At 43.8% G+C, this 72,089-nt stretch overlaps 1 protein-coding gene and 2 non-coding genes across 3 annotated transcripts; 2 read left to right on the plus strand and 1 right to left on the minus strand.

The window, feature by feature from the left end:
• Nucleotides 1–30,269: 30,269 nt before the first annotated feature.
• Nucleotides 30,270–30,343, plus strand: TRNAV-CAC. Its single transcript has one exon. It is a non-coding gene; the product is annotated as a tRNA-Val (tRNA).
• A 6,340-nt stretch (nucleotides 30,344–36,683) lies between these two features.
• Nucleotides 36,684–36,757, plus strand: TRNAV-CAC. The gene has a single exon. It is a non-coding gene; the product is annotated as a tRNA-Val (tRNA).
• Nucleotides 36,758–37,693: 936 nt separating this feature from the next.
• On the minus strand, nucleotides 37,694–43,490 carry LOC123395090 (aspartokinase 1, chloroplastic-like). Its single transcript, XM_045090022.1, has 13 exons — nucleotides 43,022–43,490; nucleotides 42,852–42,934; nucleotides 42,701–42,741; nucleotides 41,056–41,210; nucleotides 40,029–40,178; nucleotides 39,857–39,952; nucleotides 39,561–39,677; nucleotides 39,176–39,295; nucleotides 39,001–39,093; nucleotides 38,728–38,844; nucleotides 38,508–38,624; nucleotides 38,296–38,358; nucleotides 37,694–38,206 (listed from the first exon to the last, which is right to left on the minus strand). The coding sequence occupies exons 1-13, from the start codon at nucleotides 43,385–43,387 to the stop codon at nucleotides 38,039–38,041; spliced, it is 1,686 nt and encodes a 561-aa protein (XP_044945957.1). The 5' UTR covers nucleotides 43,388–43,490; the 3' UTR covers nucleotides 37,694–38,038.
• Between the last annotated feature and the right edge of the window lie 28,599 nt (nucleotides 43,491–72,089).

Consider the following 72,089-nt stretch of genomic DNA (forward strand, 5'->3'; position numbering starts at 1 on the left):
CCGCTGCATCGGCATGGAAGGAGATCCTTCATAGCTTCGCTTCGCAGTCCCGGGCACGTGTTATCCAACTGCGCTCGGCGATCGGCAACACCCGGAAGGGTGATCTCTTTGCGGCTGCCTATTTCACTAAGATGAAAGGGCTGGCCGACGAACTTGCTACGGCGGGAAAGGCTTTGGATGAGGATGATGTTGTCTCCCACATCCTCCAAGGCCTCATGCACGAGCCGGAGTACAATGGATTTGTCTCCGCCATCTCCCCCCACACCATCACCGACCAACCGATCGGTCTAGGAGAACTTTTTTCCTTGTTGCTCGCTGCCGAGGCCAGGATCTCTACCCAAACAGCAGCCTACACCGCCAATCTTGCTGCAAAGGGTGGAGGCCGTGGCAATTACGGCGGCGAACGTGGAGGTGGCAACGGCGGCGGACGTGGCTACTCCAACAATGGGGGTGGCCGAAACCCTACTGGTGGCAACGGCGACGGCCAGCCACGCCAGTCTGGTGATCACGGTGACCAGCAGTACGAGCGTTGCCAAATCTGCAAGGAGAGCGGGCATGGTGCGTGGCTCTGTAAGAAGCGCTACGACCGTGGCTACAACAACAACGTGCGCAACCCTGCAGGCAGAGGCGGAGGCGGCGGCAGTGGCGGTGGCGGAGGCGGCGGCCATCGAACTGCCAACGCAGCCCACTCCTATGGAGTACATACCAACTGGTATCTCGACACCGGCGCGACGAATCACGTCATCGGAGAACTTGAGAAGCTTGCTGTCCGTGATCGCTACACTGGCACGGAACAAATCCACACTGCGAGTGGTCAAGGTATGAGCATTGAACATATTGGTCATTCAGTCTTATCTACCCCTCATGGCTCTCTAGATCTCAAAAACATCCTTCATGCACCACAAGCCCATAAAAGCCTTCTCTCTGCCTATCAACTTATTCAAGATAATCATGCTTTTCTGAAAGTTTACCCTGAAATTGTCTTTGTTAAGGATCGGGCCACTCGGAGAACCATTCTTCAAAGCAAGAGTAAGAACCGCCTGTTTCCTGTGTCTGGTCGGCATGATGCTCCTCAACGTCAAGTTATTGGTCCTGTCAAGCCGTCTACCTCAAGATGGCATAAACGCCTTGGGCATCCTGCACTCCCGGTGGTCCAGAAAATTCTGCGTGATTTTTGTCTTCCAGTTTCCAATAAACAAGATCACCTGTTAGTTTGTGATTCTTGTCAAATGGCCAAGAGCCATCAACTTCCTTATTCGCGTTCTACTAGTGAGTCAAAAGCTCCTTTAGAGCTTATTTTTTCTGATGTGTGGGGTCCTGAACTCGTTTCTGTAGGCAGACAAAAATATTATGTCAGCTTTATCGATGATTTCAGCAAGTTCACTTGGGTTTATTTGCTTAAAAACAAGTCTGATGTGTTTGACAAGTTTCATATTTTCCAACAACATGTTGAACGCCTCTTTGATCGCAAAATTCTCTCCATGCAAACAGATTGGGGAGGAGAATACCAGGCCCTCAATTCTTTCTTTGAACGCATTGGTATTTTGCATCATGTGTCCTGCCCCCATGCTCATCAACAAAATGGCTCCGCCAAACGCAAACCCAGACATATCGTTGAAGTAGGCTTATCACTTCTAGCCCATGCGTTTATGCCACTAAAATTTTGGGACGAAGCCTTCCTTCCTGCTGTTTATCGTATAAACCGTATTCCCAGTAGGGTGATCAACAACCAATCACCCCTTGAACGTCTATTTGGTACTAAACCGAACTACACCTTCCTCCGCATTTTTGGTTGTGCCGTATGGACAAATCTTCGCCCCTTTAATAAGCACAAACTTGAGTTCCGCTCCAAGCAATGTGTTTTTCTGGGTTATAGTACCATGCACAAAGGCTACAAGTGCTTAGATGTTGCATCTGGTCGTGTGTATATTTCTCGTGATGTGGTTTTTGATGAACAAGTTTTCCCTTTCTCACAACTTCATCCCAATGTTGGTGCCCAACTCCGCAAAGAACTTGTTATTTTACCCACCCACCTTCTCCCATCACCTACCTTTGTCGAGGGGCTAGCTAATACTGTTGATCATATGTCTATGTCTCATGCTACTGATCCGGTTTCTAGTGCAAGTGTGCAGGATTTGTATGAAGGTTCGGCGGGTGATTTTATGTCTGCAGGTGCTTCCCCAGACTCGACAGCTACTGTTGGGTGTGACCCGACAGCCGGCACTCCAGCCGCTGCTGGCTCTGCCCCGATAGCCACTGCTGGTGGCGATCTTCCTGAGCTAGATTCGGGCGGGATCTCCTCGGGATCCTCTGCAGCAGCCGGACCAGGCGGTATCCCGGATCCGGAGCACACTGTTGGCTCACCTGGTCGCCACTCCGTGTCGCCACCGAGTCGTGGCAGGTCCCCTCTCTCTGGTGGTACAGGAGAGGCGACGCCCGACACCGCTTCTTTCGAGGTGGACTCCACCAACACTGCTGCCCCTGGATCCTCTGCGGCTACGTCCGCTGCTGGTGGTTCCCCTTCTGACTCTCCTGTGTCCGCCACCTCCAACCGACTCCAACAACACCTCACACGTCCTGCCGCGCCCCCACCTGCTCGTGCACATACACGCTATCAAGGTGGTGTTACTAAACCGAAGGTTTACACAGATGGTTGTATTCGGTGGGGCTCGTTCTGTGCCACAGGTGAACCTCAAAACTTGGGAGAGGCTCTTGGTGAACCCCCTTGGAAAACAGCCATGGATGAGGAGTACTCTGCACTTCTGAGGAACAACACTTGGCAGCTAGTTCCTCCTGTCAAAGGCAGCAATATAATTGACTACAAATGGGTCTACAAGGTAAAGCGCAAGTCTGATGGCAGTATTGACAGATATAAGGCACGCCTTGTTGCAAAGGGGTTCAAGCAAAGGTATGGGATTGACTACGAGGACACTTTTAGTCATGTGGTTAAAGTTGCTACTATTAGAATTATTCTGTCAATTGCAGTATCACAGAACTGGTGCATGCGACAGTTAGATGTGAAGAACGCGTTTTTGCATGGTGTTCTGGAAGAGGAAGTTTTCATGAGACAACCTCCTGGGTATGAGAGTTCACACTCACCACGATATGTTTGTCAACTTAATAAAGCATTATATGGGTTGAAACAAGCACCTCGTGCCTGGTACTCTCGGTTATCCTCAAAGCTCCAGTCACTTGGTTTTGTTCCATCCAAGGGGGATACATCACTCTTCTTTTATCATAAGCATGGATTAACTATCTTTATGCTCATTTATGTGGATGACATAGTTGTTACTAGTTCTTCATCTCAAGCAGTTTAAGCCCTCCTCAAGGACTTGCGCAAGGACTTTGCTCTCACAGATCTTGGCAGCCTTCATTTCTTCCTTGGGATTGAGGTAAAACATGTTCCAAATGGCATATTACTATCGCAAGATAAATATGTTCAAGAGATACTTCAGAGAATAGGTATGCTGGGATGTAAGCCTTCACCCACACCATTGTCCACCTCTGAAAAACAGTCCATTCAGGATGGTGAAGTACTTGGACGAGATGATTCTACCAGGTACAGAAGTGTAACGACCAAGATGCGGTCCTTTCCGATCTGGGGGTCGAGGCCCCTGAATAGGAAAGAAGCGCATCTAAGCGTTTCGCAAGCAAGTAAACATAGCACATAATAACAAATACAGTAGACAATCTGGGGTTCAACTGTCGTCTTATTAATAATACAGAGTACAACGCAGATACAAACAAGGTAGTTCCGGTACGTACTACAAAACAAGGAAAATGTTATACTACCCACTGCAAGCCCACGATCACGACCACGGCTCAGTCCTCTGGATAGTTCACGTAAAGGCGATCTGTCTCCTCGTCGTACTGCCACGCCAGTTGGGTGCCATTGGGATCATCTGTCTCTGGGGTACCTGGACCTGCTAGGAGTTTCGGAGGAATCCGTGAGCCACGGGGACTCAGCAATCTAAGACCTTGGTGCCAAAACTAGTCATGTTATTGGGTAAGGAAGGGGTGAAGTGTTTCAGGCTGCTGCATCCTATGATAGAATAAGTGGCTAACTTACGCAAAGAGAAGTGAAGGTGGTCTACGCTAACGGTCGGGAATACTTGATCAGAAAGTGATCCTGAACACCTACCTACGGCATTCATTACCCCACTGTGTTCCCGATCGAAGAGAGATCTTCGAAGGGACAGTCACGGTTACGCACATAGTTGGCATATTTTATTAGTTTATGTTCAAGTTCTCTAATACTGGATGTTAACAACATATTCCAAATTGCCACATAACCGTGGGCACGGCTTTCCGAAAGATTAAACCCTGCAGGGGTGCTCCAACTAGTCCATCACAAACAAACACAGGCCACAAAGGCATCCTCTATCACGAATCTCGTGATCTCGTCGGATTCCTTAGAGGAAAACCTCAACTCTGGGGGAAACCAAAGCTTCACTGAGATTCCTATACGCAAGATATATCACTAAGGTAAGACAAGGCTAGCAGGACATCCCGACGTGTCGACGACCCCGATAAGAGCCGCGTATCTTAGTCTGAGGACACGCCGGATGGAACTAGCTACAGGTACCAAACCTCAAGTTTCCTTGTGGTGGCCCCGCAGGCAGACCAGTTTGGACCAACACTCATGAGGAGCACTGGCCCGGGTTGTTGATTAAGAAACCTCGGGGTAGGGAGTCCCTATGCAGATTATTATTAAGTGATTAGCAAATTAACACCAAAGTTGGGTCCTGCCGGACAAGCCTTAACACTACGCGATTTATCAAGGGGGTCCCCATAACAACCCCGAACGTGTTAGGAGCGATCATTATGGAATCAAACAGCGGTAACCGGTAACTAAGGCGGCAATAACAGAACGAAGCACCCGGCAAAAGGCTAGGCCTCCCGTCATTTACCAAGTATATAGGTCCATTAATTAAATAACAGAATTTAATATAATGATATCAAGCTCATGTTATCACATGAGTTTAAAACACCTGCAACTAACAATGCTAACATTAGTAGCTGAGGAAGCCTACCTAGCCATACAAGTTTGCTAGGAAAGAGTACGGTGTTTAGGCTCATGGCATGTGAAGAGGCAATATAATTTCAGTGGTAGGCAGCGAGCAATATGAAATGGAATCGAAACTAACATAACAAGTCTAGAGATGGAATCAAGGTCATATCATCTTGCCTGTGATATCCTCAGCTTGGAATAGTTATGGATCGTTCTACACGTACTCTCCTGACTCCACGTATTCGTTCTCCGCTCCCGGTGCTACCCAACATAATAATAACAGCCAATGAACAGAAGCACCACAAAATGCAATAATCACATGATGCATGAGATGAAAGTTGAGCATGCACCACTATTTCTATCACTAGCACAAGAAAAATAAAGTACAGCAAGTTTCTGGACAGAACTTTGCACTAAACTATTTGGACATGCATGGGAATGACATGAACAGATGCAGCTCGTAAAAACGGTGCAAGACCATATAAAGCACATTGCAAACGGAGCTACGGATCAACGGGGATCAACTAAACAAGATATGAAGCTCTACGTGAAAGATTCAACACCACACACACAATTGGCACAAATCTGGTATTCCCAGGTAGCCAATACATATAATAACCCAACATGAATGAAATGGAGCAAGGTAGAACACCACAACATCAATTAAGCACAAACTTTGAACAAAATGGCAAAACTACATAATCTGCCAGTTTCTGCATCTTAGCTGTTTGGGAGCAACATGCAACATAGCTACAGGTCTACAAACATGACAAATAATATATGTGGCTGTTGCCAACCAAGAACACTACAATCCCCAGCAAGAATCACAGCAAAAGGAATTAAACTCTAGAAGATACAAGGCCACAAACTTTCCCAAAACCATCAGATCTCACGGACTTAGTGAAAATTCCTGCACCTGAGTTTCTGTTTTTGTTCTGAAGCCTTTTGACAGCAATCACAATACAAGCTACTGGAATCCAAATGACTTGAAAATTGACAGGAAGCTTCACAAACATATCAGGTTCAAAATACTATCACTGAACAAAATCCAGTTCTCAACAAAATGACCAGCACATCCTCATCTACAGGGAAGAAAATGTTTCCAGCATCCCAGACTTAGTGAAATTTTCAGAGTTCAAAAATCTGGAATTTTCCAGCCACATGCCCACTTTGTCTAGGCATAGTTTGCACACACATGTCATCAAGAGGTAGTTGGCACCACTATGGTGTTGAGCACAAACCCCTACTATTAACACACAAAGATCCATGCCTTTGGGCTCCTCCTATACCATGGAATCAAGGACCAAACTTGCAACAAAATGTAAATGCAACCCCATAAGGTATTCTTCTAAGATGAAAACTACTTAGGTGAGTTTCATGTGCACGATGACAAAGTGACATGGGGGTTTGAACCCCATGTTTGTGTCGTGCACCTCAACAACACCAACACACACAATACCTCACTAGCACTAGCATCACGCACAACACAATATATCTCTATGCTAACAAGAGAGTATGCACACCCCCACATATGGGCATGTGATGGTACACACTCTCACATGCACCACAAGGAACACCCTTGGAGTCATGTCACCCTCAAGGTGCACCCCCACAAGAATCTACCCATGTTGAACTAGTAAGCTCCACCTACACATGCTCATACTAGCTAGCCACCTAGTGCATCACATACACCAAAACATGTGGTGAGGGGGAGGCATCCACACCCCACTAAACCTATACAAGAAAATAAAACTACAAGAACAACTTAGCCCACACTAAGGCTCAAAAGATGGGGCTATACATGATCAACTAGTGCAATCTCTCACACCTTAAGGCACACCACTTACAAGAAACCACATCAAAATGCACAAACTCCTACCAAGTGTAACTTCACACCACAAGATGCAATCATCATAGGTTCACAAGGCTAGCAATACATCATCTAGCATTTCTCAAGTGTGCAAAACACACACATAAAGAAATCTGCTCCTAACTACACTAGCAGGGAAAAAGATTAAAATGCCACCTTGCTGCCCAAGCACAAGGAAGAGGAAGAGCAAATTAAAAGACAGCAAATAATTAGCAAAAACATTCATCAGGGGTCCTGGGAATCGAACCCAGTACCTCCTGGTTCACAACAGCACCACCTAGCCACTGCACCACCACCACTATGTCGACAGGTTGGGGAAGAGAACAGGGTATCATATCCCTGATGCTCTTGTGCAGGAAATTCAGCAAACAATCAAAACAAATAGCGCCGAGGGGGGAATCGAACCCACACCCTGCTCATCAGGCACCCAACACCACAACCAGTAGACTACAACGCGACATCTGAACTAATACGCGCGAGAGAGAAGATGAAGAGGCTCCCCCGTGTTGATCTGCCACTCTGAACTATCCCACTCGCCGGAGACACAGCAGGCAGTCCAACTGAACACGCCACGGGGAGGCCTCCTGGCCACGGCGCTGCTGTCACGAGGGGGGAGGAAGCCCTCCTCTGCGCAGCACACCCACGAACACTGCTCTATGCAGATCAAGCCCCTACCACTGCAACCTTCTACGCCGCTGCAACTTGAACAGAGGAAGCACGCACCACGACGGATCCGAGCCGAGCTACGGAGGAGGAAGGAAGGGGGAGACGCAGCCTCACCTTGGGAAGGAAGGGGGTGTTCCGATCTGAAGGAGAGGAAGCCGGACCGGAGGGAAGAAGGCGAGCCGAGGTGGTTCTGCCGTAGACCGAAGTAGAGGAAGCAGTTCGCCCGGTTCGCGCCGTTGACGAGGACGAGCTCGACGGGAGGGTCGCTCCCCGGGGCTCCTAGCGCCGGGAATGGGTCGCGGGGAACCACCCCGAACCCCCGGACATGGCGGCCTTGCTGCTCGACGGAGCACACGGGGTGTAGATGCGACGGAGCTCTTCTCTGCACTCTCTGCTAACCCTACAGAAAGTTACCTCGGGAAGAAAGGAAGAGATGGAGGGGGAGGAAGGAGATGGCGGCGGCAGGAGGGAACCCTAGTCGAGGGGAAGGCTCGGACGCCTAGCTAAATAGGGCCCTTGACGTTTGTGCCACGGCACCGTCAACTCCTCCCTCTCTCTCTCGTACTGACGAAAAGGAGAAAAGCGGGGGGAGGAAAAGTGACGGTGTCAGGAAGGAGGAGGGGGGCTCGCTCGCATGGGCTCCTAGCGCCGGGAGGGAGAGCAGCTGGGCCAGCAAAGGGAAGGAAGCCCACGGCGAGCACTATAAGAAAGGCCCCAGTGGCCTTTCTCAAATAAAAGAAACACCAGAAGGAAAGCAATAAAACAAATAAACTGGTGGGGGTAAACTTAAAAGGAAAAAATCCCCTGGTCATAAGGAATTAAGGCCTAATAGAATAAAATAGGAAAGCAATATTTGGAGCCATGTGAAATAAATGCAAAACAGTAATTAATTTGCTGTTTTGGGTTTATTTGCACCTTTAAAAACAAAGAACAAATCAGCAAAATTACTCCTCCTCATAACCACAATTTACTCCAACCACCAGACATTTTAGAATAACTTTTGGGAAGAAGGAATTTTGACATGAGATAATAGGAGGGAAAAGGATCTTAAATAGCCAAGAGCTTTGAAAATACTTAGCACTTACTCCTACCCATCACACTCCAACATCACATGCATCACACAAGATAATGCAATACCACAACATCACACCTAGCAAGATCACATGCAATCATAACATGACATAGAATCAAAGGTATGGCAAGGATGGTATGGCATGGATGCATTCATGCAATTGCAAAATAGAAGGTGACACATGAAATCATACAAACATAGAAACTCTCATGACAAAGTCAAGGTGGTCCCACATGGAAGGTTACAAAAAGGGAAAGACCTACACTTGGGGCATTACAAACTCTCCCACACTACAAAGAAGATCTCGACCTCGAGATCTAAGACTGAAAGAAATCGGGGAATTCGGAACGGAGATGATCCTAGCGTTCCCACGTAGCCTCTTGATCGGAATGGTGTGACCACTGCACTTTGAGAAACTTGACAGACTTGTTACGGGTCTTGCGCTCAGTCGCCTCGAGAACCGCAACTGGATGCTCGCGATAAGAGAGGTCAGGCTGAAGATCGATATCTTGAAGATACACAGTGCGCTCGGGGTTCTTGAAACACCTCCGAAGCTGAGAAACATGTAACACATCATGGACATTTGCAAAGGTTGACGGAAGCTCGAGCTGGTACCCGAGGTCGCCCCTCTTGCCAACCACTCTGAACGGACCAACGAAACGAGGCGCAAGCTTGCCTTTGATGCCAAAACGCTGCATACCCTTCATAGGTGACACCTTGAGATAGACAAAATCATCAAGCTCATACGACATGTCACGGTGCTTGCTATCGTAATAGCTCTTCTGACGGGACTGAGCTGCTCTGAGGTTGTCGCGAATAATCCGACACATCTCCTCAGCTTCTTCTATCATATCATTGCCAAGGATCTGACGCTCGCCTGTCTGGGACCAGTTGAGCGGAGTACGGCACTTCCTGCCATAGAGAATTTCAAACGGAGCCTTGCCAGAACTAGCTTGATAACTGTTGTTATACGAGAACTCCGTGAAAGGCAGACAATCTTCCCACTTCATGCCAAACGAGATAACACAGGCTCTCAGCATGTCCTCAAGAACTTGATTCACCCTCTCCACTTGACCACTAGTCTGAGGATGGAACGTTGTGCTGAAGCGGATCTTCGTGCCCATAGCAGACTAAAAAGAGTCCCAGGACTTGGAAGTGAAGATACTTCCGCGATCTGATGAGATCATCATAGGTACACCATGCAACGAGACAATCCTCGAGGTGTACAACTCTGCCAGCTGAGCTGCTGAAATGGCCTCCTTGACTGGAAGGAAATGCGCCACTTTACTCAATTTGTCGATGAAGACGAAGATAGCGTCATTGCCCTTCTTGGACTTCGGAAAACCTGTGACGAAGTCCATCTCAATGTGATCGAACTTCCACTCGGGAATCGGCAAAGGCTGCAAGAGGCCCGCTGGTCTTTGATGTTCTGCTTTCACCCTTCGACATACATCACACTCATTAACGAATTGTGCAAATTCACGCTTCATACGGGTCCACCAGAAAGTCTGCTTCAAGTCATGGTACATCTTGGAACTTCCCGGATGAATAGAAAGCAGAGAATTATGAGCTTCTTCCATGATCACCTTCCTGAGATCACCTTTCGGGACGACAAGACGGTCCTCGAAAAACAAAGTGTCCCTGGCATCAACAGTGAAACACTTATACTTGGGAAGACTCTTTCCCACACCAATCTTGACCTTCTTCACCATAGTATCAAGTAGCTGAGCTGCTCTGACCTGATCTTCCAAGGTAGGAGAGATCTGAAGGTTCGCAAGAAAACCCTGAGGAACCAGCTGAAGATTGAGCTTCCTGAAAGACTCAGAAAGACCCGGCTGGAGAGGTTGCAGAATCAGACTGTTGCAATATGCCTTCCTGCTCAATGCATCTGCCACAACATTTGCCTTGCCTGGCGTGTACTCAACACTCGGATTAAAATCCTGGAGCATTTCCACCCAACGTGTTTGCCGAAGATTCAAGTTAGGCTGAGTGAAGATATACTTGAGGCTCTTGTGATCGGTGAAAACTTCAACCTTACGCTCCAACAAGAGATGTCTCCAAGTCATCAAAGCATGCACAACAGCTTCTAGCTCGAGATCGTGCACAGGATAGTTCTTCTCCGCAGGCTTCAGCTGCCTGGAGGTATAAGCAACCACCTTCCTATCTTGCATCAAGACTGCACCGAAACCCTGGAGAGAAGCATCGCAAAAGACCTGGTACGGCTTGGAATCATCCGGAGGAGCCAATACCGGAGTGGAGGTAAGCTTCTCTTTGAGTGTATCGAAAGCCAGTTGACACTCTGGAGACCACACATACTTGACACCCTTCTGAAGAAGACTAGAGAGCGGCTTGGCGATTTTGGAGCAGTTCTCAACGAATCTTCTGCAATAAGCGGCAAGACCGAGAAAGCTTCAAAGTTGCTTCACATTCTGCGGAGGTTCCCATTCAACAATGGCGTGAACCTTGGACGGGTCAACCTTAATGCCCTCGGCAGAGATAATATGCCCAAGATAAACCACTTCTTTCACCCAAAACTCGCACTTGGAAAACTTGGCATACAGCTTGTATTCTCTCAGTTTATCAAGCACCAACCTGAGATGTTTCTCATGTTCTTCCTCATCCTCAGAAAAGACCAGAATGTCATCGAGATATAGCAAGACAAACTCATTCTTGAATGGCGAGAAAATATAGTTCATCAAACGGCAAAAAGTCGGAGGAGCATTAGCCAGACCAAAAGACATGACCGTATACTCATACGAGCCAAAACTGGTCCTGAATGGCGTCTTCGGAATGTCTTCCTCGCGAATGCGAATCTGATGATAGCCCATTCTGAGATCAAGCTTGGAGAATACTTTAGCACATTTCAACTGCTCAAACAACTCATTTATGTTCGTAAGTGGATATTTGTTCTTGATTGTCTTCTTGTTCAATGGGCGGTAATCGACACACAGCCATTCCGTACCATCCTTCTTCTTGACAAACAGAACACCACATCCCCATGGAGACGAGCTTGGTCTGATCAAACCCAAACGCTCCTGCTCATCGAGTTGCCTCTTGAGTTCCTTCAACTCTTCTGGACCCAGCTTGTACGGCCGTTTGCACACTGGCTCTGTGCCTGGCTCAAGCTCAATGACGAACTCCACTTCACGGTGCGGAGGCATGCCTGGCAGCTCTTCAGGAAACACGTCTTGATATTCGCAGACTACTAGAACTTGCTCAATGGGATTGATCTCACCCTTTTCATTCAAGGAGAACAAGCGGATTGTGTCATCGCGCGCCGCGAATATAATCACATCCTCCGAAGAGTGGGTCAGTTTCACTTCTTTAGCTGCACAATCAATTGATGCTTTGTTCATGGCCAACCAGTCCATACCAAGGATCAAATCAATGTCGGACTTGCCCAGGACAATAGGAGATGCCAGAAAAGCATAATTGTCCATCTTGACAGAAACGTGTGGGACGAACAACTGAGAGCTCATCCGCATACCGGGAGACACAACTTGCAATGGCTTGGGAAGGAACTCGATCGCAAAATTATTATCAAATGCAAAGGGGTAAGACATGAAGGAATGCAAAGCACCAGAATCAAACAAGACTTTAGCAGGAATACCATTGACGGGGAGGTTACCCATGATCACATCCGATGAATTTTCTGCCTCAGCTGCATTCACCATGTTGACTCGAGCTGCTCTGGGGTTGAACTTCACAAGAGCATTGCTAGGAGGTTTGCCTGGAGGAGGAGGCGGCAGACGGAGCTGAGAAGTGCATTTGTTGGCATAGTGACCCTTCTGCCCACATTTGTGACAAGTGACATCTGCTGGCTGCCGAAACTGAATCTGAGGAGGTCCTTGCTTCTGATGCTGATATCTCTGCTGGAATCCAGGGTTGGGTGGGTGGGAAGAACCACGTCCACCTGAGTGCTTCGGCTGCTGAGAGTGCCGAGGAGGAGGAGGAGAAACCCAAAACCTCTGTTGCTTCTGAACCACCTGAGTCGAGGAAGAGCTGGAATCTCTGAAACGTTTCTTGGAGTTCTCCACCCTGAGCAAGGCTGCCTCTGCTCTGAGAGCTAAGTTATAGAATTTGTCAAACTCCTCAGGATCGTGCAAAGCGAGTGCTAACTGCAAATCCTCCTTCAAGCCACCCCTGAACTAGTATATCTTGCTCTTCTGATCCGGAACATCCTGCAGCGCGTAACGGGCCAGCTCGTGGAACTCAACATTGTACTTGTACACAGAATTGCTGCCCTGCTTCAAGCGCCTGAACTTCTCACGCATCTTCTCAACAAAACTGGAAGGAATGTAGTGGGACCTGAAGTCACGACAAAACTCGTCCCAAGTCATCACCCTGCCACCTCTGGAGTCCTTAAGCTGCTGCCACCAAATAGAAGCCTGCCCCTTCAACTGGAATGTTGCAAACTTGACATAGTCCTCTGGACGCACATTGCTACACTCAAAATGCTTGTTCATATCACGGATCCAATCTTCCGCATCAAACGGTTGGTCGCAAGAAGTGAACGTCTTAGGCTGGTTTGACAGGAACTGACTCAGACTGGCGAAGTGATTGCCACACTGCTGGAAATTGCCCTGCTGATGATTGGCTCTCTCCTGGATCAACTGCAACAGCATCTGAGTGTTTGCATTGGTAGCTGCCATCATCGCCTGCCAGGCCTCTGCAGGAGGAGGCGGCGGCGGTGGCGGAGGAGGAGGTGGAGGCGGCATATCCTCACGCGATAGGGTCTGACGAGTTGGTGGAGCCATCCTGAAGACGGACAGCATATTAGTCCACAGAATAATTGAAGATATTGCTGAATCAAAAGACAGAATATCTGAATAGAATTTAGCATAGCACTCGAACAACATAGCAAGAGTGCATCCTCAAAGTAACAGACGACAAAATTCCGATAAGGGCCACTGCAAACAAGTGTGAGCTAGAACTGCTCGGTACAAACATATGATCAAGATTTTCCCAAACCTCAATCAAGCGTCTGTAGGAAGATAGTCCTATAAGATACTACTAGATATCCCACCTATGAATTCCCGAAATAACTGGTTATGCAATCAGGCACACGGATACAAGGAGTATTTCACACAACTCCTAAACTAACCCGTCATCTGTATCACGTCCTTCAACACACAACCAGCATCTCGGACCTTCGTCTACAACAGATCCTCGTGGTCACAACGATACAAAGTGTGGTAGTACCCCTGAACAATCTACACCAGTACTGGGGACGTCGGGGTTATCTCACCACTACCCGTATTGAAGCAATAACGAACACCCTCCGTTCTTAGATACTCAGAAATCTGAATGATGGCGATGTGCGCGATAATCCCTGGAGCTCAACTCCCCTGATACTTAGAGCAGATAGGAGGCACCAGGACATGATTCCGTCACATCGAAATCATATAGATTTGACAAATACCCGCGTGATCCTAAAAAAAATTTGAGCGAGAAAAGGAGTAGAGTTAAAGATTTCCTAAGACGGAAACCTCACCAGAGCAAAGAAGAGGAGAAAAATGAAACCTACTCTCCGATATAACTAAGACTCAAAACATTTACTAGACTCGACTCGGCCAAATACGATCACACTAAGGCCCCTATGGTCGTAAGGCTCTGATTACCAACTTGTAACGACTTAGATGCGCTTCTTTCCTATTCGGGGGCCTCGACCCCCAGATCGGAAAGGACCGCATCTTGGTCGTTACAAGAAGTATTGTAGGAGCACTACAATATCTGACATTGACTAGGCCAGACATTTCTTTTGCAGTAAACAAAGTCTGTCAGTTTTTGCATGCTCCTACCAATATTCATTGGACAGCAGTTAAGAGGATATTGAGATATCTTCAGTCAACAAAGAGTCATGGCCTTAAAATTAGCAATTCAGATTCTATGCTTGTCAGTGCCTTCTCAAATGCAGATTGGGCAGGCTGTCCTGATGACAGGAGATCCACAGGAGGCTTTGCAATGTTTCTAGGAGGTAATCTAGTTTCATGGAGTGCTCGCAAACAGCCCACTGTATCTAGATCAAGCACAGAAGCTGAGTATAAAGCATTAGCTAATGCTACTGCTGAAGTCATTTGGGTTCAGAACTTGTTGACTGAATTAGGCATTCAACATCCAAAGGTTGCGTCTCTGTGGTGTGACAATCTTGGTGCTACATATATGTCTGCTAATCCTATCTTTCATGCAAGGACGAAGCACATTGAGATTGACTACCACTTTGTTCGAGAGAGAGTGGCAAACAAGTTGTTGAACATCACGTTCATTCCTACTCGTGATCAAGTTGCAGATGGATTTACCAAACCTCTTACGTTGCGGCAGCTAGAGTCATTTAGACACAATCTTAACCTAGATAGTTGTGATTGAGGAGGAGTGTTAAACATGTAATTGTATGTGCCGGTACTTATCTCTTGTAACTACCATGTTAGGTTAAACTTATCTCCTAGTATCTAGCTAACTTGGAGATCAAGTATTTACCTAACTCTTGTAATCTCTACCGCAGCTTTCTGTATATATATATACGAGGTGCGTCCCTGCTTTATGGTATATGCTTAAACCATCTTGTTTTACAAGGACTTGATTGAGAGGACACTCACTATGCTCATGTCGTTCCCTTTTGCTCTAGCCGTGTAGACGTGTAGAGTAGTTCTGTTGCGTGATAAAAGAAAGATGCAACTCGCTTTCCTTCTACTCTTCGTTCTAACTTACTCCTTCCGATACATAATAAGTGACACAGTTTGGATTTATAGTTATACTAACCCTATCAAATAATTTCTATTATATAGCCCCTACTTAAACTTACTTCCTTCGGTTTAGAAGGTGTACATGGAAATTCTTTAGGAACTAAGTGGTTATTGATTGGCTATGAAATGAATTAAAAAATAGCATTCTGACTACACATACATATAAAAACAGTATAACGAAGTACTAATTAGATGCTAGGAGTAAATGTAATGCGCCTTAAAACTTGTCTATTATGAAAATGCACGTAAATTTAACCGTGCCTTCTAAACCATGACGGAGGTAGTAACGAGAATGATCACCTTAATGCTAAACACTACCGGAAAAAGCTTTGTCCCTCCGGCCTAAACTATGCCGACCACCCCGTCGGCATAGATCGACCTATGCACACGGCTGACGGGTGACCGTCGGGGTAGAAAAGCCGTCGGCATACGCAGTGGTATGCCTACAACCCCTGTCGGCATAGGAAAGCGTCGGTTAGGTTTATAGATGGATAGATGGTTGGAGTGTTGGTTAAACAATAAGTAGGAATTACTTCTTGAACTTGTCCCTTTCCATTATTCCGGCTAGCTTGTCAACAAAGTGTTTGACTAGTTTTCTGCTTCCTCTTGACCCCTGTCTGAATTCCTTTTCTTCATCCGGTTGGATCCCCAACCTTATGCTTACCAGGTCCATGATGAGGAATTATAACTTCCATCCTACCATCGGGTAGTCCCAACATCCTCTTGACATGCTTTTTGATTTTTATGTGCCTGCTTATGATTACAAGTGTTTTCTTCTTTTAGTTAACCTTATCAATCAGCCATAGAGTTATGGCTCTTGGGATACGACAATTTGGCATATCTAAAAAATGAGCAAATCCAAGCTCATTCACCCATGCTCTTTGTTCATCATCGTTCAACGGACAATTTTGTGAACGTTGAGAGACGCACACTGGAACCCAACGACCTCAATTTATTTAACAAGTTTTAATTTATATCAGCAAGACTAGGTATAATGAATCTGGATACCGATTAAATTCATGTAGGCTATACATACCGACATGTGCTCATGTTGGGTTGTGTCCTCTGCTTCCTGTCCCTTCGAGGCAATGATTTCCTCCTGTTCCGGCATTTCATGTTCCTCTTTGGTGCCTCTATTTCCTCCTCCATGTGATGATCCTCTTCTTCCGTCTCGGAGTTGTACACCATAATCTTGACACATTTCTCTTTTTTTTCTGCATCTCCTTTGTGTGCTCACTGTCGGAACTGAAGTCGTCCCTTCTCTCCATCGACTCCCTCTTTCTTCCATACTGCTCGTTTACTGACATATGATCTCTTCTTCCTTTTCAATTCCTATCCCTGGCAACCCTTTCATCCGTCGTAGTTGAAGCATGTCTCTTTGATTTCGTCTTCCTCTTTCTGTCAATATCATCACTCTCCGAACTGAAGTTAGACTGACCGCTTTAGGGGTCCTTCCTTGACTTGCTAGTTGTTTTTGTTTTTCGACGGTCTTTGTCGTCTTCACTTTCGACATGTTCTCATGTTCCTTCTATGACTCTTGCTTCTTTTGTCAAGCCTATAATGAACTATGTCGCTTTCAGAGACATCATCATCGTATTTACGGTGTTTCCTTCTTATTTTCAGGGCTTCCTTTCTACCAGTCATCTTGCTCTGCTTCCTCTTATCATGAATTGATTCTTCAAACTCCGCTTTTCTGGTTCCCTGCCAACATGCTCCATCTTGCCTCTTTCCTTGAATCTTGGAGACCTCCGCGCGCAGAGCTCGTTTCCAAACAAGTTTTCTTCCATGTTTTCAACTGAAAACACGGAAAAATCCCTCTAAGTCATAGCAATTGAGCACACAATGTATGGTAAAATGCACTACATGACAGTCTAACATAACTGAAATTACAACTACAATACCTGCAACCAACGAGTTCATACTCACGAACCAAGATATGTTATATGCGCAAGATACTATGGGTGGTTTCTTATATATGGACAATCAGGCACTTAAAGCTGCTGCAGCCCGTAAGAACTGTTGTGATTGAAGCGAAAACTGGAGTACACATGAATCGTCTGCCGCAATCTAAAAAATCAATGGCGGAAGGGAATACTAAATTGCTTCGCTTTTGTTACAACTCTTGGCCGTCAGATCTAGATTACGAACATGCATCGCTGCAAGCTTCAAGGTCTTGTCCATAGTCCACTTCCTGTCGCCAGGGAGGTTGCAGAACAGTGGCTGCGGGGGCACGGTGCGGCACGGCGGACCTTCCCTATCCAGCGGTTATTCAGACAAATGCCTAGATGGAGGGGTCCGAAAGATGTACACAATGTATTGAGTGCGGTGTGGACTCCACCGTATCTATTGTGTGCGAATATACACAATAAAGAATCACTTAGGAACCGTTGTTACTTTGACTATGGTACCTGACTGACTTATAAGCACGAATCGCAGAATGGATTGAACGCCTATGTGGTACCCGGTAGAAACCGATGCTGTTAGTTTTTCATTTTGCAACTTTTACTATCTAGAAGCATGTAAATCTGTTAGCGATACGAACTCCGCTAGCAATTCGGATACGAGTTCAAGACGTGTCGGCTGGCACGCATGCCGTCACAGTGTGGCTGGTTTTTTCCATCATTTTATTTCAGATATTGTTTTTTTTTTTTGCCAAATCCGTTCGGCAGTTTGGTTTTTTGGATAAAAATTCTACTCGGAAATAACGCTTGGCTTATGGAAAAACACGGGGCAACATGTATATATTCTTTTCTAGTGTAGTAGTAGCATAAATAGGTGCCGGCAAAGCAAAATGTGATAAAAAGAGACAAGTGTAAGAAATGGAACGTATAAAACAAAACTAGAGAAAAGTGAATCCGGTTAGCGATATGAACTCCGGTAGCAATTCGGATACAAGGTGAAGACGAGAAGCACTCTATATATTAATCAAGGAAGGTGCGTAACCATCCATACATACAACCTATAGCCAGCTATGTTTCCATACCTATCGTACCTTAGCTAGTTCCGATAAAGGCGATCGAGAAGTAACTAGGTCCGCTAGCTAGCTAGTTCTGATCAAGGCGCGATTCCACATGGCCGGCCATCCCGAGCTCTTTCCCGTCAGCTCCGTCTTTAATCCCGGAGGACACGAGCTTATCAACCAGTACCTCCGCCGGAGGATTACCGAAGAACAGTACTGCGACCAGTTCAGCAACTTCACCCACGATGCCGACGTCTACTCCGTGCCGCCCGGGGACCTCATCGAGAACCGTGCCCACGCGCCTGGCTCCGATAAGAAGGACGGGAAAGGAGGCGAGTGGTACTTCTTCTCACCGGCCAGTCGTCACCAGACCAAAGGCGGCCGCACCGGGCGGCAGCAACGCGTCGTCGGCGACGAGGGTTACAACTTGCACTCGGAAAAGATTAAGCCCGTCCACTCAAGGTAACCGGGTCGGCCACATGAACGATCTTTCCTTTGAGATCAAGAAACCTTGAGCCCAGATCCGGTCTAAAGAATTTTTGGACCCGGGGCGATTTTAACAATAAAATTTATACTAAACTTTTTTATTTATTTTTATCACAGTGTACCATATTACAGTTGTAATAAATATATGTTTTTATTACTTAGTCATAGTTGTAATTATATTATTCACTGGTATGTAGTTGTAATATATACTATTGCATATTTTAATTTTACAAAATGGAAAATTTTGATATTAAAAATTATTTATTGTTAAAATAATATTTCCGACTTATTTTCTACTATTACTTAAACAAATTACTATATACACGTTTACATATCTATATGTATGTGCATATTTTTTAAATATTATTGAATACTCCCTTCGCCCCAAAATAAGTGACTCAAAAATGATTCAACTTTGTACTAAAGTTAGTGTAAATTGGAGTCACTTTTACGTCACTTATTTTGGGATGGAGTATTATGGTAGAGATTTCTAATTTATATACACACTAAAAAATATTTCAATTCTGGTTTCTAGTGTCTATTAGGTAAATTTATGGAAATATCTAGGGCATAGAAAAGGTGGCTTGCAAGTTGGGTTCGTAATAGAATTATCGAAGAACCAGAAATGTTGTTGATTGTATTTTTACGTATGATTCGATTACCTAACGTGCTTTTTCAGGTTCACTAGGTTGGATTTCGTGCAAATGAGATGCCTACACGTTTATCAAATTAAAAATTATGCATTGGTTTAAACATTGATATCTAGTTACATAATTTTTATTATGATACTAAGACATGCATAGTAAAGAGAGACTATTGTATTTCAACTAAACTTCGCTAGTCGGCTAAATTTGCCTATGCCTGGTATAACTTATTCGTATGTGATGTGAACTTAAATTCTCGCAAATTAAGGTTTTATTTTATCCATTTAATAATCTAGGAAATATAATGTATACTTGTATTGTCCTTACTAGTATAAATAAGTTTTATTAGTTCGCCCCCACTTGGGGACCGGGGCGGTCGCCCCTTTTCCCCGTTCTATGGGTCGGCCCTGCTGGAGCCGCAGCCCGAAACAGGCTTGAGTGGTGCATGAAGGAGTACGCCCTCGACCACAGCGCGGCCGGACTGGTGCTATGCAAGATCTACGTGTCACGCTACAAGCGTGATACCACCTACTCGTCCGTAATCAATGCCCCCGGTTCCAAGAAGAAGAGGAAGACGGCCGACGTCCAACTCCACATCCTGAGGCTCCACGTCCCAAAACCCCACGCCGCCAAGAACCCGCCGCCGGCATGCTTCAGGAGTTGGAGCGTTCGTTCATGTCCAACCAAGACGATGCATTGCCCCAGGGAGTAGTGGACGACGGCAGGGTGGATCCAGGAGGGTTTTTCACCGACATGCGTGAAGAATTAGGATTGACGCTCCAGGGAAATACCAATGGCGGCGGTTGTACATTGGAGGGGTCCTTGGCCGGCAAACATGGAGATTTTTTCACTCTTTTGATCCTTAAGGCGTGAGTTCATCACGTAACGAACTTGGTTCGAAAGTATTTCACGTTTTGACCCTTTTGGAAACGCCACATTCCATGGCGTTGCAGCCCTGTTATGAAACGCCAGTCTACTGGACGTTGCGGGCCTCGTGTACAACGCCAGTCTACTAGACGTTGCGGCTCTTTCCAGAAACGCCAAGGTGGCTGGCGTTGCAGGCCTCATAAGTAACTGTCCCGCGGCCCCTTCGTCCACCTCCACTTCTTTCTTCCTCCTCTTCCACGAAAAAGCTCTCCCTCCTCCTCCAGATCCCCCCTTTGATCTTCCTCCTCCCCCAACCGTTTTGTTGGTTCTTTGGGGCAAATCGAACAGGCTGGTAAGCTCCTCCAATCCCTCCAATTCGTTTTTGCAATGATTTTGTATTTGTGTAGATTTATTTTGCACTAGGTGTACGTATGTTTTGAAGTAAAATTTATTTTGTGATTGTTAATAGGTGTAGCTTTGTGATAGTTAATAGGTGTCTAGGTGTAGTTTTTGGTGGCTATATGTATAACCTAGCTTTTGTTCATATTATCCGCGTTAGGTTTATGCCTAGGTTTAGTTCATATTATTCGAAGAGGCCGGTAATAATTTTCTTCTTATTATGTAGGATGTTTCGGCCCGATCAATATCCGGGTCTTGATGACTACTATGAGCAGAAGCATCATGCGGTGCTAGTTGAAAGAGGAGAGGTAATTATGATTTTGTTGATGATTATTTTTATATACTCCATGATTTGTATATTTTGACAAGTTGAGTCAATTAACAAATTATGCCTTTGTTTGTTTAGGTTCCTCCACTACTTCGTTTGAGGGGGCACAACCCCAATGAAGCTCTTGTATATGACCCTCGTTACGAGCCATATTTTAGAAGAATGGATCTTCTTCAATTTGTGCTCAACTTTAAAGGCACACCACCATGGTTGAACGCCACTGCCCTAACAGCACTTACGGATCGATGGAGGCCGGAGACGCACTCTTTTCACCTTCCTCTTGGTGAGATGAGCATAACCTTGGAGGATATTGCTATGATCTCCGGGCTTCCTATCGAGGGCAGGGCTCTTACAGGGAAGGTTAGGGCCGCCGGGTGGCGACAACGGGTTGCAACATTGGTTGGTGTTGAACCCGAGCCATGGACTGATGAAACTAGGAAGGATCCTAGGCCATCCAGTGTGTTGTTTTCTTGGATACAGAGACATTTTCACAGATGCCCAAGGGATGCTAGTCCGCTTGTTGTGGAGAGGTTCGCGAGAGCTTATCTCTGGAATCTTTTGACCCAAGTGGTGTTTCCGGATGGCACTGGGGACACAGCTTCATGGATGTTCTTGGATCCGCTTCGTGACTGGGATGTGAAGTGGAGTTGGGGTTCGGCGGCACTAGCCTTCTTGTACCGTCAGGTATGGCTTAATATCATGCACTTTCATTTTATTCAATGGGATATGATGCATTTTCATTTTATTAAATTTGTAGTTGGATGGAGCATGCATGAGGAGTAAGCCGACGTCCTGTCTTGGAGGTTTCGTCTGGGCCCTACAGGTTTGGATGTGGGAGCGTATCCCTGTTGGTCGGAACTTCAGCCTTGCTCCGGAAGAACCCTGGAAGTACCCGTTTGACGGGGACGAGGAGCGATACCCCACTATCGCACACACATGGGCTAATGTCCAATGGACGAGTATCGCGGCTATGGGGCGGTATAAGGCATACATAAGCGAGCTTGACATGCTAACTTACGAACAGGTAAATGCTTTATCAAATTTACTGTTTTTTTTCATGGATGGTTGAGTGACTTGTTGTTATGTAGGTTAATTGGAGGCCGTACACGGTACTTAGGCAGTATCCTCTGAGCAACATGTGCCTTCGTGACCAGCATCTTTGGCGTGTGCAGTGCCCGATGATATGCTTTTATGCGGTGGAGTGGCATCTTCCTCATCGTGTTTCTAAGCAGTTCGGGGTACAACAACGCACCCCGCCGGATTACCTCGAGACAAGTGTGAAGCTACATAAGTAAGTCTTTTGTATCACGTGTTTCTCCTGTTGATCAATGTCTAACATGAAAAAATGTAACTGATGTAGTATTCTAATGCTTTGTAGGACAAACCGGCAAAGCAATGAGACTGTAATCAATTGGGAGGAGCACCACATTACTTGGGTGGACATGTGGAATGCTCAGAGACAACATCGAGTTGAAAATGATGAAACACCCGACACTGACGAGGCGGCATACTTAAGGCATTTGGAGTGGATGCGTACAGAGTACAGAGTTATCCATAAGGCTGCCTGGACTCGTTCCGATTGCTTCGACTTACTGCCGAGTGAGGCTGCTGATGCTGCATTCAACAATTCAATTAGGGAGACAGTTGGAGCGCATCTTGACTATGGTCCTCTCCATGACCGAGTGGTACGTCCCTCCTTTAAAATATAAACAAGTTTCATTTATTCGTGGATGGTATGTCACATGTGTTTTATCCAGGGCACGGAGCTATGGAGATGTATCAATGAGAGTAACGTGGTCCTTGCCCGTGCCCCATGTCCACAAACGGACGGACTTGTTAGAACTACTTTGCAGGTTGGATTCCTTGTTAACCTTTGTTTTGTCGTACCTTTGTTAGCATATAAACATGTCATTATCTTTTCGTTGCGCAGAAGGTCGCCAATCGGTGCCGCACACTAGCGGCTTTACTTTGTTGTCACGGTGTTCTTACAAGCCCTGTAAAACTTTGCAACGAAGTGCTTCATGCACCATCGATGGTGAAGCCTCGCATGCCCTGGAATGTGAACATCCACGGCCTTCAATATGCCTTGGTGCCGATCGGATATGATGCATACCTCCCTATTGGGAGGAATCACCGTGCTTCTCACAAGTCTCATGAACCATTCCCAGTTATCTTGGTTCTCCGCTGACACCAAAGAAAATGCCACAGGCAACACCTAATCATTAGCATCATGTGTCATTGCTATCATTAGTGTGCCCTTGTATTTTCCACTCAGGAATGTTCCATCTATAGACAAAACCGGACGACAATGCTCAAAAGCTGCAATGCATGGGCCAAACGTCCAAAAGGCACGACGGAACACTCCTTCAATATCTTGGACATAGTGCTACATTCCGGGGTTTCTATAGGCCATCGCGCCCAGCAACCGGGGTAGCATGTTGTATGCCTCTTCCCATTCACCGTACAACATTCTAAAAGCGACCTGTTTGGCCTTCCATGTCTTCCCGTACTTGACCTTATATCCAAATCTCTCGAAAACCCAACTCATCAACAACTTCACTTTAATGGTTGGATCCTCAGCTATATGTTTCTGGTATTTATAACCAATGAATTCCGAGGTTAACTGACGGTGTGTCTCTGGTGCTTCATCTGTCGACGGTGTGCATTGGTGAGTTGCAATGCAACTACTTATCTTCCACATACCATCTTTCATGAGTCTTGAATTGACTTTCCATTTGCATTTTTCTACCTCACATTTCACGGTGTATCGCTTGTGACAGTCCGAGTAAGCAACTCTGAAAGGCCTGTAGTGCTTGACGGCATACTCACACAACCACATCTTCAATTCTAGAATGTCCTCGAACATCAAACCTTTCTTTAGGTAAGACGTTGAGATAGCGTTGGGTGTGCTACTTGGGAACATTCTAGCCTCAATTGTCTTGCTCATGCCACCGTCGACTAAAGCCTTATATGCAAGGCTAACATCACAAAACAAGGGAACTTTGTGATCCCTCCCGGTGATTTTTGTATACCACTCTGCTTCTTTCTCAGTGAAGCCATCTTCATCCAACTCATTCTCCGGGCCTTCATCATCCGACTCGTCCACACAAGCACGCTGATAAACAATGTTAGGATCCATGTCATCATGCCTTACTTGAGCCTCTACGTCATCAACAATGTTGTGTTGCCTCTCATACTCTTCGTCGGACTCATGACCATCATCTTTGATCGGTGCACTACCTCCAAACTCATATTGGGGATACTCATTCACTTGCACTTCTACTTTATGCTCAACAATAGGTGCCACAACATTATACGGGCTCAAATCATCTACTATGGGTTGGTTCAAGTCAACATGAAGAGGAGCATTGACCACCGTACTAGCGAACACTTCGAGTGACTTGTCTATCGACGATGCAACAGCCTCCTTGTATGCAACCCAATGCAAATTAGACTTGATAGGCATTGTCTTCATTCGACACTTGTGTGCCGACCCAACATCATATCTTCCTAATAATTCTACTTGGTCACTTGGATCAACCCACTTCAATCTTATCCGAGTTTCTGCCACAACCTCTTCATAAGTAGGACTATCAAGAAATGTCAACACTTCCTCATATTTGTCAACAATAGCAATATTCATGAATGCCTCTTTCTCAACATAATGAATATTCACAATCTTGTCCATCTAAAAAAGGGGACAAAATTACCAATTCTAAGTATAACAAAACAACTAACAAAACAACTAACCATTTGCATCCAAATTAGGCATTAACACAAACCCTAACCCTAAACCGTGTCCATCCAAATTAGGCATAACACAAAACCTAACACTAACCCTAACCCTTGTCCAACCAAACTAGGCATAACCCTAACCAAAACCTAACACTAAATCTACTCAATAATAAGAAACCAACCAATACAATGCAACATAAATAGAACACCTAGTGCAAAAGAAATCTACACAAATACAAAATCATTGCAAAAACTAATTGGAGGGATTGGAGGAGCTTACCGGCCTCTTCGATTTGCCCCAAAGAACCTACTAAATGGGTTGAGGGAGGAGGGAGATCGAAGGGGGGGATGGTGAGGAGGAGGGAGAGCTTTTTCGGGCTAACAAGAACAAGAGGAGAGGAGAAATGATGGTTGGTGGGCGAGGGGGTCGGGGTGGCAGAATATAAAGTCAAGAAACGCCATAGGTCCTGACGTTTCACCTCATGTCTGCAACGCCAGCCACCTTGGCGTTTCTGGGAAGGGCCGCAACGTCCAGTAGACTGGCGTTGCACACGAGGCCCGCAACGTCCAGTAGACTGGCGTTTCATAACAGGGTTGCAACGCCACGGAATGTGACATTTTTAAAAAGGTCAAAACGTGAAATACCTTCGAACCGAGTTCGTTACGTAATGAATTTACGCCTTAAGGATCAAAACAGTGAAAAAATCCCAAACATGGCGACGTCCACCATGCCGTTGAGACGGTGCAGGAGGATGTTGACGGCAGCTTCCAGTGTCATGGGACGAGATATTCGGCGACGACGTCCAACAAGTGACATGCCCTGCCCCGGTGACGGCGCCCTCGTTGCACGTGAGTAGCGACTGTGTGTGTGTGTGTGACAGAAAGTGCGAAATTTGCATCCACGAGCTATGTATGTGGATACATTTCTTGTTGATTGCACACTGTTGATGAACAGGGCATGCATGTGTGCAGCTAATTAATTAATTGATCAATATATCCATTTTAGTGATACAATTAATTCCTCTGTTCTTAAGCGTTAAATAAATACTACGATTTAAAAATGAAAATCATGTCTGATATGAGACCGGTGCATGTACTTTGCTGCAAGAACACCTAGTAGCTCTAAAGCAATATATGTTCATCGAAAAGTGTAAACAATCCTTTTTTTTTTCTTTCCTAACAGGCCTAATCCCAGCCATTTCTATTAGTACTCATAAAAGAAATGCATTTTCTTTTTTTACGGCGCAAGCATTGATCGTTTTTACGCCCGAGTAATCAGAATGATCGGTGGCACGGGCATCATTAGTCCCGGTTCATTTTGCACATATAGTCCCGGTTTGTGAGACAAACCGGGACTAAAGGTGTGGTGGTAGGCGGACATCAGGTTGGGCCCCATGAGCCCATTTAGACTAGAGGGAGCCATTTAGTCCCGGTTGGTTATACAAACCGGGACTAAAGATCTCCCTATATAAGCCCTTCGTCCAGACCAAACCCATTTCTCTGTTTTCTTCATTCACCTCTCTGTTCTTCCCCTTAGCTCAAGCTCATACTTGATTTTTTGCCAAGATTTATCCAGATTTGAGGCACCCCATCTCTCCAAATGTTCACAAAGGTTAGCAACTTTGTCCTTTCATCTCTCATTGGTAGATTAGCTCGTGCAATGCTCTATAAGTATAGTGATTTGTGGGTTTTAGTTTGGGAAGTAATTTTATGGGAGTTTATTTGATTTCTAAGCAATTTGAGCTCAAATTAACTTCTTATTTGCATATGTGTAGGTGTGGTTTACTTAGTATCTTCCCATCCCGTCCTAACCACCATCGATCGCCCACACCGTCCCCTCGCCGGCACCACCTTTGTGATCCTCTTGTTCTTATCCTTTTTATACAAAAAATCTTGTTTGTATGATTTAGATAGTTTTATTACTAGTATGATTGTTTGTTATACATAGTACCATGGTCTTGATATCTGTCCCCGTCGGCCCTCGTCCGGTTTATGATTCGGATGTGATACATTCTCTTTTATAACTATTTGTTGCATTTCTCATTTATGAAAATTATGCCCATCAGGTTGACATAGATATTTTTATCTAGGAGGTATGTGAACCGGAAATTGCAACCGACCCTCTTGTCAAGAAGTTAAATTTAGTTGTAAAATAAAATGAGTATTTGAAAGAAAAATTAAAAAGAACTGAAGAAGAGAAGATGAAATTGGAGTTGTATGTCGCCGATGTCGTCGATGATCACAAGATCAAGATGGATGCAATGCGACTTGAAGATTAGAAAATATGTCGTTAATAAACAGGCTTGGTATCACTATGTTGTTGGATCAATTGTCACCTTAGTTGCGATCTTGATTGTATTTGTTATTGCATTTAAATACTTTAGCTAGGTACTCTTGTATGTTGTTTTATAAGAATAAGTGTGTATGAACTTTTATTAATTTGGTCTTTTCGGTCTTGTGTAATGAAGATGAACCGGCAACGGATGTACAATGATCGACGATCTCCCCAGTTCATTGATGTCGTGCATAGTTTTCTGCGTGCAGCTGGTTTTATGTGTTGTCCATGTGAAGTTTGTAAGAATGATAGCACTTACTCTAAGTCAAGAGTCATCCACGTCCACTTGTTTACGTCGGGTTTCATGCCCGGCTATAACTGTTGGACCAAGCACGGAGAAAGAGGGGTTCTAATGGAAGAGAATGAAGAAGAAGAGGATGATGATAGCTATCATGTGTTCTCTGAATACGATGGTACTACAAAGGGGAAGAAGATGAAGAAGAGGCATGAGATGAGCGTGCTGATGATCTTGGTTGGGTCATTGCAGATGCAAAGAGAAACTGCGCAAGTGAAAAGGAGAAGTTGAAGTTGCAACGCATGTTAGAGGATCACAAGAAATTGTTGTACCCAAATTGCGAAGATGACAATAAGAAGTTGGGTACAACAGTGAAATTGCTGCAATGGAAGGCAGAGAATTGTCTATCTGACAAGGGATTTGAAAAGTTGCTAAAAATGTTAAAGAAGATGCTTCCAAAGGATAATGAATTGCCTGATAGTACGTACGAAGATACATCATGCCCTAATGACAAGGGATAAAGAAGGCTATCTTCCCTGTAGGATTATAGGTGCAGAAGATACATCATGCCCTAATGACTGTATCCTCTACAGCGGTGAGGAATACGAGAATTTGAATGGGTGCCCGGTATGCGGTGTGTTGCGCTATAAGATCGGCCGCGATGACCCTGGTGACGATGTTGAGGGCCAGTGCCCCAGGAAGAGGATTCATGCCAAGGTGGTGTGGTATGCTCCTATAATACCATGGTTGAAACGTTTGTTTCAAAACAAAGAGCATGCCAAGTTGATGCGATGGCACAAAGAAGACCGTAAGAAAGACAGGAAGTTGAGAGTACCTGCTAATGGGTCGCAATGGAGGAAATTAGAGAGAAAGTTTTGGGGACTTTGCAGATGACGCGAGGAACATAATTGGCTTGCTCTTAGTAACCTTTCGGGATAGACAAACAAGAGATACCACACACACACGCATTGTTTAGATGATACCGAAAGTATATATTTGGATAAATGTAAAAAGAATGTGTACGTGGAACATCGTCGATTTCTTCCGATCAAGCGTCTCTTAAGAAAAGAAGGCAAGCATTTCAAGGTATACATCACCGGAAAGAAGCCTAACCACCGTACTGATGATCATATACATCATATGGTCGAGGATTTAAAAGTAAACTTTGGAAAGGGTCCTCGCGGACAATCTGTTCTGAATGACACGGGCGAGGACAGAGTCACACCCTGCAAAATGGACCCGTAAAAACGGATACTCGCAAAAGATGCTCTTTTATGGGTCAGCTACGCGGGGTCCATTCGGGCGCCGCCGTGTCGATCCACAAACCCCCAATAAACGAACTTTGACAGCGATTCTGACAAATGAGTTCAAATTCAAACAATAAAACATATTTCGCGTGCAAATAAAAAGCATAGTTTGTAGGACAAACGCAAAAGGACTTCATGCAAAAATGACGACCACGTATGTCATCATCTTTGTCGCTCTTCACTCTGCATCACCTCCATCGAGGTCATCGCCGCCCCCGAATCCATCATCGGCACTTGTTCCAATTCCGACACCGAAATCATCTACGACATTGGTTTCAAATCCTGATAAGAAAACATCGCCGGCACTGTAACTGCACCGGCCGACGCAAGCACCCTCCTCTTCAAGATGTCTCACCTTGTCATATCATGCCATTCTTTACTGATGTCATCCATGTCATTGCGGTTCAATGTCAAGATCCTATTCTCTTAGGCAAGAAGCTTGGACATGGCTTTGTTTTCAGCGGCACGTGGTCTTGTCTCCTCAATGGCCGCCTTGCGCAACCCCTCGTCCTTGAGAAATTGCCACCTCTCTTGCTTCTCATGTCCCTTCTTCTCGCCCAACTCTTTCTTTGTCTCCAATGTCTTCGCTAGCATCAAATCATTTGATTGCATCATGACATCTATCTTGTCCCACAAGCTCGATGATTTGTGTTCCCTCTGGATCTTCTCCTTTGTCTTCTTGTCACCATCGGGCTTGTTCAAGTTTCTTGGGCCATCATCATCTTCATCTTCATCCATGTTCGTAAGTGAACCTCTCATCAGTGGGGATACTTTGTCAATCAACTTCCACTTGTCGCAATCTTTAAGCATATCCCAACAATGCTCTAGTTTAAAAAAACTACCTTCGGAAGCTTGAAGAAGGAGGAGCAAATGGTGAAGCCTAAAATGGGCCTGCGAAGCCCCAACCACCATGCTATAGCAGGCCGGTTCCAAAGTCGCCGCCACCCACCATCCCCATGTTGCACCTTCGCCTCCCGGGAGCCATGCCGACGACCCACCCAGCTGTCGACCTGCCATGACCCAAATCTGGGCCGAGCGGGCGCCGCTAGATCGCGCCGCCGCGCCACCCCGCTGCTAACAGCAACATCGCCGCCTAGCAGACCACCCGTCACCACGAAAGGTCACCCGGCCGCCGCGTCGGACCGTCGCCATCAAGGTGCAGCCCACAGTGCGCTCTGTCCCGCATCAGAGCGAGACCACAGGGGGAAGGACTGGGGGGCCGCCGCCCGGGCCAAGGCCGGCGACGGAAAGGGCGATGCAATCGCGAGAGCATATGCCATAATCGATCTAGTATACTTGCTCTTAGTTACTTTGCTCCAGGAGCTGTAGAGTACGTGGGGGGAGAGTAACCGCCGGCAAAGGGCCACACCACGGCTTGGACGAATGGGGAGCCGCAACCCGGCACACCAAATCAACCGTCATGGCCTCGTCAAATACACGAACTCCATCTCGCTAGTCGCTACGTCTTAGAAAAACAGGTGAAAGGAAAACCAGCCATATGCCACGGCATATCCTGTGGTTATAGCACGACTGCACGGCATATTCACACTGGTAATCTACAGAAAAGAGTACAATAAAGATCATGTAGATCCCGTTGAAATTTAAACACAGCGTCTGGGTGGTGTAGTTGGTTATCACGTTAGTCTCACACACTAAAGGTCCCCAGTTCGAACCTGGGCTCAGACATTTTTAACTCTTTTTTTTTTCGGATTTGATATATTCCACTCTTGTAGCAAACTTTGCTTCCCATTTTGAACAAAACTGTGGTAATGCTAGAGGGAACTGTGCGTTTGTTCAGGAAAATTTATTAAAACTTAAAAGTAGTGACAGAGAATTGGAGATGCGCATTATTGGACCAAAAAAGTTAAAAGAATAGCACAACTTATGCTAAGGTGGAGTACAGAAGAATTTGGTTCAGTGAAAAAGCAACTAAAGACATGCGTCAATGCCTGAGAGCAAGCTCACTTTGGAAGGGACCGACAGTGGAGGAAAAAAGGCTAGTTAGGAGGATCTCTGAACTTCTTGCAAGGGAGGAAGCCATGGAAAAAACAGCGATCGAGAGTAACCTGGCTAGCGGAAGGAGACCGTAATAAGGGGGGTTTTCATGCACATAATAGAGAACGTGCACGTGTAAATAAGATAAATGGTCTTCAGTTAGAAGATGGCAGGACCATCTCGACTCAACCAGATTTGGAGGCTGCGGCAATTGAGTTATATCAGTCTCTTTTTACTGCCCGGATAGATACAAATCCAGAGGAGATTACTGCATTTGTTGAACCAAAAGTGAATGTAGCGATGAACAAGAAGTTTGTGTGGACCCATAACTGATACAGAAGTTGAGAAAGCTTTGTTTATGATGCATCTGAACAAATCGCCAGGGTCTGATGGCGTCAAGGCCGATTTTTACATAAAACATTGGCATATTCTTAAGAGCTCGGTGTGTGAGGCTGTACAAAAGTTTTTTGAAACAGATGTAATGTCGGAGGAGGTCAATAAAACTTTTTTGGCCCTTATCCCAAAGGTGAAAAACCCACAGAACCTCACCCAATTTCGACCCATATCTCTATGCAATGTGTTGTATAAGATAGCCTCCAAGGTAGCACTCTGACTATATATGGCCTATACTAGATGAAATTATCTCTCTCCTCCAACTAAGCAAAGATATAATATTCTAATTCTTATAGCATGCTTATGTCACCTTATTGTGCTCTGAGGAGCAAAGTGCTTTTGTCCTAGGGAGGCTAATCTCGGATAATGTGCTCATGGCATATGAGTGTATACATTATTTGAAAAGAAAGAAAGGCAAGAATGGTGATTGCGCAATTAAGGATATTTTGGAGATATATAGAAGGTTTTCAGGCCAGCTTGTTAACAATATTCTTCAGTGCAAACTGTGACGATGATATGAAGGCAAGAGTACATGAAGGATCAGGTATTGCAACGGAAGCATTGATGGGAAAATACCTTGGGCTGACAACAACCCTTGGTAGATCCACGGACGATCAATTTGAAGGGATAGTTTCATCAATCAGGAAGCTATGTAAGGGATGGAATCCACAATTGTTTAATGGAGTGGACGTTAAAATATCGAAAATTATAAGAATTGGGGTCTATGTTTTATTTTGGGCTATATGAAATAACATGAATGATATCATCTTTAATGGCAAGAAATTCAACAACTTTTTGCAGATTATCTTCAAAGCGACGTCTTGGATCCGTACGTGGTCGTTACTCAGTCATGCGGACTCCAGAAAGCTTACGGATATTGGGCGCAACCGATGGAAGATGGTCACACGGGCTATCTTCAGCTGATTTAGGTGGCATGCTAATAATAGACTAGGTGTATAGGCATCGTAGTCTGCTTTTAGTGACGCCGGATATGGCAATTTGTTTTTCATTTTTAAGCTTCAAAGACTTGTGAAGCTTAGACGTTGTTCTGAACCTTTTTCAATAAGATGGCTGCATGCATCGATTGATGCAGAGACCGAAGGCTAAGTTCCTTCTTTTTAAAGAAAAACAATTGCTTAATAGTGCTGGCCGAGAGGTCTTGGTGAAATATGTTTGTCAAGCGATCCTGACCTTTTGAATGAGTTGCTTCCGGTTGTCAAAGAATATGTGTAAAAGGATAACTACCTTGCTAGCCCGGTACTGGTGGAAGAAGTGGATTGACATTGCCAGTCCGAAGAGTGAAGGAGGCATGGGATTTAGAGACATCCAAATCTTCAATCAAGCTATGCTCGCAAAACAGGATTGGAGACTCCTCACTAATACAAATTAATTATGTGCAAGTATACTGAAAGGCAAATATTTTCATGATTGTGAGTTTATGGAAGCAAGGAAGAAGAGGAACTCCTCTCATACTTGAAGGGCCATTCTGCACGGCCGAGAAGCCCTAAGGAGGGGCTGACGAAAGGGGTGGGAGGTGGCAACTCTATAAGGATTTGAAAGACCCGTGGATGCCTGAAAGTCACCACAAACGTCCACTGATCAGGCTACCAACTACAACTTTCACTCGGGTGGAGGAAGTGATTGATGAATACAATGGATGCTGGGACATGCAAAAATTACAAGCTGGTTTTGTGGAGCCAAACATATCCATGATAGCTACAATTCCAATTGGGAGATCACATGAGGATTTCTGGTCATGGTATCCAGACCGGTTTGGTAATTTTTCAGTACGATCAGCCTATAAATTGTTGATTGAGCTTAGGAGAGATATGGAATCACCCTCAAGTGCAGGCGGACCAGACAGATTATTTTGGAAGAAACTTTGGCGTCGTCAAGTACCACCAAAAGTTCAAAATTTCTGGTGGAGGGTGATCAAAGGTTTTGTTCCATCACGAGTTGTGCTATGCTCTAGACACATAGAACGTATTAATTTTTGTGATGCATGTGGACAGGAATAAGCCCTGCGTATGAAAGGTTTTGATATGGCTTGGAGGAAGCGGGTCGAATCTTTTGTACAAGAAGGCAGCGTGGGAATCAAGGTTAATGACAACATAGGTCATTATTTCCAGACGCAAAAAAGATTGAGATAGGGAGACCCAATGTCTCCCATCCTTTTCAATGTGGTCGCTGATATGCTGGCAGTTCTAATTAACGGAGCAAAGGAGGATGGCCAGGTAGGTGGGCTAATCCCACATATAGTTGATGGTGGGATGTCTATTCTACAATATGCGGACGCCACAATTATTTTCATGGAAGATGATATAGCTAAGGCAAGAAATATGAAACTAGTTTTATGCCTTTTTGAACAACTGTCCGGACTCAAAATAAATTTTAATAAGAGTGAACTATTCTGCTTTAGACGCACCAGGGAAGAACAGGATAATTATAGACAGTTTTTCGGATGTGAGTTGGGATCTTTGCCATTTCGCTACTTGGGGATCCCAATACATCACCGAAAATTATCAAACAAAGAATGGAAATGTATCGAAGATCAATTCGAAAATAAATTGAGCTGCTGAAAGGGCAAGCTCTTATATTATGGTGGGGGTGATTCTTATTAATTAAGTATTGACTAGTATGCCGATGTTCCTCCTATCCTTCTTTGAAGTACCAGTAAGGGTACGGGAAAGACTGGATTTTTATCGATCTCGTTTCTTTTGGCAAATTGATGAGAACAAAACAAAATACAGATTGGCTAAATGGAACATTATTTGTAGACCGAAGGACCAGAGGGGCTTGGGAATTGAAAACTTAGAAGTGAAAAAGAGATGCTTACTCAGGAAATGGCTATACAGATTAGCAGTTGAGCGGGATGGGGTTTGGTTGTAGTTGTTACGTAATAAATACCTGCATCTTCTACCTGGCTCCGCTAGTGACACATGGTTGCCAATGCCTTCTTCAGCTTGTTGTCCTTGAATGGTTTCTTCATCTTGTGGCTCCACGGTGTCACCACCGCCTCCACCACACCAAACTTACCGAGCTTCAGTTGAAGTAGGTTTGTGGCGCCACCAACCAAGGTGTTGTAATTGTCGTTGAATCCTAGCGGTGTGTTGTCATGGAGGACTTCAGTTCTTCCATCTGTCAGTTTGAACAGCTTTCCTTCAAAGTTGGTGAAGGTGAAGACACGTGTGTTGTCGCTGGAGACAGAAACCTTGGGGCAGCCCCACCCTTGCCTACCAATTCCACTTCAAGCCACCATGGTTGAGACTAGTTGTCCTTGGTCTTCCTAACCAGCAACACGGGCCATTGCTTTACCATCCCTATCTTTGCGGCCAATATCTTGGCATGCATAGTCAACATGAACGTCGTGGACTAGTCCGATTGAACATTCAACTTCACCAGCTCTTGAGGACTACAAATAAAAGACAAATAAACAAAAGCGAGTTATATAATTATAATTATAAAGCGATACTAACAAAAGAATGCCATTGGGCATAAAATGTTAAGATCTTTTATGGGAGAAGGGAAGGAGGTCCACAAAGTTTAGTAAAGAATGTAAAATGAGATATTAGCAGGAGTTCTATTCCAGAATAGCTCTCGGTTGAACTTAAACCAATTAAGCATCATCATATACATAAAAGCTTGAAATCAAACTATTCCATTGCATGTCGAAGGTAAGGGAAACCTATTAACCATCATTCAATAAATATCTTTCCAATAGCGGAAAGAAATTACATGGGAGTGGTAGCGATTGGCGGGACCGCGATGCCATGACAAGCATTGAAGATGATAAAGCGCATGATCTTGTCATAGGGGGCGTGTGCGAGCTCCTGAAAGGTGCACTAGTGCTCATATAGGTACCACAATGACTCCTTTTGTTATGTTGTGATCCAAATTCATATATAAGTATGAAGGCTAACTTATGAGGGAGCGGATATGCCCGAGGGGCTATGCCCCCCCCCCCCCCCCCCCACACACACACACACAACAATGTTGATCTGTATTGACCTTAATAAGTCGATCAAGCACTATAGTTTGTACCTCTTTCTGACTTTGCTTCATTAAACAAAGGGAGGGCATATGGCTAGAAGAGGCAAGGAAACTAACATGTGAGTTGAGTTATTTTCACCATCACCCAACGTTGTTAGTCCAACTTCCGTTAGAATGGTATATCTACTAAAACATTTGGACACACTTTGCTGCAACATTGGTGTTGTTGGATTTGTTAAAAAATCACTCTCTTTCGAAATATAAGGTGTATAACTTTCTTTTAAAGTCAATCCTCTTTAAACTTGATCAAATTTGTAGATAAATATAATAAAATCCATAATATCAATTTGGTGTCATTGGATTCATCATGAAATAAGTTTCCATATATTTATTTTTTAATATTGCGGATGCCAATATTCTAGGCTCTGAACTTGGTCAAAGTTAAAGAAATTTGACTTTCAGAAAAAACTAATACCCCTTATATTTTGGAACTAATGGAATATTTAGTTTGGCGGGTCGAGGAGATAATGGAGTATGTTTTCTTCTTATTTATAATTTGGTGATTTGATGGACCTTTTGCAGTGTGATTGTGTGTTATCCACTAATCAATCCATATTTATATGGGGAAATATCTACGTTGGTGGTTGCATGTAGTATACTGGTGCTATAGTATCACATGGTGCCCCTTCTTTTTCTAGGTGGTGAGGCGATGCACCGGAATTATATGTTTGTATAGGCTGGTCTGTTGCTGATTGATTTGAAAATCTTTGGCCCGATCAAAACCGTAAACAAGTCTAAAATTGAATACTTCATCAAATGAAAGAGCTTCAAAAGTAGGGAACATATTGAATTAAAAGAATAGAATGGGAGACTCCTTCAAAAATTAATGACCCGATCAAAATCGGGTGACCCAATTCTAAATTAAAGACTTCATTTAATTGTGAGGCCTAAGCATAGTGTCTAGTATAAAAGAATTGAGTGAAAGAGCTTTGAGATATTGTTGACCCGATAAAAATCGGGTGACCTAATTTCAATTGGAGACCTCAATTGATTGTGATACCTTAAAACTTAGGGAGCATAGTGTATAGTACTAGAAGTGTTGAGCGCACTTTGTTGCGCCGTTAGTGTTATTGAATTTTCATAATAGTTTTAGTCCCTTGACTTCAAAATGTTTGGTGCATTAGTTTTCTCGAAAGTCAAACCTCTTTTAAGTTTGACCAATTTTTAGAGAAATATATATATCAATATCCATAATATCAAATCAGTGTCATTAGATTCATCATGAATTCTCATATTTTTTTATTAGTATCATGGATGTCCATATTTTTGGCTCTGAACTTGATGAAAGTTAAAAAATATATATTAAAAAAAATGCACCTTAGATTTTGAAACCGATGGGGTATTTGGTTTGGCGAGTTGGCAGGGGAGTCTGATTTCACATCAGGACTTATATATGATCTGTGTGAAGAAATTTATTACTGCTGCTTCGTAGGCCGTCGAATTATATAAGCAGAAAAATAGGTGAAAGGAGAACCACAATATGCCACGGCATATTCCATCGCCAAAGGGAGGGACCAAAGCTCACGCTCTACACAAGGACAATGAGATAACTGCTAAATAAATTACTGTCAAACTAACAAACAAAACTGTCTGGGTGGTGTAGTTGGTTATCACGTTAGTCTCACACACTAAAGGTCCCCAGTTCGAACCTGGGCTCAGACATCTCTTTTTATTTTTCTCTTTTTAAAAAAATTGCACTTACAAATACTCTTACAGAAAACCTATATATTTTATCTCTTAGCAAACTTTGCTTCATTTTTTGAACAAAATTGTGGTAACACTAATATTTTGTGTTTGTTGGGAAACATTTGTTAAGAGTGGTGATGGAGATGCCCATTGGACAAAAAAAGATGTCACACAACTCATGGTAGATAATAAGTGTTTCATAAACAAAACACAACAACTCAGGTAGATAACTGTTTCGTAAACAAAACACAACAACTCATGGTAGACAACTGTTCCATACACAAAATACAGCAAGCAGAAGTTGTGAAAATACATAACTATTTTTTATTATCACGCTAATCTAATCAAAAACTCATGGCCAGTTATCACGTTAGTCTAGTAAAAAGCTCCAGTATAAATACAACTGACCATGAGGCTAATCAGACTAACTTGATAGTAACTGTTTCTGGTCAGCCTCTGCCAAAATACGCCTACTCCTGTATAAATATAGAACTAACAAGTGTTCCACACATAAAGGCATAAGGCTGGGTGGTGTATTTGCACTTACCTCTTTTTTTACTGATCCGATTTGATATACTGCACTTAATCTATTTTAGCTTCTAGCAATCATTTTTTCTTGTGAGAAACAGCTTCTCGCAAACTTTGCTTCACATTTTGAACAAATCTGTGGTGATGCTAGATGATATTGTGCATTTCTTCGAACATTTACTGAAAGTAGTGATGGAAAATTAAAGAAGCGCATTGGACCAAAAAAGTTGAAAAATACCACAACTCATGCTAAATAACTTCTACTACCAAGTTTAAATGAATTGTGTTGTGGATTCAGTTGCAAGTAATCAGCCCGACACCACCAATGTGATGACTTGTCAGATTTACAAGTCCATTGACAAAAAAATGTCTAAATAGAAGACAAAACAAGAATTATTCGCTCATATAAATAGAAGGATACAACACACATACTATTAGTATTTGGTAGTAGAAGACACCCACGGAGTGCACTACAAACCTCCAACGGTTAAGTTCAGCAAGTAGCACGCCTCACACAATCACATACATTGATTGGGCTACCATATGCTAGCACTCCAAGAATCATGCTAACTATAATACCGCTCGCTCTTACAACACCAATGATACCTATAATACTGCTCTTACAACACCAACGAATCAGCTCAGGTGGCCTAAATAATCCGGGTCGGATCACCCTCTTAACCTAAGAACGGCGCATCCGTTGCTGGAAACAGAAAAAGGCGACGTCGACTAGTTTCCATTGATGGCACCATTCGAGCTTACTAGGACTGGGGCCCCGTTCGGTGCAAGGTCCGCTTCCTCAACTTCCGACAAGAAACCGTTCTCAAAGAATGCCGAGTGGAGGGCTTGGACGCACTGCTTTGCCTCGCTGTCATTGACCACCAAGGAGATGTTCACCTGCTTATATGCACAGTTAGATACCATCGTTCCATTTGCCATGTGTAGAAAACAAAGTTCATTCTTTATTGGCAAAGGGGATATTATACCTTGGATGCCCCTTGCGAAATCATCTGAACGTTAACACCATTTCTGCGTAGAACATTGAAAGCCTGCCATACAGCATTGAATGTAAACGATAAGTTCCAAAATGATCAACTGAAGCACTTCAAAAGTTTGATGAGAATTCTAATGCATTATCACATCATGCATTATGTTAGGAGAAAGTTTAAGCTGCTAAGAGTACCATGTGTAGTCATACCTTCTCAAGAATCAAAGACGATCTCTGTACATTCCCTATCAGGGAGATGATTGATCTGTGCTGTAGGAGATGAACAACTGCAATCTTTTCAAGCTCTTCAACTACATGATCAAGCTCCTGACAATCATCACAACAAAATAATGAACATGAGCATATATAAAAAACAGTATTGTTGGCCGAGAACTGAACATAAAAGTGGAATAAGTTCCCAAGTTTTTACCTGCTGGATCAATTCACGACTCCAAAGTTTTGATGGATCCAATGTTAATGATATGCTGACTTCACTAGTAGCCACAGAATCAACAGAGATACCCAAATCTTCAAATATTGAGAAGACCTGCGCAAAAACAATACAGTAAAAAAACAAGTATACCTATAGGAAAAAGGAGACACAAGATGCAGAGAAAACTTGCACAGAAAGTCAAAAAGGGCGTACAATAAAAGAACGCATATAGCTATAAGGAAAGATAGCCACAAGACTGTTCTTATTTACCTTTGCTAGAAAGCCATATTGTCCGAGCATCCTTGTGCTCACTATATCCAGCATGGTAATATTTGATTTCAATACAATGCTGGTTAATATGCTCTGCAAAATAATGTACAATCAGGGACCAGTAGCAATTATACATGGAAGAATCAAAATATACTGATACAGTCATGTAACAAACCTTGCGCATATCTCTTGTTTTAGTGATCACAGTACCAGGTGCATGACGGTTATATGAGTTCTTCACTCGAACTGGGATACCACCTTCCCTAGCTGGTCGCATTGATTGGGGATGCAAAACCTAATAGTTGGTAGAATTATTTATGCAAGAGTTATATAATAGTAGAACAAATATTTTGAAATAACCTAGTAAGTATCACAAGTAACTCCACAGACACATATAACAAAGAGAAGTTATCAATGCTGATAAGGTCCCTGCCTGCACAACCAAACCCCTGAACCACAAAGCTAACTAATATTGAAATGCCGAGAATTGAGAATAAACATATTGAAATGCAACAGGCAAACTTTCACTATTCAGTCAACAAGTAATAAACAATGAATACCTGTGCGCCAAAATAAGCAAGTTCAGCTGCCTCATCAAAAGTCAAGTAGGGTACTGGTACCGCGTTTGCATAAATATTTGGATCACACGTTAATACACCGTCTACATCCTTCCAAACCTGTTGCAGATTTAAAAAACTAAGTTATAGCCCACAGCACAGCAAAATATAGCATATGCACTACACAACTCCACCACCCATTATCCGTAACTTTTGGATGCAGCTCAGAATCTGGAGTTTCAGTACCACCCAACCTTTCACCAGGTAATTCAAATATATCACTAAGATATAACACAAACCTGGATTTCTCTTAACCCCAAGGCTTTGCCAATGGTTGTAGCAGTCAAGTCACTGCCGCCCCTTCCTAACGTTGTGACCGCACATGATTTCCATCCCTGTTATTTCTACGGACCATTATAAGCACAAACAACGCAAAATGCTCTTGCGCATGAATTACATAACATTACTGACCTTCCCAAGGAAACCAGTCACTATAGGAATAGCAGGGTCATCAATCCAATCTCCATGTAGCCTCTTTGCAACAGCAGGATAAGTTGCTTCGAGAATATCGGCATTTGTGAAATCGTCAGTGGTTATAAAGCCAAGATCAAAAGCATCATACTGCAACCAAGAAAAATAATAGTTAAGAGATTGTTGGAATGAAATATCACTGTTATTCATGGAACATGTCTAATTATAGGTAGTGGTAATTCATTACATATTCCAAGCCAATGGCACATAGTTGTGGGCTAAAGCAACTTTCGTCCACAATATAGGCATCCACAAGCACTAGGGCATAGCCAGGAGGTTCAACTGCAGTAGTTTATAGAAGAACAGATTTAACACTCAGTCATACGCTGCAAATATGAGATGCAAACTTCCCACCTTCCTCAACGCCCTCGTACTTGGATACACCCCCAGGAAGCTGACTACTTTCCATAGTTTGGATAGCCAAGTGGCGGATAGGCATACTACAGTTTTTTTTGCAACCAAGCTGTGAGCTATCATCATGTCTACTATCAGCATACTGCATGTGCTGGACACAGCACAGCAAGTTCACCTCACTCGTTGCATGGCTGGGACCTTTTGGCAGTTCATGGAACCAATGTTGCCATATCACGGTACAATTAATCAACTTGATGCAATTAGTTTCATCAGTCAACTAGAAGCATAAGCAAAAGAATATATACAAGGAAAGACTCACTAGACTGTCAACAATATTCCTATAACCTATTCAGTTTTCCATTTTAGCGAGATACTAATAACCCCTTCTGGAAATATTCTGTCTAATTGCGTTACTTTCAAAAGGACCAAACATTTAAGCTGCAAAACAAAGTTGTAACCAAACTACTACTCCCTCCGTCCGGAAATACTTGTCCTAGAAATTGATATAATGGATGTATCTATAACTAAAATAAGTCTAGATACATTCATCTTTAGGACAAGTATTTCCGGACGGAGGGAGTACATTGTTGCTTGCTAGAATAGAAGTATGTACCTGTCGTGCCTTCTTCCCAAGTTTATTTAAATATGCAGAAAATATTCTTGTAGACATGCATTCACCAAACGAAACAAGGTAATCTCGTGTCCTAAGAGTCAGCTCTTTCATCATAGCAACACCCTTGAGCAGTTGCTCCAATTCGTCCAAAAAACCTGTTGATTGAACAGTGAGAATGTGTTGTTTTATAGTACTACAGAAGACACTTTCATGAAAGACAAAATTAATGCTAAGTGCTGAATTAGCCCAAAAGATGCAAGGCAACAAATAATGGCTAAATGCTAAAGAATCAACGACCACAGCTTGTGCTGGTGTTACGAATAAGAATCCAGCATACCACACTTCAGATTGTCTGAATTTTGATGTGTTGGGTAACACATCAACTATGGGACTTTCAGGAACATTTCACTTGTTCTATATCTCCCACATTACTCATGAAGGGGTATGTGCGTCAACTGAAATCTGTATGACAAACTTGATGTGTTTACATTAATTTAATGTTTTATGCTGGTTCTCGAAGATAAAAATTCTATCTTAACAAGACCTTGCTCCACAGGAAAATATGTGATGCAATGTGAGACTGATTGAACATCATTAGTAGAGCACTATTTCGTTCAGCTGTACATTGACGTCAATGTATTAAATAATGTCATTCGATGTGTGTGTGTGTGTGTGTGGGGGGGGGGGGGGGGGGGGGGGGGGGGTTAAGCCAACTATGGTGTAAGCACAAATCTATAGAATACAAAAGCTGTCCCTATTAAATATAGAAAAAAAAGGCTGAAAAGGATGTGAATGGATGACAATGACCTCCGGGCTTCTCGCGATCATACATAATTTAAAGGGAAAATAGGTGTATCTATGTTCATTTACAACCGGCCATCGAAAATGGTAGCACACTAGGACAGCAGAAAAAAGAGGGTAGTTTGTGTAGCTAAAGGAGAAAAGAGAGATGTCCCCATCAGGATAAGAGAGCAGGCTCAAGAAGACCGGACCCTTACTTATTCTACATAAAAAACTTGGTGTCGATTGGTTCCCACTTCATCATATGCAAAAAATGCAGACACAGCCTGTGGTATTAATAGATCCTTCTATGGCTTTTTAATAAAAAACTAAGGTACGGTCTGTATATTTTGGGCCACCAGGACCTCAAAAAATGGGAAACATTCTGCTGGCACTTAAAATATAATATGTATTCACTGGCTTAAGAATTTAAATTGTCAGCGCTAACTCCATGTTGTGAAATTGGGTAATTCTACGATCCCAAAGTAGTAAGAATATTTGCAGAGCTTTCAGAACAGGGAGATGGTCACCCTTTATCGAAACTAAGATAAACAGAAAGATGTACACAGAGATTGTGTGCAAGGACACAAATAGGAAAAGGACGCTGAAGGGGGAAATCAGTTGCAAGCCAAAACAGAAGTCTTACTTAATCTGAATCTGAAAACACACAGACTTCAACAGCTACTTTATGGAATTACTGATGAACCGCAAGTGGCGAAAGGCCGGTTTACTTGCTTATCATTCGGTGGGTGGATCTCTAACTAGGGAAGAGAAAGGCATGATTTCGAGAATTCTATGTTAGTTTTGCAGAACAAGTATTGACTTCGAACCAATAACTGGAAAGGGGAAAGCAACAGTGGCATACCTGAAACAATGGAGCTATCTAGTCCAAGCTCATCAATGGTCCTGAGCAGAGCAGAGCAGAGCAGAGCAAAGCAACGAACCCTCAGGATATGCACACTGCAAACCAGGCTAGAAGCAACAGGGGATCGCAAGATTACAAAATTAAGGCGCACCTAAGATGGAGCTCCTTGATGACGGCCAGCTCGTCGATTTCCGACGCCTTGGGGGCGCCGCAGCTCACCGCCTTCTCTCCGGCCTAACAACCAAGCAAATTCAGCACGGAACGGAGCTACCAAAAAAAGATGGAAACTTCCCACGGAGCGGGAATTGGCGGCGGCAGTACCAGGAGGAGGTTGTTGGTGGTCTTGCCCATGGCGGAGAGGACGACGACGGGCGTCTCCTCGGGGAAGCTGAGGATGAGGTCAGCCACCTCCCGCATCCGCGTGGCCGACGCCAGCGACGACCCGCCGAACTTCATCACGACGGTGAACCCCGCCGCGGCCGCAACCCCATCCGCCGCCTCGCCCTTCTTGAGCGTGGCCGCCGCCGCGGCCGCCCCGCCCTGGCAGCGGAGCACCAGCCCGCTCCGCGCGCAGCATTGCCCTCCCGGCCTGGCAGCCGCGCACAACGAGGCCCTCTCCCTCCCGAGCCTGGAGGCGGCCGCCGGAGAGTCCCGCGCGACCGCCGCGAGGCGCAGCGCGGCCGCCATCTGTCACCCGCGCGGGATCCGGATCCCTCCTCTCCTCGGCGGTCCTCCCTTCTCTTCCTGGCCTCGCCGGAGAGGAAGAAGAGTGGCGGCGAGGAGAGGAGAGGAGTGGCGGCGATGGTGGGTGGGGATGGAGGGAGGGACGGAGGGTTTATATAGCGGGAGGGGGAACGGACGGCGGGGAGGTGGTCTGCGCGGGGAACGGACGGCGGAGATCAACCGTGGGCTGGTGGGAGGGGGGCCAAGTGGAAAAATGGCTTGGCGCCTCCTCGTCACCGCGGCCGGACGCAGAAACTCGTGGACGCCGCGGTTCGGGCTGGCCGGGCCCGCGTGGAAGCGACCGGGACAGTGGGGTGGGTCCTATGCGCGTCCACGGCTTGCGACCTCACGTCAATGACTACACGATAAAAGATACTACCTATGATATGGTATACATTGATTGGCTCATTGGTTGTTTGGTTATAAGAGATTTTGTGTCATCTCTTTGATGAAAAAGTAGGGGGTGAGGTTAATTGGTCTAATTCTAGTGGCGAGGGGTTGTGTCGAGGCTCGACAATGGTTGCGGTTTCTTCTTGACGAGACGACAGTGGTTGGCCAGTGGTGTTAACGTGTTTCTTTGGATAGTGACGTGGTTTGCATGATTTCTCTAGCTTGAACACATAATTAAAGAATCATTATTTGTAGACGATCTATAAATGCGACAACATTTTCTAGAGCTTGGCGTAGCTGTCTAGTACTCGACCAACGTGGCAGTTAAAATTTTGGGCTTACTTCCACACTAGCAAGCTAATTTTAAACACATCAAACCAACGGACCCAAAAACCCAGTGATTTATTGTGTGGTAAAAATACTTCCTCGACGGGAAAAGACAGTTTCCAGTTCTTCAATATAATGGGTTCCGACTCTAATAGAAATTCAGGATGGATAAAGTCAGCTCATAGAAAAATATTACTCGTAGTTGGTTGCCGTTGTATTGACTTGTTATGGACTAGAGGAAGGTAAAAACAAAACAACTCTTGCACTCATAGGAAAATGACAAGTGTGCAACCACTCACACTACACTACATTAAGTTTTTATTTTTTGAAGCAATGTTCCTCCCAGTCAATCTTCGTTAAATAAAACACCTAATGTGACGAAATAGAAAAAAATCCACCAATAGTTAGCCAAGCTAGAAGCTAGAGAAGCAGCACTATCCAACAAATTGACGTAGCACTCACCTCCACTCAAGATGGATTTGGTAACTTTTACAAAGTTTCTTTTTGCGTATGCCAACTGATTCTATATATACTACCCTACCATGTAAATCTTTTTATAGGATGTTTGGTTGCCTATGTTCCTTTTCCACACCATGATTAAATTAACCTTCTTGTGGGTATACTCCCACTGTGAAAGTTATGTGGTATGTTCAAACAATCAACAAGTAGAGAAGTGAAGTGGTGGTTCTAAGCTAACGTTTGGCATCCATGGACAAAATGATCACTTGTTTTCTATCAGCACCACTTTCTGTAAACCATGCAACACACGCAGGGCACAATCCATCCCTCATATAAGTGATGGACATAGTGAATTTTTGTGGGTTTTAAATCCTAAGTTGTGGCAATGTTGTGTTCACGACTAAATTACGACATATGTCAAAGACTACATGATACGTTGATTGGTACAATGGATGTTTGATTAGCAGACTTTACGGCTTGTCTCAAAAATTTAGGAAGCAAAGTTAATTGGCCTAGTCCCTCCTCTTCCTAGCGAGAGAAGAAGAAGTGCGAGGAGATGAGTGACGGCAATGAATAGGGGCAGACACGTGTTGGGGATGGAGTTACGGGAGGGTTTATATAGTGTGAGGGGAAACGGACAACAAGCGGTGGGGTTGGCTTGCGTAGGGAGTAGATGGCGGGGATGACCGCGGCCGATGGGAGGGATTCAGGTAAAGCTTGACCACACCTCATCACTGCGACGGGGACGCATGAACGTAAGGCCGTGAGCCAATGGATGCCTTGGCTTACATCGAAAAGACCGTGCCAATATTGTGTTCTTTTTTTTCTTGACTTACAACCTTTCGTCAATGGCTATATGGTACAATGATTGTCTCACGGGTTGTTTGATCATAATAGATTTTATGTTGTATGAAAAAAGTAGAAAGCAAAGTGAATTGGTCAAATTCTACTGGTCAAGGATCGCGTCAGCACTCAATAACTATTAGGGTTTCTTTAACAAGATAACAATGGATGTTTAGTGATGTCATTCTGTTTCCTTTGGTAGTGACATGGTTTGCATGGCTTCTCTAGCTTGACAAATTATTGGTGGTCAACTTTTTGGATGATAAAACATAATTACTATGACCTTGCACGGTGCAAATATTGGTAAAAATAGATAAGTTGTGTGCTTGTTACCGGGAGAGTCGCAAGATAGCGTGAATTCTCATTCGTCAAAAGATTCTGCATTTGTCTTCCAAAGGCTCTAAATCTAGCAGAAATGGAGTAGTTGTGCGATAAAAGGGTTATTGCTTGCTCCCATAGAATTGAGGATGATTGTCTGCCAACAATACAATAAGTGCAATGCACATCTATTTTTAGAGTTTGCCAAAACAATCTGGTATTTGATCAACTGAAAGCCGATTTTGCAGACTAGCATAAACATTTCGGGCTGATTTTGGCAAAACAGTCATCCACCCCCTAGTGATTTTATCCATGTACCAAACAAAACACGCTATTTGTGAAGGAATACAATCGTGTCCAATTATCCAAAATAATTGGATGTTAATCTATTAAAATTAGATGATACCATGCACATTGTTGAGGAAATTATTTGCAATATTTCAGTGAGATTTGATTTTATGAACATTCATATTTGGATAAATAATGTAAGAATTGAAGTTGAAAATAATATAATTATCAAATATTGAACTAAGTTGCATAATATAATCAAAACAGTTGAGCTTTTTGCATGCATGGTTACATGTTGAGGTGGGTGTTTTCCATGAATGGTTGGTGTTGAGGTACCATAGTTCCATATGTAGATAACTATATTAGTTGGGATCAACTACTTAGTTATATATTGAATTCAAATGAAATTAATCATGCTATTGAAAGAAAAAAAATACTATATTGTGTTGTTTTGACTTGCTAGTTTTATTTTTGTGGTTCTATTAGGCTAGAGGAAGATAATAAAAGCAACTATACGCTTGCAGAAAATAGCAAGCGTGCAACCACCAGGACTACACTACATCAAGTTTTTTGTCTTTTGAAAAATTGTTTACCCCATCAATCTTTATTAAAGAAACCACCAAATGTGACAAATTGGTAAATAAAATCATCAATAATTAGCCAGCTATAAGCTAGAGAAGGAGCACTATCCAACAAATTGACATAGCACTCACCCCACCCAAAACTAATGGATTTGGCGACTTTTAGAAAGTTCCTTTGTGTATATGATCACTAATTCTATATTTCTCGATCATGTAACACTTTTGCAAGAAGGATTTTTGTCTGTCTTTGCTCTTTTTTCACACCATGAATAAGTTAATTAAATCTCTTGTGGGTATTCTCACACCGTGATAGTTCCGTGGTGCATTCAAACAACAATTGTATCTAGAGATTCTATATTTCTCTAGATACAATTGGATTCTCTTGATACAAAAATTGCATTCAAACAACAATTGGATTTGGCAACTTTTAGAAAGTTCCTTTGTGTATATGATCACTGATTCTATATTTCTCGATCATGTAACACTTTTGCAAGAAGGATTTTTGTCTGTCTTTGCTCTTTTTCCGCACCATGAATAAGTTAATTAAATCTCTTGTGGGTATTCTCACACCGTGATAGTTCCATCGTGCATTCAAATAAAAATTGTATCTAGAGAAATGAATTGGTGCTTCTCTTCTATTTGGTGTTGACGTATCAATGTATGGTATCCTTGCACAAAATGGTCACTTGTTTTTACCAGAACATATCTATGTAAAACCATGTAACAAACTCAGGATACAGTCCATCCCACATGAAAGTGATTGTGATGTTTTTTTTCTGCAGGTTTCGGATTCAAGATGCGGCATGTGTTTCCATGGCTTATGACCATATGCCAAGGGCTATATAATATAATACATTCATTGTTTCATTGGGTGTTTGATTAGCAGATTTTATGCCTTTTCTCAAAAAGTAGGAGCTGAAGTTAATTGATCTAATTCTAATGGCAAAGGATCGCATCATGTCACCGCTTGATAATGATTGATTGGTCAATGATGATATCGTGTTTCGATGCTTGAGAATGGTTGATTGGTGAATGATGATATCATGTTTCTTTGTGTAGTAGTGGTGATTTGCATGGCTAGCCCAACTAATTACGATGGTCACCTTTTGAATGATAAAACAAGTTGTGTCAATGCATTATGGCATGCGTACAACTCCTTGTAGTATAGATAAGTACAGTCCCTGTCACTGGTAGAGATAGAAAACTCCAAACTCATGCAAGTTGGTTTACGACATATCATAAATTTGTTTTTCCATGGTTTTAGATTTCAGCAATGATATGTGTCCACGGCTTACAACAATATATAGATATATCCAATACATTGGTTGCTTGATTAATCCTTTGATTAGAAGATTGTATGTGTCTTGCCTCGAAAAGTGGATGGAGAAACTAAATGGTCTGATTGTAATGGCTAGGAATTGGATAAACACTCGAGAATGGTTGATTAGCGATACCATCGTGTTTGGTTGGCCTGCAACGTGGTTTGCATGGATTCTCTAGCTCGACTAATTATCAACAATATGACTGAAGTTTCCATTCACCAGCAGCAAATACATAGATACTTGTGACATTGCATAAGTGCCACATTATCTGTTGGTTAGAAACATCGGTCATAGCGCGGGCACCATGGGTTCTCATACTTGAAGAAATTTTACATCCATGTTACGGCAACCATATATCTAACAAAATTTGAACTGATTGTGTGATAATCTAGTTAAATGGTGTAAAATGTTGCTAGGTCCATGAGGTATACGGTACACTTCGTTGACACATACACAGGTATATTTGCAAATCTGAATCCCACAAAAAAAAGAGTTGGCATGGCAATTTTGTAGCCAGCCAATTAGTAGTTTGGTTTTTGAGATTGTCGAGATATTTGGGTAAAGCTAATTTTGTAGATGAACAAACCAACTATTTTTTGTGGTAACTCCGTGTAGCATGTTACATGCTCCTCTAACAAGTATAATGTCCGAGAGGCGTGATTTGGAACCATGGCTTAGCCGAACCCATGCTTCACGCCATACGATTCAACATCCTTTTACATGTGGATTCGCGCCATGCATGCAAAATCCATCCAACACTTCATGTCATGCATTGTTTAACATATAAATGTTTCATGACATGCATGTTATAATCAATCATGCACAAATCCTTATGAACTGTGTCTAGAAATTAATGGTGTCGAGCATAGGTTCACCTGAACCATGGTCCAATAAATCATTTTCGATAATGTCCTAATGGAACAACAGTTTGGTATGTTTATAACCGTAAAAACAAGACATGCCACCTCCAACATTCTAATTTTGTACTCCCTCCATCCCAAAATAACTGTCTTAACTTTGTACTAACTCTAGTACAAAGCTACATTAAGATTGGGACACTTATTTTGAGACAAATGAAGTACATGTTCATAATCGTAAGAATAACATATTGACATGTATAGCACTCACCCCCATCCAAAGTTAATGAAAATCATAACTTTTAGAAAGTAGTCTCTCTTTCTGCATATGCGCTGGGCTCTTCTTTTCTGTTTAGTTACTGTAGCTTGTCACTCTATGTATAATACACGAAGGACGAGTGGTTAATTTAATTTTTTGGGCTGTTATTTTTCTTCTTTTTACATCACAGAGACAAATTTAATCGTGTGCAGAGTCTTCTCCGACTGCGAAAGATAGTTCCGTGGTATATTCAAACAAGCATCCTCAATATCTGAATCCACAATATGTGGCCACTCCTCTTCTACCCAAACCACTTTTCGTGTGGACTGTGTAGTGTAATGCACTCAACCCATATATATGTCTCGTCACAAAAGCGAGCGCCGGATGGCAGCAGTGTATGGCTCAAGGGCGATGCTGTGTTGTTAGAGTGTACGCACTGATAGAAACGTGTAATTTTGATCAATATAAACATCTGTAGATTGTTTTGTACTCCTACTTGGCAACAATCATATAAAACTTTTTAAACACAACACAATCGTAGATACTCACATACACATACATATGTTTATTCCATAAACGCATTTATGCATGCTCCACCTTTATAAGCATCTTCAAGATATTAAGTCGACACAATATCTTTAGATTTTAACAAAGTTATCAAAGACGTCTCATAGTTGATGCAAATGTCTTCTTCCACTAACAGAAACTTCATTGAGAAATCTGAAATAGATATAGAAAAATACGAACACATGTGTCAAATTTACTAGTACTAGTATATAGGACTCAAAACTCTAATGGATTGCTTCCACCGCAGGAAATCTACCGTCTGAATTTACGCTTAGTTCGCACAATATACGGAAGATGGCTATTTTGAGTCGGGTTTCGCTGCTTGTTGTTATTGTCGAGAAATATTGGCTGCTGGGCAGGCATGCATGCATGCACCGATGCACGGAACATGCCATTTTTTACGGCGTGGCTGCTGCTTTCGTGCAGCCGGCGGCCGGGGATGTGTGATTCGTCCTGCGTGCGTACGTACGTACGGTACCGGGTAGAAGACGAGGACGTTGGTAGTTTCCATGGTAAGCAGAAGAAGTGTGTGACCGATGAGACACGCGCATACAAACAGACACGGCATGCATTATAGACTAGACTAGTCCTGGTCGATGGAGAGCGACGTGAGCAGCCTAAGGGGACAGGAGGGCCATGCACCCACTTGCATACATGATGCATGGCCACCCACCCCAAACGAACGGAGAATCTTGGCAGATTTCCTTGGTCAGTCGGCACTCGTCACACGGGCACGCTCCGCCTTTGAACGACCACATGAACCACGGAGCTAGCAAGGCCACGTGCTCTTCTTTCTGTCTGCTCCCTTCATTTCTAAATACTAGATCATCGATAGCGCGCGTTGCCGCACCCATTCATTTCTTTAGTATAATGATATAAAATTTCATAAATATGTGGGTACATGAAATATATGTTCAATAAGAAATTTTTTGCTTGGAATTTATGGACAACAAACTAAATATTGTGAATTAGCAAAACAGAGCACATGTACTTAATTTAGCAGCATAATGTGTGCTATGTGGTTTTAAGACCGGTTACTAAAAAAATATTTTTAACCTGCCAGGAGTGTTACCTACCACATCATATTGATGATATATAAAGTTGAATGGAAATACCAGGTGTGTTTTCTAAATTACATTTTAATGCATTCGTATGTGGCAGCTCCCCCAGTTCACTCGTGCAGTCCTGAAGGTATTTTGTTTACACAGATCAATTGCTTTTAGTTCTATTATTTTCAAGTTTGAATCAGCCCATGCCTATCTTTCTAGGAATGTATAGGGTGAAGGTACAATGTTCCTTTTCTTATTACTAATTTGATGTGTGCATTTTGATTGCTTGTAGTGAGTGACGTTCACAACTGAAATTCTTCGTCAGATCTGCAATATAACCCCCCCCCCCCCTCCTCCCCCAGTTCGCTCGTGCAGGTGTATCCGCGCATGCATGGTCGGAGTGGCTGTAGGGTAGAGCACAAGGGGACACTGGTGCAACAGGAGGCAATTCAAATATCCAACCATTTGAATAAAAAATGTACATGACAAAAATGTATCAAACCCTTCAAACTATTTTGGTTTACTATTTCAGTTTACAATTTGTGGCCGCTGAAACATGATCATAATTTATCAAAACATTCAAACTCTTTTGTTTTACAATTTTAATTTTAGTATTGTACAATATTTGATTGTACCAAAGCAGATGGCTGGAAACATGAGCGATGGCTTTAAAGAATTGATGCAAGTGTACATATCATATACTACCAGTTAAAGGAAAGAAATAAGAAACGAACCATGTGTGTCATTCACTCATTCTGTCTCCTTCCATAAGGCCCTTGTTTGGGTTCCTTCCGTAAGGTCCAAATCCCCCTTGCTTCAGCAAGAAGGTCCGAAACCTATGTTTGGTGATATTAGATAAGACATCTGCATAGTTTATGAGATAAGCTATGTCAAGGTGGATGTAGGGCAGCACACATGGGACACAGGCGCAACATGCCCGCTGCCGGACGAGCTGACGAGTCATCATAGGCACCACCCCTGGACGTCGAGGTTGGAGAACGGCTACCGCACGAGGACAAAAATATTGGCAAATCACAAGCCTCTACCTGTTCCATCTGGACTCACCTTCTCATACTCCGGTCAACCTCTCATCTTCCTCTCAGCTTCGACCGGCATAGAGCACCAGGACAGGGAGGCAAAAATGGGGAGATATCAGCGTGGACACTGAAGAGAACAGGAGCAATCGAGGGGAGGGAAGGGCCGACGCTGCTTGAGCGAGAGGAGGAGAGGGGCGGCGGCGCAGTCAGGAGGCTGTTTCGCGACGAGTGGTCTTCGGGAGGACGCGAGGCGATGTGTAAATGGGCTTCGTGTGGTAGATGGCCCAATTAACCACATGCCTCGGTTTTTTCTTCCAGAATAGCTGCCCTTTAGGACAATTTGGCCCAACTCGCGGCCATAAATTAATTGGATGGCCAGAAATATCCAAAGTACAATATCTAACGATGGAAACTGCAGGTGGCCTGAGAGGGCTTGGTTTAGGTGCAGTTTTACTGTCCTAAATAAGACCTTCCATGCATAGCACAACCGTAGAGTGGACGACGTGGGGGAAGGAAAGCACCCACAAACAGGATGCTCGGCCGGAGGCCGGAGCAGATGTGTGTCGAGGAGGATCTCAGAGTCGGCGGCGGACCTGTTCTAGAGCAGCGGATAGCATCGCTGTATCACTAGGAACCTGGGAAGGGTAGTAACACGATCGCGGTCGTTCCTTCGGGATGAGACGGCAAGTTGTATGGATGGGTGGAGATGCAAGCATGGATGGAAGGGTGTTCGTAATGGCGGCGGTGGAGGCGGCTCATCCTAGGTTGAGGACTCGGGAGACGAGAGATCGATAGGGGTGAAGAAGATGGAAGGAAGCGGTGGCTGAACCGGTGCTGCAGATCCAATCATTTGCGGGTTCTAGGTGGGCTATATGCAGGAGGCAGGCCCAATTGACCAAAATGCACCGATTTTTTCACGGGAGTAGCCACCCTCAGGACAGGTAGCCCACCTTAGCGATTAATTATGTGACAAGGCAGCGATCAAACGGCTGAAAACCATCAAAACACGATATCCAACGGCCAAAATTGCTCAGGGCGTGAGAAGGCTGGGAAGTGGTTCAGTTTTACTGTCCTTAATAAGACCTTGTAGAGATTTTATTATAAACTACTCTCCTCGTGTAGAGATTTTATTATAAACTACTCTCCTCGTAAATTAAGGCCTTGTTTGAAACCATTCAGATTATATAATCCAGTTTTTATATTCTATTATATCTTCAAACATGACAGATTATGATGTAGGTTACAAAATTAGATGGACAGATTATTAAAAACTCACAATCTAGGTCCTGTTTGAAATCACTCAAATTATATAATCCAATTTTTATAACCTATTCTGTCTCCAAACAGAACATATTATGGTGTAGATTATAAAAACTAGATGGACAGATTATTAAAAATTCACAATCTACCCTACCCTAGCTAAAATCAGATTATGGATTGCTAATGACCCATTACTCTTGTAAAGTTCGAGATAATTACATTCCTGCCAACACCGCCCTCCTCTTTAAAAAAACAAAGGCTAGACATGTCATTATGCAATGTAAAACCTGGATTACAGTTTATATAATCCGGCCTCCAAACATGGCCACCTAGATTATTTTTATAAACCAGATTATATAATCTCTCTTCATAATTCAGATTATCATAATCCATTGTGGTTCCAAACAAGGCCCAACTCTACCCCAGCTAAAATCAGATTATGGATTGCTAATGACCCGTTGCCCTTGTAAAGTTGGAGATAATTATATTTCTGCCACCGCCACCCTCCTCTTTAAAAAAAATAGAGGACAGACAAGCCATTATGTAATGTAAAACCTGGATTACAGTTTATAAAATCTGACCTCCAAACATGCCTACCTAGATTATTTTTATAAACCAGATTATATAATCTATCTTCACAATCCAGATTATCATAATCTATTGTGGTTCCAAACAGGGCCTTAGCCATACCTACACAATATCATCCCACTTTGCTCTAATAGAAAAGGCATTTTTGAGTGATTCTTTCCTAAATTTTTTAAGGATATATCATGTTATTTAACTATGTGCAACTAATGAAGATTTTTTCCGCGGAGTACAAAATTCACAGTTTAGCTTGAAAGATATGATGCTTCTTGGGAGATGCATAAGTTATAAAGCAATGTATAACCCAAGTTTTTGCACATTTGTCTAAAAATTTAAACCGATCTTGTGAGTTCTTAAAATGATCCCATGCCAGATTTCATAATTTGCATAGCACATCTAGATATTATGAAAAAACAAAACCAATAGGATTCATGTATACATTTTGATTTTGAAGAGCAATTTTAGTTTTTATAAATAGCTAAAAAGTAATATGAGTACCTAAATATATGAAATTTACTTGAATTTAGAGGCTATTTGCATGTACGTAAACAGCTAGAAATCCAATTAATGTTTTCAAAGTAACAAATGGTTTCCTAAAAATGCCAAAATTTGGCATTAGCAAATGTAATTAGTATGCTCCCAGTCGAAAACGTTTATTTGAAACCTTAATGCATTATTTAAAAAAATTGAAATGCAAATTATTCCACAATAAGAAGGAAAATGGAGACAGATTTGTGGAGTAAATAGCAAAAAACTACACATTACACGCTAGGGTAACAAAAAATTACCTATTTTCTTAATTTTCTCAAAAAACTATCACAAAATTAGTGGGCTGTTTCAAAACACACGAATGGTTGGATGATTGAAATTTAATCCAAATTATGACGGGTAGGGCTCGCTCCTAAATAAGTCGTTTGTTGACTATTTGTTTGACCATTAAATGCCATGTGGGTCCCACATGTCAGCTCTCTTTTACTTCCCCTTCTCCTTCTTCTCCCCCTCACCTTTCCTTATCTCACTCTCCCGAGCGACCTACAACCACTCCTTCCGGTCGCTCCCCGTGGTGACACTCAGCAGGAGCTCCGGCCGCGTGCAGCGGCTGGCACGATGGGCTCCCTCCGGCCACTCACATAAGCGAGGTTCAGCAGGAGCAAGAGCTTTGGCCGGGTGAAGGAGCTGGAATGACGGGCTCCCTCCGACCACTCCCTCCGTCCAAGAGGAGCATGAGCAGGAGCTCCGGCCACTCCCTCCATTTAGTGGGCGCAGGAGCAGGAGCTCCGGCAGCTCCCTCCGGCCACTCCCTCCGTTCAGCAGGAGCTCAGCAGGCGCCGACACGATGGCCTCCCTCCGTCCTCTCATCGTGGCTACGTCGGCGGCATTGAGCAATTAGGGCAGAAAAGTGAGGTTGGCTCAACTGGTTGGGGGAATGGATGTACAAACCCAACACCTGTAGTCATGCATAATGGTTGTATGCATCCTTAGTGTCGAGGAAGTGAAATTCTCCCCCATTTTAAATAAGAACGAGACTCAGGACCCACGACTCCCGCGTCGCCAACCTTGCCGACCCGGGGGAGATCGCACCACCGGCCCTCGGCCTCCTCTCCTCATGCCTCCCTCCCGTCGCCGCTGGACATCACGACGGGTAAAGCCTATTCTGTGGGCTATGACGACGGCGGGGGAGCATTCTCCCTCGCACGGTGGCATCGTACCCATCTAGCGATGGCAACACAAATCACAACGGTGATCCGACACCAAGGAGCGGTGGGATCCCGGTGGAATGAGTGGCGGCGGTGACAACGGAGGCGCAGTCTTATGGTGGCGGCCGGGTTTGCAGATATCGCCCGACCTAGATGAGCTTGGGCGGGCTGACGGCTTGGTTGTGCGGCGACAGGCTAGCGCGGTGGGCCTGATCACGCCGGCTGCTTTGGCACCGTGGTGGTTTCGTTGTCGGTCAAGCAGTGGCGACTGGACACTCTCGTCTAGTCCCCATTAGAGAAGGTGGAGATCCATGGACAAGACGCTTGATGGATGTTCTTCGAACCGATCTGGGTGAAAATCTGCTCTTGGCTAGCTGCCAAGGCCGGCGATGGCGGCGCTCTTCAGTGTCATTCCCTTCTTGAAGGCATCGGCATTGAGAAGTTCTAGACCACCGTCTGCTACCTCCAGGGGAAACCTGTATCGATAGATCGGATGACGATGACGCTATTGTGTCGTTTCCCCCTTGGGGGAGTCATTCTTGGAGGTGTACATGGGCTCGAGAGACGAGTGTACGACATCTTTGGTGGAGCGGTGCTTCATCCTCCACATTGATGACGATGGATCTTGGCGGCATGGCGCAGTGGACACTCGATGTCCGATGTGCAACGATGGACTTGCGTAGGAGGACGAGAATGTCTGGCGTTGTGGTGGCGTCGATGGCAGAGAGGCCTCGCAAGGATAGATGCGTTAGTATTTGCTCTTAAGATGGATTGATGGAAGACGGTGGTGACGGCCCTTGGAGCGTGCGCATGTGGTGCCCACTGAGAGTGCGCTGAACAAATGTGTGATCTAGTCCTAACATTGTGGCTTGGATGGGGTACCCGGCTTTAGATGTTAGGTTTTGGTGCGATGTGTGTTTGGTATTCGGCTCGGACATTCGGAACCCCTTCTTCAAAGGAATCGGAGTAGCGACAGGTGTTACCAAGATGGAGCCTTCAGGGTTACTTATGTATTACTTTGAAAGGTTCTTATAAATAACTAATAAAATGGTTGCATGCATCGCCTAGATGCAGAGGTATATCCTCCTTTTCTAAAAAAAAATATGTGGGATGGCCAGAGCACGGCCAGTCCATAGCCACGGCCGGCCATAACCAACAAAGCCCCGATTGCTTTAGAAAAACATATAGGGACCCGATTGCTTTTAATTTTTTCCACAGGACCCGATTGCTTTTAAGAAAAATACAGGGACCTGATTTCTTTTAATTTTTTTGTAGGGACTAGATTGCCTTTAGAAAATATGTAGGCCCCATGTGTCAACGGTCAACTTGACGGTTAAATCTAGCGGTCAACGTGACGAGTGGGCCAGAACTGTAATAATTATGATTGAAGTTAACAAACATAGTCATAAGTGAGTCATTAGTATTTTTTGGAACAACCCACCAACTTTGTGTTAGCTTTTTGAGAAATTAAGAAAATATGTAGTTTTTTGTTACCCCAGCATGTAATGTGGTAGTTTTTTGCTATTTACTCCAGATTTGTGCATAGTAGTGTAGAAGGAATTCATGTATTAAATATTAAACGCAAATGATGAAGAAAATATTTCATGGAGTAACTTAGAGTTTGCCTTGGAAAATATGATGCTTCCCGGGACATGCATCAGTTAGAAAGCAATGTACATACCATGTGTTGAAAAATTTCAAAAAGTTTAAACAAGGTTTTCAAGGTAATAAAATGATCCCATGAAAGTTTTCATAATTTTCATACCAAACAGGATGCATGTATATATTTTGATTTTGAAGAGCAAATTTCTGATTTTTTATAGATAGATCCTTCAAAAGGACCTAGAATGTTATATAAATACGTACGTATTTTTTACATTTAATTTATAGGCCGTTCAAAATTGAAGTGTATCCAGTAAATAGCTAAGAAATCTAACTAATACCTTAAAAGTAGTAAACGGTTCCAGAAATATGTCAAAATTTGCCATCAATGATGTAATGTAGTACTCCCTCCGTTGTTAGCTTGCAAAAAGATCTAATATTGTGGAACGGAGGGGGTATGTTCTACATGAAAAAACGTAGGAACATTTTAAATAAGTATTATTGGAAGGTACGACACAGGCTAATGTCTTCTATCGGTCACATGAAACGTGGGTCAACAATGATTGTTTAAACAGTAATGTTCTCTGCCGAACGTTCGCCAGGAACAGATGGCATTTCGAACGATTTTCGAGTGTAAATGCAACCTTCACTTTGATATCAATATGGACAGGGCCATCGTTGTACCCAGGAACTACCTCCGTTTTTACCATTAGCTGCGAACATGCTTTCGTCTAAGTGTAAAATTGCTTCAAGTGGGGACGCTAGCCAGATTCCGGGACTTGGCCGCGGTATTCCCTACAAGATTGCTTCGAGTGGGGACGCTAGCCAGATTCCGGGACTTGGCCGCGGTATTCCCTACAAGAACCTCCGAAGCATTCAGAAGACTTCAAGGGATGTTTCTTACAAGGACGAAGCACTCTTACAAGGGATGTTTCTGCAAACGACATTCGGACTCTAAAACACCTGTTAACTGTAGCATTCTCGGGGACTACAACCAGTGGGTGAACTCAACACGCCCATACTGAAACTAGTAAACACCCAATGGGTGTGCCCCCAACGCAAACCCACTCGGGACCCGAAGAAACTTCATACACACAAAATTTCAAATTAAAGATAGTAGTTACAAGAGTGCTTATTCGGACATTCTTCTCGAGCGCCTCGCTGACATCGTAGGTCTCTTTCAGCCTCACACTCATCAGCCCCAGTTGGATCAGTGCCTCTCGGACGTGGTGCAATGTGAAGACATCGGCCATGGGAGGAGTTGACAAGATGGACCCGAGTGCTGTCCTATCTCCCGAAGAAGCAGCCCGAACCGACCCTGATGCCTTAGGCTTCGTTTGGTTAAGGGGGATTGGGGAGGTTTTGAGAGGAATAATCACCGGGAGGGCCAGAAACCCCACAGATCCTCGGGCGCCCATTTGATAGGAGGGGTTTGCTTAGCCCAATCCCCTCCGTTCCCCTTTAATCCCTTCCTATTCATGTGTTTCAAAACCCTCCTCGGGGGACTAGTGGAAGCAAAGCCCCGGGGATTTGAGAGGATTGGGTGAAACAAAGGGATTCACCCAATCCCCTGAAATCCCTCCCTCTCAAAACCTCCCCAATCCCCCTTAACCAAACGAGGCCTACTTGAACCATACCCATTCATTTATCTCTCAAAACCATACTTGAACCATACCCATTTAGTGTCATTTTTAGCCTAACCAAAACCAAACCCACTATTTTTCCACCCAAACCAATTTAAACCCAAAACATAACCATGGGTTTAAACCCAGTACATAACCATGGGTTTGCTTTAATGTACATATGATTGCATAAATTGACATGTTAAAAAACAAATAAGATAGATAAGGCATATGTGCATCTACAACAGTTTAGAAACAAAGTAATCCTTGAGATACAGTCAACACACAGTAAGAGGCAAAAAGAACATGCCCATGACTGATAATCTCATTAACAAGTGTATTAAAACCAAATTGCTTAGCGAAAGCACAAAAAACACTTCCGATTTTTATCTGTTGTTTCTCCATAATACATAAGTACATAGTGCATTACAGCATGCACGCGGATCAAAGATACCCGTTCTCGGTCGTAGTTGATTATTGCATATAACCAATGCCTAGAAACCGGTTTGGACCCATAGTTTATAACCGCTAATAATCAAACCGTTTAAACCCATAACCAACTATACCCAAACTGGTTTCTCCACCTACCCAAACCAAAACCAAACTAAAACAAATCTTAGCCCAATAAAACCTAAACCAATCAAACCCAAAGTAAGAACCGAATCGTTACGTCCGATTTTTTAATAACCATACTCACGTTTCGCAGGGCGTTCACGCGCAGCGTGATCAGGTATGCGTGGGCGCTACGTCCCCGTTGGCTATAAAACTGTTTGTACATGTAGTTTGTTAAGATGTGGGGTATGTGTGCCCAGAAATAACAAAAACAAGGCTCCCGTCGCTGCAAATCTCCAGTGCATGCCACTACTTCCATCTCAGTTTCTGAACGACAGTGAGGAACTAGTCTAGGGTTAGACCCAACATTTCATATCAGAGTCTCATTGCGATTCTGTTGGTGGCCATGTCCATCGTGTTGTATGGCGTCAGGGGAAGTACGGTGTTGCTCCCCGTGTCGATGCTCACCGGTGACAACTACACCGTGTAGGCGATCAAGGTGGAGGCGAACCTCGACGCGCAAGCGATGTGGGAAGCGTTGGTTCCGGCGGAGGACTCGGCGACGGCAGTCATCGCGAAGAAGGACAAGACGGCGAGGGCATACCTCCTCGGAGAGCTCTCCAAAGACATCCTGTTGCACGTGTCGTCGAAGAAGACGGCGGCGGAGCTGTGGGCGAGCCTCAAGACGCGGTCCGTCGGTGCGGACCGGGTGAGGGCGGCGCGGCTCTCCACTCTTCGTGGCGAGTTCGACCGCCTGTACATGGAGGACGGCGACGAGCTGGACGCATACGTCGGGAGGATCAGCGGCATGGCAGCAAGGTACGCAGCCATCGGAGCGACGCTCGACGATGCGGCAATGGTGAAGAAACTGCTTGACACCGTGCCGGACCGGTTGTATGCAGCGGTGGATGGAATTGAGCAGTTCTCCGACGTCGACGAGATGCCGTTCGAGGAGGCGCTTGGGAGGCTGAAGGCGTTCGAGGAGCGGACGAGGCGACGCACTCAGGACAGCGGCGGACGCGGCGGTGACCATCTCATGCTCATGGTAGTGCAGTGGGAGGAGCGCAAACGTGAGCGCGGTGACATGGACGGACATGACAACGACGGCAGCAGCAGTGTGGCCTCGGGCGCAAGGAGGTAGCGCGGGAAGTGCTACAACTATGGCGTTAGTGGCCACTTTTCCCGCGACTGCAGGAAGCCCAAGAAGGCGGAGGAGGAGAAGGCGGTCGTCGATGACGAGCCGGCCCTTCTGTAGGTTGCAGTTTAGGGGAGAATGTTAGAAAAATAAACAGCGCATGTGTGCACGTGTGTTGGTCAAGCCGGGGCGCTGGTGCGTGGCTGCATCGTGTCTGTAGGGGTGCGTGCGCGTGTGTGTGTATGGATCCATGTCTAGGTGAGTCAGGACGCTGGTGTGGCCACGTTCGAGGATGGGTCGTGTCGAGCTGGTTTGTGGCTAGGCCTACGTTCGTGCGCTGACGGAGACGAGATGCAGCGGACGTAAAGATCGCAGTCAGAGGTGGAGCCGAACCCTCGCGGATGAGTAGACGGCTCACGATCGAGGAAGACCAGATCGCAAGGCTTTCGTGCGCAGCATGATCAGGTATGCATGGACGCTACGTCCCCGTTGGCTATAAAACAGGTTGTACCTGTAGTTTGTTAATGTGTGGGGTATGTGTGTCCAGAAATAACAAAAACAAGGCATCTGAGCGCTGGAGCGTTCGTCTCTGTAAATCTCCAGTGCGTGTTGCTACTTCTTCCATCTCAGTTTCCGAGCGACGATGAGGAACTAGTCTAGGGTTAGACCCAACAACTGAAACAAAAAGTTAGGTTAGAAGCACATGGCCCTGTGTCCAGTAGCAACCAGGAAACACCAGTGGGCTATTAATATCGAGTACAAGTTCAATATAGTTCACGGTCACTAGACACTTACAAATTTTAGTTTCTCACAGAAAGATTTTTATTTCATTTTAGATCGCCGAGCTAGCATGGAGGTGCCAGATATGCACCAACCTCCACTATGTGATATATATATTATATTTGTATGTAAAAAAAACATACGCAAAATATGATACATACTACCAAAAAAATAGTATATATACTACCTAAACATGATTATATACTACATACTACGCATACATAATCTCCGATTTGATAGATACTACATACAACATACAAAACGCCAGTGGTGGTAACTACCACCGGTGATAGATAAAATTTGTCATAGGAAAAATACATCCTACCACCCAAGGGTAGTTACCCCACGTGTTCCATATACTACCACGCGGGAGTATATATATTAATTTATCATTCTTATTATGTTCATATACTATATATAAAAATTTTCAAAGTAAGTTACATGAAAAAATTACAAGGTGATCCATAGTTTTTATTATATTTGTGAAATACGCATATATTTGTATGTAAAAAAGAGCATACACAAAATATGATACATACTATCAAAAAAATAGTATATATACTACCTAAACATGATTATATACTACATACTACGCATACATACTCTTCGATTTGATAGATACTACATACAACATACAAAACACAAGTGGTGGTAACTACCATCGGTGGTAGATAAAATTTGTCATATATATATTGTGATCCATAGAAAAAAGACAGAAAATATTGCTTCACATGGATATGGGTTGATCTCATCCAGAATTCGTTAAGCGAGTTGCTTGACTAGTCCATTGGACCACTGAGACGACTGATAGATAAGATGCAACTCAAGAACGATGTTATGTGAGGCCAAATCAAAAAATTCAAGATGCTTCGATATGCACTTTTAGCCGGTTGAATGCTTGGCACATTTCTCCCCGCTGGATCGATGGTAACATTTCTTCTCGTGGCCGTATGATTATCCTTATGATGTTTTTAGTCTGGATTGAGTATTAAAATATAATTTTTATTGTTAATTATCCTTATATAATGTATATTTGTAAGTAGACCAGATTAATTAATGAAATTTATGTTGTTCTCATCTATATGTGTTATCTTTTAAACTTTTATTTTAATCTTGCATATATATATATATATATTCACAAAAAATGAGAAAGAAAATCATAATTAATGAAACAGATAACATAACAAATATTAAACTACAATAAAATACATAGCAAGTGGAGTTAACCATGTGGGCCAACGATACCAAAGACATCACCGCCTGTAAAATCCAACCACTCGTATACACACGTGATCTATTCTCCACTTAAACACTCCCAAATCAATCTGAATCACCTGACTCCATTGCCTTCTGAACCGCCACCGTCTCCGTCTCCACCTCCACCGTTGTCATCGCCGTCTCCGCGCCTCCACCGCCTCCACGTCAACGTCCCGCCAACCTCTTGCCTCCACCGCCTTCGTCATCTCCATCGTCGTCCCCTCACCATGGTCTCCGTCGTTGTCTTATCCACCGCTGCCGTCAAGGACCCGCCAGCCCGTCATCTCCATCGCCGGTGAGTAATTGTAGTGTTGAATTTAGTGTAGATGTGTACGTAGTGTAAGAACCTAGTATACTTTTTTAGGGTAGTTGTATAGTGCAGATTTTAGTATAGTTCTGTAGTTTCATATTTTAGTGTATACTTGTATTGTGCAGATATATGGTGTAATTGTAGTTTCATATTTTAGTGTACTTGTGTAGTGTAGTTTTTAAGGGTAATTATTGTTTCGGATTGTACTGTAGTTGTGCAATGTAATTGCTTAGGGTTACTGCACTCTCAGATTTTAGTGTAGTTGTGTAGTGTCATTTTTTTACGATAATTATAACTTTTGATTGTAGTGTAGTTGTGTAGTGTAGATTTATGGTGTAATTATAGTTGAAGATTTAAGTGTCGTAAGAGTAGAAACTTTTATTTGACATATTACGTTGTCTAAATTGTATATATATATATCTGTTGCAGGTATAATTAGATAGCTCCAAAGTTTCATGGTATGCAACAAAAGGGGACTAAGTACTATGCAACCATCACAAAGGACAATGTCGTTCACCAGCTTGGACACTCGGATACCCCTAGAGTTAGAGTCGCGTGCCTACGGTACAAAGATAGTTGAGTATGATAAGGAAAATGATATTCTCAACTTCCGTGATTGTCGTGAGTACGTGATGTTTCTCGCACCAGAGAACATAAGGATATACACTAGGTGAGGAGAAGAAGAACCTCCACATTGAGCAACAGTTGTTCGACCAATTAGTGATGGAGCTTCCGAGAGATGAGAAACACCTAGAGACCAACAAGATGATGCTCCTTAAATATGCCGCGAGGAAGAGCGCAGAGAAAGATCTATTGATTTGGATAACCTCGGGGCACAGGAGGAGGTTCAGTCGCTACAGCATAGTCGTAGGGACGTCCATGAGGCCGACCCCTCTGTCCAGTATCTTGCTAGATGACAGTCATAGTATATACCTAGCTATTTCGTATATGAATGACTGTTTAACTTTATGCATGTTATTATATGTTTGAACCGTGCACCGTTTTTAGAATTTCATAAGTACTAGTATATATTCTTGTTTGATATGTTAGTTATTTTGTTTAATGGTCTATGCTTACGTTAATTAATGATATTGACAGTAGTAAATGGATGCCCCGTGTAAGAACTGTGGTGTTTTGAGATGCCAGAAAGATAGTAAGTTCGTCATCGATCTCCCGAAAGACTTCATCACCAAGACGGTATATATAGGATTTAGTTCATCATGTTTTGTTTGAGTTTCACATGGTACGGTTGTGGCCCAAATTGTCTAACTAGTTATTCTTTAAATTTTACTCAGGTCATCCCTTGTGAGACAAGACGTGACTTCTTAGAGAAGTTTTGAGTTTTGCTTGATGTAACCATCACATTCCAATACACCCTCATGAAGATGTTGCTGGTTCAACGATTCAATTGTCTTGTCACCAATGAGCCAACTCGCACCTATTTCGGTTGCCCTGGTTGGGCAACCCTTGCAAATTCTTACGAGATGGAAGCTGGGGGGAGAGTTATGTTCTACCTTGACTACGATCGTAACGAGATCATGGTACTACAGGCATGTTGGCAGCGATGGTGATTGTCCACTTGCTCTAGACTATAATCCTGACTCCTCCCGCCGAAATGTCGAGTTAGCTAGATAGTAGGCTTATATTTGCCACCTCGTGTGTCGTTTAACTTGTGTACTTGTGTTACTTGCCTACTTTTGATACTTTTCTGAATAATGTTAAATAAATGGGTACTGTTGAACTTATTTTCAGGTATTTGAGTTGTACTGTTTAATTACTATTCTAAACTTTGATTATGTTGTCATTTTGGTTTGATCGCCCTCCTGTATAGGTCAGGTTTAAATCTGAAAATAAAATTGCTGGCGTCGCACTGACATGCAATACCACTACTGACATATATTTGTGTTGGTGTTGGTTATGTGGCACGCCATAAACATGTCAAATACTGCTCGCGTAGTCACCAATGGCAACCATATTTATTTAACTATGGTGTGGTATTGATGGAGTCAGGTACCTATGCCAGCAAATCTGTCTTTGCCCGTCCATAGCTAGGCTTTTCTCCACTAGTGATTCTAGTAGCAATTATAAATCAACTACTACCAAAAAGTGGTCATGTTTTCCCTTCTATTAACTGGTTGTATGAGGGCTCAAAACCTTATGAAGTGGCAAACTAGTTGTATGAGGGCTCAAAACCTTATAAAGCGATCATTTTTAAGATCCGCCTTTGCAATAATGTGCCCTATCGCCGGATCCAACTTTCCTCTTGCGCATAAAACAATGTCTTGGACTTCTCGGGCCAATTCGTTGTAGGTGGAATGACCCCTGCTGCAACCATCTTGGTCTCAACTTCTTCCCACTTAGGCATGGCTCTCTTGGAGCCACCTATCCCGAGAACATGGCGATACAACTTTTTTTCAGCATTTGTCTAGTTTCTCTTGACCATTCCAGAGCTTCATGTGATGCCTTCTACTCAACAAATTCGTCCTAGTGATCTTTTATCTTCTCTAGTGCTCAAGTGAATTCTGGAGTCTTCTTTTCTCCCTTGTTCTAGTGAGTGTATAATATTGTATTCCAGCCCTGGAATTGTGTGGGCATCTTCTTAAGAGTAAATTGCTTGACTTTCAGCTATTCTCCTCTCTCTGAGAACATTTGGTATGTTGAAATATGACATGTCGTATCCAAAAGCAACTCTTTCAATCTTTCGTCAGCGTAACTAACTGTTCGATCTACCTTTGACCTATTCCATTCTCGAATGGTGATCGGGATTTGGTATCTAACAATAACACCGCATTGATTTAGAAATTTATGGGTATTATCTTGAGGAGAAATCAGTTCACCATCTCCTGCAACTTCATCGATGTTTAACTTTATATCATCGCCCAACTTTTTGGCCCGGCCTCGTACCCTTCTAGAAGATTGGATTTATTCAGAGGGCTAAAAGAAAAAAGATTCGTTAATATATATACACAAATCAATTAATACATCTAATGATCACCAGAAGCTCAATATATATACACCTCGCCGGAGTTTGTTAATTGTCTAAGATTTTCTTCGCCATTATTTTCTTTGTCTCTTAGTTCTTGCTCAAGTCCCTCACCGGAGTCATTCAAAAATTCAGAGCCATCATATCCTTCATTCTCTTTGTTTGGGGAGCAGCGTATGATGTAGAACATGTCATCTTCATGGTATCTCCCGCTATCGTCCATAGCTTAACTAATCCAGAAGAAACGTAAAACTAAATCATAGTAGTCAATTTAGTATTTCCCTAAGCATATATATGCAACCATGCCACATCAACACCTCCGGCGAACGTTGGGGACTCTTCAACGGCGATCATAGGAGACTCTTCACCGGTGATCGTCGGCCCGACGATCGTTGGGGACTCGATCCTCACCGGTGATCGTCGGGGAGTCCTCACCGACAATCGTCGTGGACTCCTCCGGTGACCGTCGTGGACTCTTCCCGGACGATCGTCGGGGAATCCTCACCGGCTATCGTCAGGGATTCGATCCTCAATGGCGATTGTCGGAGACTCCTCAACGATGATCGTAGGTACTGCTCATTGCTACGGCGGCAACATTCCTTCTTCTGCCTCTTGAGCTTGCGTTGGTTTTTTCCTTGAAGAGGAAAGGGCGATGCAACACAGGAGCAGTAAGTATTTCCCTCAGTTTGAGAACCAAGGTATCAATCCAGTAGGAGAACCGCGCCAAGTCCAGAGTACCTCCGCAAACACAAAAGAGCTTGCACCCAACGCTATAAAGGGGTTGTCAATCCCTTCAAGATTGATTGCAAAGTGAGATCTGAAGGCGGAAAGTGCAACGAAGTAAAATTGTAAGGCTGAAAATATGGTGTGAAGTAGACCCGGGGGCCATAGTGTTCACTAGAGGCTTCTCTCAAAATAGCAAATAATACGGTGGGTGAACAAATTACTGTCGAGCAATTGACACTAGTGGAAAACGGGCCTTTGGCCGGGACTATTTAGTTCCGGCCTGCCTCTGGGCCGGGACTAAAGGCCCGGCCACGCCGCCCCAATTCTCAATGCCTCCCTCGAGGCTTTAGTCCCGGCCCGTAAGGAGCCTTTAGTCCCGGTTCGTGTCCCAAACCGGGACTAAAGGGCTACGCGGCGGGAAGTGGTGGTGGCAACCGTTCGTATCCCCCTTTAGTCCCGGTTGGTGGCTCAACCCGGGACTAAAGGACTAACACGTGGCCTGCCGTAGTGGTGGCAACCGTTGGTATACCTCTTTAGTCCCGGTTGGTGGCTCAACCCGGAACTAAAGACCCAAACGGTTTGCATCCTGCGTCGTTTCGGGCAATGAAAAGCACGAACCGAAGCACAATCGCCATTTCTCTGTTTCTTCTTCTCTCTCGCTCTCCCTCTCTGTTCTTCTCCTCTTTTCTTCCCTTCTCTTCTTCCACCATGCCAACTAGCTTTCATAAGGTGCTCGCACATGGCACGACCATGCTCGATGTCGTGTACACGAACCTGAGCAGCGAGGTGTCATTTTTTCTTCAACAGTTGAAGGAAAAATGGTTTGACAACGCAGTGGATCATGAGAAGTTCTTGGGGCTTGATCTGGAGTACACGGCCGATCAACCGGTGTTGCCGTCATCCAACTATGCTTCGCACGCCATGTCTTGATCTTCCAATGGGCGAGGTAAGTTTTGAGGCTTTCTTTGATCCAAGATAATGACATTGTAAGTTTATTTGTTTCAATCATAGTTGGTTCCCTTCAAATAGTTGTAGCGAAACAATTTTGATTAGTTGAAGGGGAACACAATCTAATTGGAATAGTGTTCCATAATCTGAAAAATCGTATTAGAATCAACTAGTGTTTAATATGTTCCATTGGAATCATAGTTGGTTCCCTTCAAATAGTTGTAGTGAAACAATTTTGATTAGTTGAAGGGGAACACAATCTGATTGGAATAGTGTTCCATAATCTGAAAAATCGTATTAGAATCAACTAGTGTTTAATATGTTCCATTGGAATCATAGTTGGTTCGCTTCAAATAGTTGTAGTGAAACAATTTTGATTAGTTGAAAGGAACACAATCTGATTGGAATAGTGTTCCACAATCTGAAAAATCTGATTGGTTCAATATGTTCCATTGAAATCATAGTTGTAGTGATACAATTTTATGTGGTGTTCTTTGATCCAAGGTTATGAAAATTGAATATAGCTAGTGATCTCTCTAGGTTCCATTGGATAGCAATATGATATGTCATAGTCATGAAAATTGCATATAGCTAGTGATCTCTCTAGGTTCCATTGGATAGCTATACTGATCTCTCTAGGTTCCATTGCATATGTTCTATTTGAATCCTAAAGATAATTTTCTCTTTAGTTGTAGTGAAACATGTTTCCTTATTGCAGCAGTATGTAACATTTGTTCCATTTTAATTTGTTTCTGTTGCAGGAGTGACAAGCATTGTCCAGAACTCATGGACTTCCTTCGCAGCGGCATCACTTTTGCTACCGTTGACATAAGGAACGACAAGCTAAAGATGTGGCACAACTTCGGTATTGAGATACCGGCTGGTTGCCTCGTTGATCTCCAAACGGTATTCAGGCTTCGACATGACAGGACTTCGATGGCTCATATGGCAGTTGCCTTGATCGACGACGGATATGGTGATATGAAGACCAGTTTCCCAAAGTCTCAGCACAAACTTTGGGAGAAGGGCCCACTTGATCCTATCAACATTGAGTATGCAGCAAAAGATGCATACGTTTCATACGAGTTGTACCGCAAGATTCGAGTCGTCAACTATGGCCAGCGTCACCTCGAGGAAGGTGGACATTCTGATTCAGACGATTCAGACGAGTAGTGTTCTCAATGTCGACCACTTGTATATATATATCTATGGTAGCTATTATTATGTACTATTTGGACTAGTATCGTGTACTGCTTGGACCAATTTATATATGTCTAGTTTCTATTTGTGCCATTATAGTTTCCAAATTTGAATGGTTTAGCCCTTTCTAACTTCATTTGCTACTTTTGAATGGTTTAGCCCTTTCTAACTTCATGGTATCATGCATTTCGACCACATATATATACAAAAAGTCTTCAGTTCAAATAAGTTCAAAGAATGAAATCCCTTTTGTAACAGATCTGTTTTTGATTAAAACAGTCATTTTAAAATGAAAGACCATTAGTCCCACGTGGCGTGCAGCAGAACCACGTGGCGTGCAGCGGAACCACGTGGCGTGCCGCGGAACCACTTTTGTTGTGGGGGTCGCTTCTCCTTCTTCTCCTTGTGCTAGATATTGGTTATGCACTAGGGGAAGTAGGAGTAGCGACCATCATCGACGGTTGAAAAATCAGGTGAGCTAGTCCCTGAAACCCAAAAATAATTTCATTCAAAAAAATAAAAACCCCAAAACCAGCAAAATCTGAAAATCTTTAGTCCCGGTCCGTGTAACGAACCAGGACTAAAGGGCCTGCCCCTGGGGCGCTACGAGGCGCCCACGTGGAGCACCTTTAGTCCCGGCTTGTAAGAGGGCCGGGACGAAAGGTTAGGCCTTTAGTCCCGCCCCTTTAGTCCCGGTTGGTGAACCGGGACTAAAGCCCCTTACGGGCCGAGGCTAAAGGCCCCGTCCCCACTAGTGTGATAGAACCGCGCAAAGTCATGACGATATCTAAGGCAATGATCATACATATAGGCATCACGCCCGAGACAAGTTGACCGATACTTTCTGCATCTACTACTATTACTCCACACATCGACCGCTATCCAGCATGCATCTAGTGTATTGAGATCATGACGAACAGAGTAACGCTTTAAGCAAGATGACATGATGTAGAGGGATAAACTCAAACCAATGATGAAATCCCCATCTTTTTACTCTTGATGGCAACAACACAATGCGTGCCTCGCTACCCCTTCTGTCACTGGGTGAGGTCCCCGCACGGTATGAACCCAAAACTAAGCACTTCTCCCATTGCAAGAATCATAGATCAAGTTGGACAAACAAAACCCACAACTCGAAGAGAATTACAAGGATATGAAATCATGCATATAAGAGATCAGAAGAAACTCAAATAAGATTCATAGATAATCTGATCATAAATCCACAATTCATCGGATCTCAACAAACACACCACAAAAGAAAATTACATCGGATAGATTTCCATGAAGATCATGGAGAACTTTGTATTGAAGATCCAAGAGAGAGAAAGAGCCATCTAGCTACTAGCTATGGACCCGAAGTGTTGGAAATGTGCCCTAGAGGCCATAATAAAATGGTTGTTATCATATTTCCTTGTTCATGATAATTGTCTATTGTTCATGCTATAATTGTATTAACAGGAAACAATAATACATGTGTGAATAAATAGATCACAATGTGTCCCTAGCAAGCCACTATTTGGCTAGCTCGTTGATCAATAGATGATCATGGTTTCCTGATCATCGGCATTAGATGTCATTGATAACGGGATCACATCATTGGGAAAATGATGTGATGGACAAGACCCAATCCTAAGCATAGCACTAGATAGTATTGTTCGTATGCCAAAGCTTTTCTAATGTCAAGTGCCTTTTCCTTCGACCATGAGATTGTGCAACTCCCGGATACCGTAGGAGTGCTTTGGGTGTATCAAATGTGACAACGTAACTAGGTGACTATAAAGGTGCACTACGGGTACCTCTGAAAGTGTCTGTTGGGTTGGTACGAATCGAGATCGGGATTTGTCACTCCGTGTGAGGGAGAGGTATCTCTGGGCCCACTCGGTAGAACATCATCATGAGCTCAATGTGACTAAGGAGTTAGTCATAGGATGACGTGCTATGGAACGTGTAAAGAGACTTACCGGTAACGAGATTGAACAAGGTATAGGCATACCGATGATCGAATCTCGGGCAAGTTCTATACCGACAGACAAAGGGAATTGTATACATGATTGATTGAATCCTTGACATCGTGGTTCATCTGATGAGATCATCGTGGAACATGTGGGAGCCACCATGGGTATCCAGATCCCGCTGATGGTTATTGGCCGGAGAGTGTCTCGGTCATGTCTGCATGCCCCCCGAACCCGTAGGGTCTACACGCTTAAGGTTCAATGATGCTAGAGTTATAGGGAATTGTTATACGAAGTTACCGAAGGATGTTCGGAGTCCTGGATGAGACCCCGGATGTCATGAGGAGCTCCGTAATGGTCCAGAGGTAAAGATTGATATATAGGATGGATGGGTTTGGACGTTGGAAATGTTTCGGGCACCACCGGCAAAGTGCCGGGACCACCGGAAGGGTTTCGGAGGCCCACCGGGAGGGGCCACAAGCCCCGGAGGGCTACGTGGGCCAAGTGCGGGAGGGAACCAGCCCCTAGGTGGGCTGGTGTGCCCCCCACACCCAGCCCATGCGCAACCAAGAGGGAGGGAGGGGAAACCCTAGGCGCTGGTGGGCCTAAGGCCCACCTAGGGTTCGCCACCCCCTATCCCTGCCCTGGCCACCGCACCTCCCATCTTGGGGGGCTTCCACACCACCTAGGGTGGGAGCACTAGGGGTGACACACCCCCCTCCCCTCCTCCTATATATAGAGAGGGTTTTGGGGCTGCTTTGCACACATTTTTCCCTCTCCCTCGGCGCAGCCCTGCTCCCCTCCTTCCTCCTCTCCCACGCCGTCGTGCTGCCGGAGATCTTCCCCAACCTCTCCCTCCTCCTTGCTAGATCAAGGTGCGGGAGATGTCACCGGGCTGCACGTGTGTTGAACGCGGATGTGCCATGGTTCAGCACTAGATCAGAATCACACCGCAATCTGAATCGCCGCGAGTACGACTCCATCAACTGCGTTCTAGAAACGCTTCCGCGTAGCGATCTTCAAAGGTATGAATATGCACTCACCCCTCTCTCGTTGGTGGTCTCTCCATCAGAAGATCTGAATATGGCGTAGGAAAATTTTGAATTTATGCTAAGTAACCCGATAGTGGCATCTGAGCCAGGTTTTCTATGCGTAGATTCTATGCACGAGTAGAATACAAAAGGTTGTGGGCGATGATTTGTCAATTGCTTGCCGCTACTAGTATTATTATTTTCCGGCGGTATTGTGGGATGAAGCGGCCCGGACAGACCTTACACGTACGCTTACGTGAGACAGGTTCCAACGACAGACATGCACACCGTGCATAAAGGTGGCTAGCGGGTGTCTGTCTGTCCCACTCTAGTCGGATTGGATTTGATGAAAAGGGTCCTTATGAAGGGTAAATAGCTTTGGCATATCATCGTTGTGGCTGTCACGTAGGTAAGAAGGCGTTCTTGCTAGAAACCCAAATCAGCCACCCAAAACTTGCAACAACAATTAGAGGACGTCTAACTTGTTTTTGCAGGGTTTGACATGTGATGTGATATGGCCAAAGTTGTGATGTTGCATGTGTGATGTATGAGATGGTCATATTATTGTAATAGGATTCACAACTTGCATGTCGATGAGTATGACAACCGGCAGGAGCCATAGGAGTTGTCTTAATTTATTGTATGAGATGCAACGCCATGTGTTTACTACTTTTACTTCATTGCTAACGTTTAGCTATAGTAGTAGTGGTAGTAGTAGTTGGCGTGACG

Source organism: Hordeum vulgare, chromosome 5H (genome assembly GCF_904849725.1).
Source record: "Hordeum vulgare subsp. vulgare chromosome 5H, MorexV3_pseudomolecules_assembly, whole genome shotgun sequence".
In the NCBI taxonomy this organism is placed as follows: domain Eukaryota; kingdom Viridiplantae; phylum Streptophyta; class Magnoliopsida; order Poales; family Poaceae; genus Hordeum; species Hordeum vulgare.

Bases quoted from the DNA above. Each gene is read 5' to 3' on its own strand.
- LOC123395090 (XM_045090022.1), bottom strand. From the start codon at position 43,387: ATGGCGGCCGCGCTGCGCCTCGCGGCGGTCGCGCGGGACTCTCCGGCG. The intron at 39,296-39,560 runs GTATTCATTGTT...ACCAACTATTAG, and splicing joins TTGCTTATTTTGGCGCACAG to GTTTTGCATCCCCAATCAAT. The intron at 38,207-38,295 runs GTATAATATCCC...GCATATAAGCAG, and splicing joins TTTCGCAAGGGGCATCCAAG to GTGAACATCTCCTTGGTGGT.